This window comes from Cololabis saira, chromosome 1 (genome assembly GCF_033807715.1).
Source record: "Cololabis saira isolate AMF1-May2022 chromosome 1, fColSai1.1, whole genome shotgun sequence".
In the NCBI taxonomy this organism is placed as follows: domain Eukaryota; kingdom Metazoa; phylum Chordata; class Actinopteri; order Beloniformes; family Belonidae; genus Cololabis; species Cololabis saira.
In genome coordinates this window covers 38,618,784-38,679,731 of record NC_084587.1, presented here as the reverse complement: position 1 = coordinate 38,679,731, position 60,948 = coordinate 38,618,784, and the positions used below count along the sequence as shown (strand labels likewise).

The window sequence follows — 60,948 nt, the reverse complement described above, 5'->3', positions numbered from 1 at the left end:
CAACTCTTTCTATAGATGTTCAGTAAGATTTACGTCAGGACTCAGAACGTAATCTCACAATAGTCCATTGTTTTGTTCTCGGCCTTCTTGGGTGCTTGTAGCTGTGTGTTTTAGGTCAATATCCATAGTAGGATTTGCTGCCAATGCAGCCCCAGGAGATTACTGAGCCTCTTCCATGTTTCACCGCAGCTACAGTCTTCTTTTCTTTGAATTGTTGCATCTGTGAACATGGAGCTGATGGGATTTGTCATCCGTATATAAAGAACATTCTTCTAGAACAGGTTTGTGTTTTGTTGATGTGCCTGTGAACAAATGCAGTGAAGTCGTCCTCAGTCATCCACTTTGGCTCAAAACATGGTATGATCTCACACTGATGTACCTTGAACTTGGCGTTCACCTCGAGTCTGTTTAAAAGTTGATTTGGTCCCTTTTTTACCAGTCATATGATCTGTCTCCTCCGTTAGTCATCAGTTTTTCTCTTGCAGCCACACCCAGGGTTGGCTACAGTCGTGTGGTCAGGGTGACGGCAGACACCTGTGATGTTACTACATGACACACTTTGGTTCAGCACGTCACTACATTAGAATTGTTTCCAAATATCTAGCTATTCAGAATCTTTATGACTAAACCTTTCACTAAACCTTGCAGTAACACCATATTCAGTATTTTGTTTATAAAAGCACAATGCAATTTGATTTTAAAGGGGACTGTTTCTTGTCTCTCGTTTTATGCCTTAAAAAATAATCAAACTACCTGTTTAATGTTGTTGTAATCAATAAGCACAGTTTATTGGGACATGGGATGCTTTTCTTTCTGAGGTAGATACTAGTCAAAGATTTTCTGAACAGAGGGTGTCACATGCTGGCAAACCCAGGCAGGGTTGTAATATTCAAACATATAGATAATAATGACCTTGTAAGACATGAAAGTGGCGTAGAAAGAAAAAGAGCAAGACTCATGTTAACAGTGATCAGGGGCGTCAATTGGGTATGGCAAGGTACGGCAGCCGCCACACCTTTGCTTCAAGGGAAAATGTAAATGTTTGTTTTTTTAAATACATTTATGGAATAACTACAAATTCAAATAAGAACAACATGATCGATTTCACTAGTTATTATACACTGCAAAAACTCAAAATCTTAACAAGAATATTTGTCTTATTTCTAGTTAAAATGTCTCATTTTTAGTCTCATTTTTTTTTTAAATCTCATTACATTTAAGACAAGACTAAAAAACAACCATTTTCACCTGTTTCAAGTAGATTTTCACTTAAAATAAGTAGAAAAATCTGCCAATGGAACAAGATTGTTTTGATGTAATGAGAAGATAAATCTTGTCCCACTGGCAGATTTTTCTACTTAACAAGTTATTTTTCTGCTAATGACTAGAAATAAGACAAATATTCCTGGTAAGATTTTGAGTTTTTACAGTGAGCGAGACTGCATTTGAAAAAGTTCCAATTTTCTTGACCACACAGATAAGCTACATAGACTTCTGTGATGAGTATTTGCTGGACGTGTTGATTGATACTCTAGTTAAGTTCTGTGACTCGTAACCTTGCCATACCTTAGCTTCCACTGAATTGATGCCACTGACAGTGATTCATCAGCTAAGCATACAAATGCATGACTGGAACAAGCTTGCTCTTAGCACACACACGCAGTTAATCACTGGTCGTTTAATATCTAGCATCTTCTGGTCAGCTCGGCTTCTGGTTTTTCCTATCAAATTAAAAGCGTAGCAGGAAATGTTTGCATTTACCTATCATTATCTATTTAAACAGTGTGGAAAAGATGCTGGTGTGCGGCATGAGTGTGTGAAGCACCTCAGAGAGGGCTGGAGATTTGATGCCCTTTAAAATCTCTCTGTTTGCCATGAATATTACACTAACATTTGAAAATTTCACATCAAGCCCCGCGCCCCACCCTGATTGGCACTGTTATATCAAAAGAGGCATAACCCATTACTGATAGCATCCATTCCCACAATGACTTTCTTTGTTCAGTTAGTCACTGTTTGCATTCCCACTCAGTTTTTCTCTCCCGGGCCGTGTGTGTTCTCGTTTCTAGGTGACAGAAGTTACACAGACTTCATGCTGCACAGTTGAAAAGGATCCAGGACACAGATTAGTCAACCAATTGGGTGTGTCTTGTTTGAAAACCCTCTTTGGGGCACACTCTTGGGTCATTTGCTTTATTTGGTCAGTTAATGTGCACCTTCTTTCTTTTTTTTCCACTTTTCTTCAGTGTTGTTCAGCAACAGCTCTCTGGGCTTTCTTTTCTCAAGGACCTCATGCTTTCCACTCTGGGCCTCTTGACCATTGTTCACTCTTTCCTGACAGCGGCCGTGTTGTGTAAGACAGATTTCCGCAGCCCCATATCCCACCTCCCAAAACTGTAACACGGCTGCCATGGAGACGGAGAAAACACAGTGATGTAATGGAAAAACTATGTGGTTCACGAGAGGGACCAGGGAAGTAAAAAAAACAGCACAACTCTTATCTTAACCAGCAGATTTATTTTGTCAGACTGCTCACACACACACACACACACACACACACACACACACACACACATACTAACACAGATAACTCTACATCAGGTTTTTGTCTTGTTTGCAAAGTGTTAATCATTTACTTTAACACAGGTGTTAATATTACACATTTTCCAATAAAGTTTCACTCATCTCATGTAACAGTTTTATTACATAGAGTAGGTGTGCATGTGTGTGCATGTGTTGGAGAACAGCTTGTCCTGCCAGCTAGCCCTCCTGGCTGGACCTCTTAGCTGGAAGTGCGCATCGTGGTGGATGTGACTGTGGTCTTTGTGCTCCCTGGTAAAAAGAAACAGAATTATGAAAGCATTGCTTTAAGCTTTTATTACATAATTTGCTCCAAAATCATGTCATTTTATACTAAAACAGAAATCCCTTACCTGTACCAATTGGTCTGAAATGAATGGGAGGAGAGGGAAAAGTAGAGAGAAACAGTAAGTGAGGATGACGCACATTATTTTTGGGGATAAATGGCAGCCTCTTGGCTGCACCTCTGCCCCCGTGTCTACCTGGAATCCTCGGTGTCCAGCAGGGCTCTGTAGGTGGCGATCTCCTGCTCCAGCCTGGTCTTGATGTCCAGCAGCATCCTGTATTCCTGGCCCTGCTGCTCGATGCTCGAGCGCACGTTGGCTACCTCTGATTCAAGCATGTTGATTGTATTCTGGAAACCAGCGAGCATGGCGCTGTAACGACCCTCCGTTTCTCCCAGTGTGTTTTCCAGTGCCCCTTTCTGTCAGAGGATGGTAGGAATGAGTAAAGAGCACATTAGTTGTGAAACACAAACATTGTTGGTCTTATTTGCTAAAATGATCACAGCATAAAGCTCTTCTGAACAGGGCAGGGCTGCTAAAAGCTGCGTAAACCTTCCACACCCTGGATGAAAACCTGACGTGTGTGCTTAGTGTTTTCCCTCTTTTTATGAGCGCATACAAAGCAGCTATGTTTGAATATAATTTGAATGAACCAGTATGTATCTTTTCACCTCTCCTCCACTGTTACGCAACAGCAGCCCGTCGCTGTGGGAGGGAGTGCTGTGTGATTAACCCCAGCTGGGCACAGATAAACTATGGTAGCGCAACTTTGAGCCATCCAGTTAAACATTCCTCCGGCTTTCTTCGAGCTCTTTTATGACTTTCAGCAGATGTCTGTGTAATGTTTTCCTGACCAGGAGCCCATCCCTTTTCTACCGCTTCCATCATTCACCCTCCCTCAGGGGCGGAGCAGGGGTCCCAGCCTAGGGGGGGCGAAGCATTCTAGATGGGCCCTTGTGGCCTAAACATCCCCGTTAAAACATAATCGATAAAAAAATCCCACAGATCAGCTCCTCTGACACACAACCACAGCAGCAGCAACACAGTCAGAACCATCACATGAGGTTCTAGCACCATGGATTTTGCCACTTATTATGCCAAACCTAATTATAAGCCTAATGCAGACTTAAAGATATAGGTATCAAACTGGAGATAAAAATCTAAAGACATCCAGTGATGCTTATGGAAGCTCATTTCCTCCAGTAAAAGAAAAAAATAAGATGAAATCTTAGCCTTAAAAATAAAAATATCCCCACGGTAAGTCATAATTATGACATAAAAAGTCATAATTTCGACTTTTTATCTCATAATTATGACTTATCGTGGGGATATTTTTATTTTTAAGGCTAAGTTTTCATCTGAGCCATAGATGCCGGATTCGCCGAGTAGATCAATTCAGACACACGTGTTCAACCTCCACGACAGTTTACAATGTGCAACGACATGTATTTAACACAATCAGACACAGCGGTCAAACAGTAACAAACAATATAGGAAAGGTCATATATTCAGCATTATGACAATGTTATCAGAAATAATTAATATTATGACAGCTTACCAATGATGGTTTCATCCAGCGATGGGCAGAAAACCACAACAAAACATATTTCCATCTGGGGTGGGGGGTAGCACATTGAACGACCCAAAATGCAAAAACTTTAATTTTAAAACTTGTTCAAATCCGAACTATTTCCGAACCATCAAGGCTGAGGTATGGTTCTGCGTCACACCGACGCAGAGCACACGCCGCAGCCGTGACGCCGTGCTGAACCCTTCTGACTTCTCCGTCTCTCCATTTGGTCGCGGTGCAGTACCCCCCGCGGCCACTAGTTAGCGATCTTTTTCTGAATGGTTTATCCGACTTTTTCCGGTCACAGTAAATCAAAGAAATAGGGACAACTATTGTGCAAAAAACAAAAACAAAAAAATCACACATAAACGAAGAAAAGAGCCCTGGAAGTTCACTACTGATTCAAACCGGAAACCGGAAATGCTTCGCTTTCAAACGAACCAATCACAGCCCTCTCGGTCTGCGAGTGGACGGCGTCTCCTCGACGCGTAGTTACAATTTTCGGGAGGTGCACGTCAGTGACGTCGCAGGTGACGGCGTGTCCTCTGCGTCGATCCAAACCACACGCCGTAGGCACGGCGTCATTTTGACGCAGAAGCATAACTGAGCCTTCAGTCGGTTCTTCATCGCCGCAAACCTTTTACTAACTTTGCTCTTATCTATGGCGAAGTCTCTCTCGATTGAGAGATAGTCTGGCCTCCTCCATGCAGCCTCATACTTAAAAAGTCTCAAATTCCATTTTTGCTAAAATAAGGCATGTAAATGTCTTAATTTGTCTTAAATCTCAATCCAAGGGTCTTCATTTTATTCATTAAAGAGTTTATTTAATCGTTTTGAGGAGAATCTCCTGCGGATGTCCTAAATCTGTGTTGCCAGGTTGGGCAGGTTTCAGCCCAATTAGGCTGAAAAATATATATTTGGGGTGCTTTTCCTGGTTTTTACTAAATATTTAGGAGAAATTATTAACAAATAAAGTTTCCATTATGGCAGAATAAAGTAGAAACTTACACAATAAACTCACTGATAATATATTTGCTTTAATCTACTCAATTTTATTGTATTTTTTGTTTGGAGCCTGAACTTTTTTTTAGGTTATTTAGTCATATGAAGATGAAATGTATTATGCATTTAATAATTAATGGTTTTAATAGAGAATGTAAGATTCGGGCTGGTTTTCATTATTTCGGTGGGTTTTACGTTGCATTTGGGCTGGAACCTGTCAGATCTGGCAACCTCAACCTCGGCACTGGATTTCTTAATGAATCGTCTTTTTGGTCACAATAAACTTGCTCTCATCAACGGCGATGTCCCTCTGGATTGAGAGCAATGTGAGGTTTGATTGTCTGGTCTCATCAATGCAGCCCGGAGAGAGTTTTTAATCAACTTCAGCTGCTGAAACTCAGCATGAGTTTAAGGCTCTGATGCGACAACTGGCTCGACGCGCACCCTACGCCGTAAGTTCTGCGTTGGTGTAACGCGGAACCATAAATCAGCCTTAAACAGACAACATGCGCCCTGCGAACCCGTGCATGACAGGGAGACACACACGGGGAGAAGGGACTATTTCTTTCATTTTTATTTTTTAAACAACTTTATCCTTATGAACACAAGTTTTATACAGTCCAACGTTCCTTATTTTATTCAGAACGCTTTTTTTTTTCCTCTTCGGAGTGGGCCCCCCCGGAGCAGTGGGCCCGGGGCGGCCGCCCCCCCTGCCCCCCCGCCTGCTCCGCTAGTGCCCTCCCTTCATTCTTCGATAAAGCCTCTCCCCCTTATTCTCCTCTTTGCTTGTTTCTCTCTTATCTTTTTTCTTCGTTTTGTCCGTACAAGGCAGAGATCCGGGAATTTTGCTCATATAAGGGAAGAAGAGAGCGATGTGAACAGATGTTTTTCTTTCCTTACCATGCTGAGCTGAGACTGCAGCTCGATTTCCAGGCCCTGGAGTGTGCGCCGCAGGTCATTGATCTCTGTCTTGGATGTCTGGATTGTCTCTGTGCTCATGGCGACCTCCTTAGATAGAGTTGCGGACTAAATCAAAAGTAAACACAGAGTCAGAAAGCTGCATGATTACGTATCTTCTTTAACAGTTTAACCACAGGTCATTTACAATGTGTGAGATGATGTTCTTTTGTTTACAGGAAAATCTTTTCACCTTCTCATTAAACCAGGACTCTTGGTCACGACGATGTTTGTCAGTGATGGTTTCATATTGGGCACGGATTTCCTCCAGGACTTTGTTCAAGTCTTGCTGAGGTGCGGCATCGACCTCCACGTTGATTGTGCCACTAAGCTGTGAGCGCATTGCTGCCAGCTCCTGAATCATTCACAGGAGAAAAGAAAGTCATTGTTAAAGATCTGTGTGCAGAACCGATACAGCTGCACATGTTCTGTTATTCACCTCTGCGTGATTCTTCTTGAGGTACGCCAGCTCATCCTGCAGACCTTCAATCTGCATCTCCAGGTCGGCCTTTGTCAGGGTAGTCTGGTCCAGCAGGCGGCGAAGGTTGGCAATGTCAGCCTCAACTGACTGGCGCATCATCAGCTCATGGTCGAATCTAATTGATTAAGAGAGTGGAGAATACAAACATGAGACAGCTATCCCCCACAGCCTGCTTGTTTAATGTCATTGGGATGAAGGGCGACAGCTGTTTGACAGTTTGCGCTTACTTGGTCTTGAAGTCATCAGCAGCCAGTTTGGAGTTGTCAATCTGGAGCAGGATGTTGGCATTTCCAATGGTGGCGGCACCGATCTGAAGAGAGCAACAATAGTGGGAGTTGGTCTAAATTACACAGTTCATTTGCAGTTGTGCACAAAAGATTAGCTGCTTGCAATGTTGCAAACTAAACTGACTCTTTACCTAACCTTTCTGCTGCATCGCCCTTTTCAGTTCAGTAGGTTAATTTGGTCAGACACTGTTAATGCATACAAACTTTCTTTGTTTGTTTTGAGCATCTGGTTCCTTGTACATCACATTGTATAGTCACTCATTATGACTACCACTAATCCCTTTAAAGCTCTCCTCCAACAATCATTCACAGCACTGCAAATATTTGCCTTGTCTGCTTTTTGGCTGTTGAGGCTGAAACACACTCATACCTTGTCCTTCAGGTCGTTGATGATGGCCCAGTAGTGGCTGTAGTCCCTCTCTGCTGCTGGGCCCTTCTGCTCGTAGTACTCTCTGATCTGCAGCTCCAGCTTGGCATTGGCCGCCTCCAGGGAGCGGACCTTCTCCAGGTAGGAAGCCAGACGGTCGTTCAGGTTTTGCATGGTAGCCTTCTCATTCAGCTTGACGTTGGTCTGATCCAGGGCGTTGGAGAGGTCGAATCCCCCGCCGAACCCCCCGCCGAACCCCATGCCGCCTCCATAGCCGGAGGACACCATGCGGCTGGAGGAGGATGAGATTCGGGGGGCTCCCCTCAGACCGAATCCTGACACGCTGTGAGCCTTGTGGGGAGCAGCACTGGATGTGTAGCTGCGGCTCTGCCTGGTGATGACGGAAGGACCGCTGGCGATGCTCTGGCTGTAAAACATGATGGCTGACTTTCTGCTGGTCAAGAGAGAACTGGAGAAGAGAGGACCTTTACACGGCTGTGGACTGTTGCAGGGCTGTGGGGTTTGATAGAGGGAGGCAGGCTGCTGATATAGTGCTGGATTTTGGGCGGGCCTGGCCAGCGGGAGGGAGGTGAGAAGAAAAGAGGGAGTTTTCCTCTGCAGCTAAGCCATGGGCTTGGCAGTACCACTCAGTTTTCTTTTAAGGACCAGGGTTTGGTTTCTTTCCACTTTGGTGAGGAAACTGTTGTGGAATGTGTGACAGAGAGGATTCTGCTGGTTTAGACATCTGAGAGTATTTGTGCATGTATTTGCATCTCTGCATTCATGCATTCATTACAGATGTGTGTTCATAAATGCCTGCAGGTATTGTCTTGATCACTGCAGTCATTTGGCATGCCAGTGCAAAAAGAGAGGCAGTAGATTGATTGTCTTAGTGACCCGCTGTTAGTAAACATTCACACCAACCACTTTGCAAGGTCTTTTTGTGTTAATTTGTTTCAAATGATAAATTATTCATGATACAATCCACTGTTAGCTCATTTTAACTAAATGAGACATTCTTTTCCAGGTGTACTGTTTTAAGAAATATGCAATATTGCAATACTGTAAATTCATGCTGGTATTCAGATACTTTGAGCAAGTTGTTTTCCAGCTCTCCTTTTAGAGGCAAAACAGACTTCTTTGAAACTTCTTTGAATACAAGATAACTTTATTTCCATGACACTGCTGTTGACTTCATAAAAGGGAATTAATGAACTTTTAACTGTTTGTGAGCTGAATTGGAGCTTGGTACCCTTGAACCCCAACTCTGTCTTTGTATTTTCAGTCAAGGGAATTCTATTGTTCACCATATCCCACACACCATCCCCCTCAGTCCTGTATCCTATGTGTGAGTCTGCCTGTGTATGTGTGCACTGTTCTCTTTGTTGGTTTTGGCTTGTGTCGAGAGCTGTGTGAAGGATAAGAAAGTGCATCTGTGTGCGTGCATGCGTGCGTGTTTCTGCACTCTTGTAGAGGAACATCTGCTGTCTGTCACTTGGGAGAGAGGTGAGGCCGTCACTTGAGGGGCCACCTCTGAGTAAGAGGGAGAAGTGAGTCATTATTGTAATGTAAACAATGTTTTGTGATTTTATACTGATAGGTATTACCTAATCCATTTAAAACGTGCATGTACTCGGGTGGGGTGGACTATTCTGCAAGACATTGATTAAGTTCAGTCCAAAAGTTCATCTTCAAAAAGCATAGTTTCAAGAACTTTTTTTTACAGTACTATTTTTTGAGCATCCGAAACTAAACTGAGTTACCTTTGAGAGGCTGCATATCTTTGTAACCAAACAGAAACTTTGAGGTATGCATATCAGAGCAAAGATCTCATGAAATATGTTGATATCTTTGTTGACGTTAGTCAGAGTCATCTGAACTTTCAAGCATGTACTCTAAATGTAAAACTCTTGCTAGACTTTTAAGGCTGACATGAAATCCTGGACGGCCCAAAGGTTGAGTTGGAGGGTATTGAATTTGGTCTTCCTAACTAATTCATTCCCCTTTGGTGTAATCAAAAATCTATCAAACAATGTCAGTGCTAAAGTTTTAGGGGCAATATTTGATTCTAACCTTAGGTTTGACACCGAAGTCAAATATATTCAGTCTTGTTTTTTCAAATTAAACAGTTTCAACGTTCACCATGCTGAGTTTAGTATGTCAACTGAGTATATTGCATTGGCTACTGGAATGCACCATAGTGTTTAGTCTGAGTTCCCATTCACTGTCTCCAGTTGGTCCTGCAGCTGAACCAAAAGACAGACACATCACTCCTGCAATTGACTGCTTGTGTTAGATTTCTACTGACTTTAAACCTTTACGCTTACCTCAAAATGTTCAACGTACTTTCTGTTATGGGTTGTTGGATGAGGACCCACATGCAGGAGATCATGGTCAGGAGTGTAGAAAAGTATTTTATTCAAATGAAAAGCACTGCACAGGCAGAAGTTCCAAAATACATAAAAGGTTAAACAGAAAATAAAATTAAATCAGAAACACAAGTAGGAAAAACAGGCAAAAAAAAAAACAACAGAAGAACAAACAGGGAAGTTGCAAAACACAAGACTATACTTACAGGGCCGACAAGATACAGGTGCAATCAGGATCAATGGGAACAAGGAAGATCAAACTAGAACGTACAAGACATGAAAACACATTTTATAAATAAAATCGAGAGTACATCTCAAACACAAGAAATCAAACCCAAAACCAAACAGAAACTCTAGAATATAGGGTTTCATGATCTCATGACAGTTTCCCCTACTCGTATCTAAGTCAATGTCAATGTCAGCTTTATTTATTTAGCACATATAAGCCTATGGCCGACTAGAGGGCTTTGCAGTCAAAAATCATCAGTCGTGGTCTAAAGTTGTGTTGCTGGTTTTCCAGTGTTCTTTTCTTTATAGATTCTGTTCTGTGTTTGGTTATTTTACTGTTGTGCTGTCAGAGGTTGGTTTCTTTGATATTTAGTTTTCTTTTCTAAAGGATTTTTGGTTTTGTTGTTTTTCTTTTGTCTCCCTGATTGGTGCCATCTCTGTTTCATCTCATCTAATCTCATCTCATCCACTGAGTATATATCGTCCTTTCTTTCCCCCTTTCCTTGCTAGTCCATTGTCATTCTATATCTCATGTCCCCTGTTTAGTTTATATGTTCTTCAGCCTGAATTCTAGTTTTTATCTAAAACCTGCCATAGGGGCCCTTTTTATTCATTATGGTTGAATGCAGTTGTTCTCAATCCTGGTCCTCAAGTACCCCGGCTCTGCATGTTAGAGGTTTCCCTGCACCAACACACCTGATTCTAATGAACAGTCTTGTCATCAAGGTCTGCTGCACTCTGTTGACGACACAGCTACTTGTATCAAGGTGTGCTGAAAGCAGGGCAGCATCTAAAACATGGAAAGAGTTAAATGTGTGTTTGGTTTTAAGGAAGTTCATACTCAAAATTGATTCATGGTTCTGCGTAGCAATTAAAGGACAGGGCCTCCTACCTTTGAGAGCAACATCGCTGCTGACGTTTATGCTTGTCCATTGTTGTTTGCATTTCTCTGTAATTACACCTTCAGATTTTAGGTAGTGGTGTAGCCTGCAATGCTGAGCTATATTTAGTTTACTCTTTTTTATGTAGCTCAGACGTGGCAACAAAGCAAATAAAGCATATCATATATGAGTTTGAGCTGAAACATGTTGAGGAACAGTCACATTTTAACAATCTATCTTTCTTCCAAAATAGAAAATAACAAAGAAATATCAGTAGCAGGAAATACATATGACTACGTTTACATGCAGTCAAAATTCGGGTTATTGCTAATATTCCGGTTACTGAAACATTCGGAATATTCCGTTTACATGCGTGAGCAAACAGGGTTTTCCCTGTTTACATGGTAATTAATCATTCGGGATATCTGGATCAAACCAGCGACGTGCGGAGAACGTGATGACGCAATTACCGTCATTTCCGCTTCTTCTTCCTGTATCCAAATTCAAAACAAATGCTGCTTCGCGCAACTTTTCGCTCACCTTCTTGTAAATCTGGCTATCCCGGTAGTTTCTATCGTCTACAAATGCCAAAAGGTTCATATCCTTCATTACATTTATAAAATGATTAGTCTCCTCCTCACTCCAAAAGTGTGGCCTGGTCTTGCGTTTCTCCGTGTTTAGAAGAACTTCCTGGACTCAAAAGACCAGGATTCCTTGTGAACAGAGCATGTGCAGAAAACACTTTCTGTTCCGTTTGATCGGGATATTCCGTTTGGCGTTTACATGAACGAATATTCAGGTTTTAAAAGGAGTAACCCAGGGTCATATTCAGGTTTTTAAAAACCCCAATATGAGCAGATTCGGGTTATTCAAAGGGGTTATTGGTGTTTACATGGCCGTGCAAATTCGGGTTATTGCCAATATTCGTGTTTTAAAAGGGTTATTGACTGCATGTAAACGCATAGAAGACAATACCTACAGCAGTGAACCAGTCACATTTGTTGTAGTCCACATTGAACCAGCTCGTAGTAATATTGCTGAGCATATCAGGGTAGGTGGTGGTAATGGTGTAATGTTCTCCTCCACTGTAAACATATGTTGACGTATGCTGTCCAAACTATTAAAGACTCATAGGGCTCAATCTTTTCACTCCAAAACCCTTTATCTTCACCTTTCCCCTACATCTGCCCCAACCAATACCCCCTAAAAACAGAAAGCCAAGGGATAGAGCAACAAATATTCCTCTATGAAATGGGACACCCCTAAGACTCAGATTTACCTCATTGTATGATGCGCACAATGAGGGATTGCAACTTTCAAATGTGCTAATCTCAGTTGGAATTGTACTGAAGCTCAGTATAATTGGCTATAATATCATAGAGCATTATCAAGTCAAATGGGTTTTAGAGATTAATATATGCAAGACCATTGTGAAAATCCGTACCCATAATATAACATTATTAAAAACTCAGCATTTTGTGTATTGATTTTTTTTTTTTATAGTTTATGCATTTCTTGGCCCAAGACTCAACGTATCATTTTTTGTTTTATGTTTTGTTTTGTCATGCTGCCCCTCACCTTGGCCATTCCTATTCATTTAACCACCCCTCACATTAACATGTCAAACAATGGTGGTTAGGGCTCAGGTGTTGGGCTAAATGATAGAAATAGGACTGGGCGTAAATACTGACTGTTGCTTGTGAAGTTGTTTTGTTTTAAACATTATGTGGCTTTATTTTCTATTTATATATTATCTATAGGTCGAGGCAGGTTTCTTGTCTGATGATGATCATTAAAAAGTAGTCAATAATTGGCCAAACAGTTAATAGGTCTACCACTAATATTTTCACCATATTTTCTGTTTGTGTCTTAATAAGACAGGAAAGTAAACGTACATGTCTTGTGTGGTGTTTTACTAGTCACCAAGCAGACATTATTCACAGGTATTTCACAGTGACGTCAATGAGGAATGAAAAACATGACCTCAACACCAGGTGATTCAAGGCAAGGCAAGTTTATTTCTATAGCACAATTCAACAACCAGGTGATTCACAGTGCTTTAGAAAGACATTAAAACACAAAAGCAATGAAATAAAACAATATAATTTACAGGACTCGAACCTGAGGACTATAACCCAAATAATATATGATTAAGTTTTGAAACTCAAAGTACCAGTGCAGAAAAATAGTTTAAAAGCAATAATTAAAGACAGACAGACATCAGTTAACTAGAACAAAACAAATGAGATGGAAGTAATAAAGGTTGCAGTGCATTATGGGAGATCATTGAAATGCAGCAGTAAATAAAAAAGGTTTTCAACCTTGATTTAAAGCAACTGAGAGTTTCTGCAGCCCTGGTGCATTCTGGGGGTTTGTTCTACAGCTGAGGAGTATAAAAGCTGAACGCTGCCTCACCGTGTTTGGCTCTAACTCTGGGTACAGGAAGTAGGCGTGACCCTGATGACCTGAGGGTTCTGGTTGGTTCATCATGGACCAGGAGATCAGAGATGTATGTTGGTCCGAGATCATTCAGAGATTTATAAACCAACAACAGGATGTTAACATCTATTCTGACGGACAGGAAACCTGTGTAAAGATCTAAGAACTGGAGATATATGGTCGCTATGGTCTTAGTGAGGACTCTGCAGCGTTCTGAACTAACTGCAGCTGTTTCATGGATGTTTACAAGCAATTAAGGAGCAAAGTTTACAAAAAGAATAGATCCCTTCAATGTTGACCTGAGGATTTCTGACTCCAGTGAGATTTAAAAAACACAGTTTATGAACAAGGGACCTATTAAGCATGATCTTTCTTGTAATCATTGTGTGTTTCTTGTCATTGTGAAGCTACTGGTCACATCCGTAGTAGGCTACGCCAATCATCTGCCAAATGCTTCAATAAGAGTCACTGATTCTTTTTTCTTACATTAAAACACACTCAAGCATGCTGTAAACAGTTGGAACCCCTGAACTGTAAGGTCAAATGTCAAAATATATTGAGTATCAACAGATAAAAAATTAAAATATTACTACTTCTCTCTGCACCCTTTGGAGAACAGACAACTTAGTATCTTTTAAAAATCTGAAACGTACGGTAATTCTTCTAATCCCATCACACACATCATCAGTCACCAGCTGGCCCTGTACAACATTTAGATGTTGACCATAAGTTTGATATTTCCTGTTAAAAATGCTCTTCACGTGGACATAACATAACAAATGCCACAAAGACAGACGTGTCCCTTAGCTGAAGAAGTGGCGTCAGACGTCATGTCTGAACAGGATGGTGTGATTTGGGGAGCTGCTGCTGCTGCTGTGACAGTGAATCACAGGTAAACACTCGTAAATATTCATCACTCACAAGGGAAGGGCTGACGAACCTCTGGCGACAATGACTAGCTTTGACTGTTTCTTTCAGCCGTCTAGAAAGTTCTTGCTGTCAGTCTTCCGGTAGCTTCTCCCTCTCTTCAGTTACTGCTTTCTCTAACGCTGTTTGCCTTTAAAAGGTTTGGCCTTTAAAGCAGCACAATGTAACTTTTCCACCTGAATATCATATTTCCAGAGTCATTGTGATGGTACATCAACTTCCAACAGGTTTAATGAACCTCTGTCATGGTCTGAGGGGTCTGTATCGCCTTCACTGGCACTATGTAACTTTGAGGTGCATGGTAGGAACTCTGCCACACTGCTGGTAAAGCACTACCGCTTTTGTCCAAAGGAGCCGCCAAACTCAACAAAAGCTGAAAGTTACATTGTTCTGCTTTAAAAGAAAAAAATGTAATCAGTCTTTCCTTTACATGTGCTTCCAATCCTGCCCTGCCAAACCAAGTTTTTGGGTGTCATGCTGGATGAGAATCTGAATTGGAAATCACATATCAATTATACAAAGATAAAAATATCAAAAACAATTGCTCTGTTACACAAAGTTAAGGATTTATTGGACAACAAAGCATTGTACATTTTATATAACACTCTGATTGTTCCATATCTGACCTACTGTGTTGAAGTTTGGGGAAATGCCTGTAAAACATATATTCAATCAATTTTCATTCTGCAAAAAAGAGCCATAAGGATAATTAGTAGAAAACGATATAGAGATCCAACAAATCCATTATTCCTTCAGTTAAATTTGTTGAAATTTCATGAACTAGTAGACCATAGTATTCTGCAAATTATGTTTAAAGCTCATAAGAAAACTTTACCAATCAACATTCAGAAAAGATTTGAAAAAAGAAAAAGCAAGTATAACTTAAAAGGAACAGAGATTTTTATAAAACCAAGATGCAGGACAAAATTGATGGAACGTTGAGTTTCTGTGAAAGGAATCAAGTTATGGAACAATCTGAACAAAGAAAACAAAGAATCCAAATCAAACATTACATTCAAAAGAACAATTAAAGCCTGTATGTTAAGGAAATATAACGAAAAATGTTGAGTTTGATTGACATACCCGTAGGCGGTGGTAATTTTATTTAATGTTATTTTAATTTTATTTTAGTTGTTTTTATTCACTTAGTTGTTTTTTTTTATTATTACTAATTTATGTTATTTGTGAAAGGGGCAGATCAGATAAGATTCTTCTTCTTTCTGCTCCCTTTTCATTCATAAGTTAGGAACATTTGTATTTGTGTTTGTATTAAATTGTTTTGTTTTTTGAATGAAAATAAAGAATAAGAATAAAGAATACAACAGCAATCGGCCTGCTGATGGACATTTGCTCTAAACCACGTTTTCTAACATGGACTCCATGATGCTGTGATAACATGACAGTGTTTTACTTTTGTTGTGCTCTTATTTTTATTCATTTTCTTAACTATTAACAAATTGATTTGCCATGTATGAGAGCTCTCAGTTCTCATGATTCATGATTCTGAGTAGGGTGGAATAGGTCTTGTCATATTAAACAAATACTTTAAACAGTCTGAAAATCCCCAAAACTACTTATGCCTTACTTTGATTCTGAAGGGATTTGAAAGCATTTATAGTTAAAAATCTCAGCGTTCGGTATGAAAGTCTTGACCTGACTGGAGTGAAGAAGTCAAGTTTATTTGTGTAGCCCTTAATAGCTCTTGACATGTATAATCTCAGCAGGGCGGTCAGTCCTCACATTAACAAAACAAGAACTCCTCCAACATGCTTGGTGAGAACATGAACAACTCCCACTAGCAGTTCAGAGATTAACGAAAAAAGGGAGGCAGCGTTGTGTGGGCAAAGGGTGTGTTGTTGAAACGGTCTGTGGGGTCCAACAGGAAGGTTTTTCTGATGCTGGATCCACAATATTCTGTGTAAAGAAGTTTCCCCACATTCCTAATGAGCCTTTCTTTCTTTAATTGAGGCTTTGTGTTGTTTTACTGCAGAGACAGCCACTGTTGACAGAAGTACTGGAAAACAGGCAGGTTCAGGCAAAGACTCAGAGAAGACACGATGAAGACAGAATGAGGACAGATCGCTGACATTAGCAAAGCGAATGCATTCATAATTGCGCTGGTCAGTGGAGATGGGCGTTTTCATTAAAACCAACTGTATGACTCATGGGTGACTAAAGTCTCCTGCAGAAAAAGCCATGCACCACTTTCCTCTCATCTGTTTCATTTCACGTATCAATGTAACCATTGTCAGTTCAGCTATAATTACTGTTGTGAATGAGCGAGACATGTAAGGACCGCGTCTGCTCATGACTGCTCCAGACTCAGATTGGGAAACCTTTTGTTGTCAAGCTCAGCAAGATTGAGAGTCTATAATATTGAATGTTTACTTAAAACATACTGGAGATTGAAACCATCCAATAACGGCACCTCTTTAAAGAAACATGTGTTACTCAATAGCCATGCCTTAATCACTCCTGTAAGCCTTTGGAAGCATTTTTTTTATTCTATAAAAAAAAAAATGTAAAACAATTCTGCAAGAGATGTTACTTGGTGGAAATGTTACTCCATTAATTCTCTATGAATCCTTTGCAGATCCCCTGATTAAGATTCTAAAGCAAGGAAGTTTTTCCAAGAAGAGATGACGCAATCTTTGGAGATGCTGCACAAAGTTTTTGACAGCATTTAAATGTAGTTTTCTCCCTGAAACCTTTGTCATGTGTGCCATGTGAGGCTGGCATTTAACTTTAATTACAGTGATGAGAACTGTAGTCATTACAGTGTGCTATGTGTTCAAATAAGTCTGTAAAAAATAAATAAATACATTTTAAGTGTGATAAATGATCTTTTCTTGGCAGCAGGGTGTTTTTTTTTTTTTTTTTGCATATGCGGTTTCATACCTTCTGTTCACTTCTGAAACACTGATGTAGAGATACACCACTGTTCTGTTTCTTTGTATGTGCCAGCACATGAAATACTTCCCAAAACAGTTAGAGCTGGGAGACCTTAATGAGCAACCTCGGGCTCATTTGGTAAAAGGCGCTGGTTCATTTCTGTTTATCACCAGGTCACAGAGAAATCAAGAAAATCAAAACTTCTGCTACATCAAAAATCTCAGCTAGAGAGTTAAAAGGATCCTCAAATCTACTAGGATGTTACTGAGCGTACCCAAGAAGAAATATAGCAAATAAAAGCTACCTAAACTAAAAATGTGGTGCAACAGAATTGAAGCACAGCTTTTATTTCCATGTCACCCACAGCAGTGACCGGCCTGCTGCAGACAGGCAGTAACTTTTGAAAAGTGGTGTTGGATGTGTTTCATAAACACTGAAGCCTGAGGTGATACAGTGTACAGGAAATCCCAACTGTTTAACTGTAACCATAGACACAAAAAAGAAATAGTCCACTATTTGTTTACATCATAGCAACGAGTGGGGCATGTGTCACCTGCTGTGTGTGAATCTCATCTATTGTTTTCAGCACTGGATTGTCTGGATTCCTGCACCTGAGAGTAGACACAGTCCTGTTTCATGGTGCAGTGGGAACGAGAGTTGGCTCAGGCTCCCATGTCTGTCACAACCTGGTCACTTCCTTTATAACAGGTTTGTGCATCACGTCATGATATATCGTAGTGGCACAATCACTGTAGCTTTGAAGTGTGTTACCGCGGATACATGGCACTGCAACAACATACAGATGTGGCTTTCATTGTGTTCGTGTTCAGGGACTGTTTCATACAACTCAGCAAAGACAAAACTTCACATGTTCACTTCTCAATTCAACTTTATACCCATCCTTCTTTACACACAGGTATAACTCAACATGCCTGAGCGAGCAAAAGTCCAACTTTAAGAGACACAAATATGGAAATAAAGTGAAATGTAAAAGATTAGAAGAGTAACAACAGTTATTACAATAAAATCAATCTGTAAATAAATACAAAAAACGTTAAAAAAAACATTGACAAAACCAAAAGGAATGCATAAAAGTAATACAACAGGTGTTTTAAAGGTGTTTGGCACAACTTCACCTCCTTCCAGGCTCCATGGAGACAGAGAGTTTTGAGAAGTCGAAACTCCAACAACACTTGAGGTAGATAGAAGAGTTTTGATAGGAGGTCGATGTGTGTTTCTAATTTTGGGCGTCATCTGGGTTCTCCGTTCTTACTCTAAAAGAAGTCAAGCAGACCTCGTTTCTGAAAGCAAACACCACTTGTGGATGACAGAGAACAACAAGGAGGGGCTATACGTTTCTACTCATGTCCCAGTGTAAAGATGCTAAGACTGGGTAAAGTTTCATCTCTCTTGGCAGTGCTCTCCAGCAGTCAGCAGGGATCAACTCAAGGATTTTCAGGCAGCATTTTAAACTTCCCGTCAAAACGGCATGGCAGTCGTCCAGCCTCGATGTGATGAGTGCATGGACTGCTTTTTCAGCATCATTTGGGATATTATGCTCCTGATTATAGTAAAACTGCAGATGTTAGAGGGTCACGTTAGACATTTTCTGTGCTGAGTTGGAAATTGGTGCTTTTCTTTAAAAAATAAATAAAAATAAAGACTGGAATGTTTGCCTTCTCTCTTGATCACTAGAAATAAGGAATATAAGAATAAAAGGGACTGGCGAATATGCACGCATTTCCCTGCTCAAGCCATTTAATAACCAGTCCAAACGTATATAACTGCCATAGTTAGTTATGTCAAGCTACAAGATGACAAGTATGACTGAAATCTCGTCTGCAGAAAAAGTTACACACTACTGTCATGTAATACTTTAGTTACACAGTGTAATTACTGTTGTGAATGAGTTTCTATTGACTGCATTACTGAACAACAGATTCAGACTCAGATTTTTCTTCTTCTTGCTTAACAGGATTAACAGCACAGTTTATAATGTTGAATGTTTATATAAAGTAACCTGGGGATGGAACACAGCCAACGACAGGAAACCTCTAAATAAACAAGTATTCTCAATAACAATGCCTCCATTTATTCTGCACATCCTTCATTTTTTATATTCGGGTTTTACAAAAAATCTGAAGAAGTCTACGAATAGTTAAACTAGAAATGTTGCCCCACCAACTTTCTTGATTAAGAGTCTTTAGCAGGGGATGTCTCAAGAGGGGGATGGTGCAACCTGCCCAGATAACGCTGGAAGTCTTTGACTGCATTGCACTGATTTTCATTGTGCAACCTTTGTCACATGCATCATGTGATCGTGTAATATTTACTTAAATTGCAGTGAATATACCTGTAGTCATTGCAGCATGCAGGGTGTATCAAAAGCAATTAAAAAAAACAAACATGAAATGGATAAATATGTTCTTATTTATAACCAGAATACCAGAACTGTACACATCTGTTGTGCCTGTGCCTGCGTGCCTGCGCACTTTATATGTTTCACCGATTCCTCTCGATTCCTTGTATGTCTGACATGTGAAGAAACGACAATAAAGCTACTTTGACTTTGACTTGACTTTGAGAACTAATAGTAAGCTTGAGCTGCACTGCATCATTAGCTAAACACACAACAGTAAGAGGCTAAAATAACATGTACAACAGCGATATCTGTATAGTTTATTTTTCTAAACCTGTTTTAGTATTATAAACTGAATTTTGTTTGTACAGTAGCCTTGGAGTACTAACTACTGGTACAGTAGCCAAACAGGATTGTACATTATATATGTCTGAGCCTGTAAAATGAATCCCTCTGTGACTGATCTGTAAATCAGTTTCACAACTTTTATTTGGGAAGGCCATCTCCACCCTTTATGAACAGTTAAACTGTTCATAAAGGGTGGGTGTAAGAGACAGGCAGATACCGTATAGGAGTGCACAAACAGCAGCTCGTGCAGCTCATGCAGAGAAACTCTGAGTCACAGATGTGGAGCGGTGTGGTGCCACACCCCTCCACAGGCATTATCACATCCTGCTCCAGTATTCACCCTGGACTGTGCAGTGACCTCCCGTAGTGTAATAACTCAGACAAATACCATGTATTGAATCATTTAACCACAATACACAGTAAAATGTGCTGACAGGGAATGTGGGTTTGTGCAAGAGTGTGACCTACTTTGTATACCTTTGGTGTGTTTGTGTGCTCAGTCCACGTGGGGCTGTTTTATACAGATAAAGTTAAACATTTACCCCAAGTGAATTATAGGTTGTGCATTGACTCATTTATTTCCACTCATCCACCCTTTTCATGTGTAAATGAAAGGCTGGGCAGCTCTGTTCCGGTGGATCATGTTATAAAGATTTGGTAGACGAGAGCTTGTTTTGCCTCCAGGACCGCCCAGGAGTGCCACGCCTGCTTTAAGTGCAGACTTTTTATCTTCCAAAATGCTTCATGAATGTATTTATTCAAATCCTTCTCGTGTTACAAAAATATAGTTTTAAATATTTGGGTTTGAAACTACTAGAAGTCAAAATGAATAATTAAAAAGCAATAAAAGAAAATAACATTTTAAGGGAAAGAAAGATTGCAACCAGTTTCATTGGGGGCTGACTGCCGCACGGCCACACCCTTCCAGCTCAGTTAAGATTTGTAGCTGAAGTCTGCCACCTAGGGACAACTAAAATAATCACTGCAGAAACTTTTCATTACGACGCCCAGAATGTAAATCCACGCAGGTGAATCACCTGACCACACCCCAGTGACCAGAGGGTTGCAACATGCACAAGCTGCTGCTGTACCAAACTGTTTTGTCTTGAGGGAGAAATATCCATAATGTGTCTTACTATGAAACTGACAGAGTCAGTGACCGAAATAAAATAATTTCATCAAAAATATATATCATATAAACGGGTGTCTTGATTTCAGCACTTGTGGAGAACCATCCCAAGGCTTCCCGAAGAGACAGGCGCTCTCAGATAACTTTGACTCGTCACAAGTCCTCAGCTTGTTTTCAGTCATCGTAAGGAAAGGTCAAGAGGTAAAAGCTTCAAAGCTTTTTAAATATAAGTATAAAACACCTTGTTTTTAGGGAAGCTAAAACAAAAACCGAAGAAACTTATTTCAATAAATCCAGAGAAGGCTGTGAGAAGACAGTAAATGTTTTCAAGACACTCCTCAAACCTTACGTAATTGGAATGGCAGTTAAACGGGAACAGTGGGAGAAAGTGAGCTCGTGAAAACCTTAAGTACTGTTTGTACCAGGGTTAGAAATATTAAAATCATTGCTTGATTTCAAAGGCATTTTGGAGGAGAAAAACAAAAAAAACTTGTGAACTAAGACAAGAGGAGCAATATTTCACAAGAAGAACATGTGTTGCCACCAACTTTATACACTTGTGGGACAAGAAATGGATGAGGAGGATGAGGGAAACTGGACCTAATTTACATAACAACACATTTAAGAAGCAAGCACAAAAGGGAAACATTAAAATGATCCCAACACAGCTACGAAACCACAGCTGGTTTCTGTCTGAGCCCCGAGCTGAGGGTTTACCATGCCTTCACAGTCTCATGTTGATGCTCATGTTTGAGAAACTTGTTTTTTTCTGAGTGGTCCCACACAACAGCAGACATTCATTCCTGCGATAGCTGATTCTTTGATGTTCACTTACATAAGATGCTTTTAAATGCACACAGTAGCCGCTGACAGACGATGACAGCTAACAAATGCGGAATTTGAGAGTTAAAAGCGAAAATGGAATTTATAGACAGAGCAGGCGGAGTGTCAGATCATTTGCATGCTTTCCCTGTGCGCCTGCAGCTCTTGTTTCAGCTGTAAAAGTGAGAAGGACTTTGAATGTTGTACATTTTTCTTTTTACCCCTCCTCTGAACACTGGATGATAGTTTTACCACTGACGTGTGACTTAAAATCATTAAGATCACTCACTAAAATAACAAACTGTATATGTTTAAAAATACAGACTAAATGTGTATTGTGTGAATACCAGTCTGAATACCTCCCACTGGTATTCAGACGCAGCTAACCCGTTTATAATCCCCTTCCTCACTGGCATCCAAACATCACCAAATCAAACAGTAAGACCCTGGTGATATTACTGGCCACCAACAACACAGAGCTAAGAAAAACAAAACAGCTTAAAAATCAACACCAGTACAATATTTGCACATTTTCCATGATGTGACATAACCAGTGCAATGAAGGGTAAATAAAAGACTGAACCCCCCCTTTCAAAAAAAAAATAAAATAAATAAAAAAAATAAATAATGTGTACTGTGTGATTAGCTTAAAGGAGCTTGAGGCCGGATTGTGGCAAGATTTATGAAAAAAATCCGTATACATTTTAAGTTTTCTAGTAATAATGTCAGATGAAGCGTTCCAAACCCAAAAGAATGAGCCCTCTAGTCTAGTGTATCTCTCCGTTGCCTTGAACAGGCTGTGTGCTGCAAAATGTGCTGCAATTCGGTCCTGAATTTCCCGCGCTGGGCTGCAGATGTGACGTCACATGACGCTGCATGAGCGTTCTCCCCGTACTCCCGTGCCGGCTTCACTGTTGGCTGCAGTACCCCCAACGGCCGTCGTGGCGAAGGGTGGCGCTAGAGAGTCTCATTTCTTAAAAGGAGCCTCAAGCTCCTTTAAAGCTGTTTATTATAAAAGCATATGGACTGTTTTATCTTTCCCTTATTTGCTTTAAAACAATATATTTTCTGTAATCTCAGATTTATCTGATTTCTAACAGTTGATGACGTTGTAATCCCTACATCATCAATTTATCCATCCAACACTTCTGATTTGTGAAAACCCATTCTGCCTCCAAATAAATGCATGGGATAAATGTAGTCTCGTGATTTTATGAATTAACGATCAATTAACTCTTAAACTGAACTCATCATTAACTGAGGCAAAATGATGATTTGATAGTGAATAAACTGCTAAATGTATTCAGAATGGTTAAATAAAATAGAATGAAAATTAAAAATGAAACACGTAAGAAATGTGAATACGTTGACACTGGAGGACCTGTAGTGCCAGGTCTGGTTGCATCTTTAGGTGATTTGTGGTGTGAGTGGGTTTTCTGCTCAGCATAACCTTTATTTCGCTCAGTATTTCTTAGTAATCCTTTGGATTCTGGCTGTATTTAATGTAAAAATCACCAAATACAATCACTCTGATGAGCAGTCAGAAAACCTACCACTGCATAGATAGACTGACTGTGCAACATTTGTCTCTATATCTGACATACCTATCAGACAACCTGGGGAAACGCCTGAGGATGAGTATGCGGGTGGGCGTTACAAACATCAACATTCTTACCTTTGTTAGGTCTGAAAGAACAAAATGTTTAAAAAGATTAAGGTAAAATGAAGAAAATTGTTCAAACCAGCCTGTCATGGTGATCAGGTTGCTTTGACATTGGAGGGATAGAAGAAAAGGGGATTAAAAACTTCATCCAAATCATTAAAATGCCCTTAAAGATTAACTGCAATACAGGAAATGTTAAAGAAATACATTGATTCTGAGCAAAACTTCTAAAGGCACAACTCCAAATCATTTTCACAGCTGAGGTGAGGCTAAGGTGTGTTTAAGGGGCCTGTTCAGACTGCAGGCAAAAGTGGCCCAAATCTGATCTTTTGGGGGGTCAAGTGACCAGTTCAGACTTTAAATCTGGCCCACTTCCATACGTGATCCTGAATCAAACCCAGGTCAGATTCTTTTTCAATGTGGCCACAATATGAACAGCCAAGGCGGATTTGATGCAACTTTTACACCAATTTACGTCGACATTTGTCACTTTTTATTGCTGCCATAGTTCCAATCGGTTGCCTTTGCCCTTTTTGTTATGTTCTTCTGCCCATGCATCTAAACCACAAACAGTTCACACTGGAGTCTGATATAGGCTACATTTTAAAAGAAAGAAAAGAAAAATTGGATCCGAGGAAAATATCCGAATTGAGCATCAAGACGTGAAGTGTGAACGGTGCCTGACGGCATCAGTCCGCTCCACTTGGACCAAATGGAGTAAAGGTCAATCATTCACACCTTAGCATTTCCTGCTTGGGACGCTCAAAATACTTGCTTTGGAAATTGGAAAAACCTAAAAACTGGTTTTGTTTTTGTTTGGTTTTAAACTACAGCCCTGTCCAAAATCAGAAACATCCGATCATGTCCTTCAAAGAGGCAGAAGTCAGCATAAATAATTTGTTACTGGAAGGAAGTGTGTGCCTTAAATGTTTTATGCCCCAGTGTAGAAGCTGAAGCAACAGAGACGGATTCGCCTCAGGGGCTTTTTGAGCAATCAGTTATGTCCGTGTCAGGCCTCTTTATCAGTTTATCAGTGACTGCTGGAGGAAGAAAGTGTGAAAGGATGTCAGAGGAACGCAGCCTGTCATCCCAATTATGTCCTCCAGAGAGACTTGCCTGGGGGAAAAGAGAAAGGTATTAGTTTTATAGATGTATTAGTTAACTTGAAGAGGAAGGTTCATTGTAAAGTAAAATAAAAATTAAATCTTGTGTCTTAACCTTCCTGTGCAAAACTTTGCCTGTACTTCACTGCAAGAGCGGCATTTCACTTAAATATACATTACAGTTATCAGCTGACAAGGTACAAGCCTGCATTAAAAAGAAAAACACTAATGCAGTCGTCACTGACTGTTTAAACAGGTATGTGTTCAGTTATGAGGCTGAATGTTATTTGAGTTTAATGCTCACAACAGCAATCACACGGTGAGCAGTTTTAATACTGGTGAACACATTTCTCCCAGTAAGCACAAACTGAAGTAAGGATTGATGGAAATGTTTTGCTGTTGAGCCACAAAGCATTAAGAGTGGTCTTAAAAACATTTTCTGGAAGCTCGTGAGACAAAAATAAGTGTCTGCCGTGGCCCCAACCTTTACTCTAAAGTTTCACCGAGGTGAAATTGTCACCGGTAGGTGTCATTTCTGTCACTGCCTTGAGTAATGCATATTGAAAAACAGTTATATACAGCAGTTTCTTTAGAAACTCATTATTTTAAACAATATCTTTTGTGTTTGTGTCTTTAAAGCTGTGGGAAAAGTAAACTGGAAGATTGCAATGATTGCCCTTAAGTGATACACAAGATGTGAAATGCGGAGTCACAAGTTTAACCTGAAAAGAGGCGAATAAACCCCTACCCTATCAGTCACCACACCCATAATGATGACACGATTGTGTAGAGGAGTAGGGGGGTAAACCACATTCTTCCATTTCAACTAGCGTTCATGGCCCTTCCCACTCAGATATATAAAGTAAGGGCACCTCAGTGACGCTTTCAACTGCAGTTAACGCCAGTGATCCTACCTGGTTCAGATCTCGCCAGCATGTCCTTCAGCACCAGATCCTACAACCCGAAGACCATGAGTGTCTACGGAGGCGCAGGAGGTCGTGGCACCCGTATCTCCTCGTCCCAGCTGAACTACGCACCCTCGGCCGGAGGCTTCAACCTCGCCGACGGGCTTGACGTCCCCGTTGGGGCCAATGAGAAGGCTACCATGCAGAATCTGAACGACCGTCTGGCCTCCTACCTGGAGAAGGTGCGCAGCCTGGAGAAGGAGAATGACCGCCTGGAAAAGCAGATCAGAGACTGGTACGAGAGCAGGACCGTGGTCTCCAACGACTACAGCAGCTACTACGCCACCATTGAGGACCTGAAGGAGAAGGTGAGCCCACCTCATCTGGGACTATCTCATGGTCGTGTTATCTTGGCCTCATCGTCTGTCTGAGGTCAACATGCACTGTGTGCAGAGGTGGACAGAGTACTCGACCCCAGTACTTGAGTAAGAGTACAAATACTACTGGTCAAAATTTACTCCGTTACAAGTAAAAGTAGCTCAGTCAAAATATTACTCGAGTAAGAGTAGAAAAGTACCTGCTTTTAAAGGTACTTAAGTATCCAAAAGTAAATGCTTTTAAATTTACTTTAAGTAAAAGTAAGAGTAAGAGTACATTTCTTATTTTCCACATCAGTAAATTACTATATTTTTTCTAAATTTTTAACTCTTGTTTCTGAGAATTAACTCTTTGAAACCAGCTGCACTGATGTGCTGCTTTTAGAACCACAAAGTTATATAAAACCTGCAGAAACACCAAAAACAAATCAAATGAATGGGATCCTAAGAGGACAGCAGATGATGCAGAGTTTATTAACAATCATGAACTGAAACCAAATGAACCTGACAAAGGCAGGCTACTTTGGCGGTATCGTTTTGAGGAGGCTTGACGTATTTCCGCTTTACGTACATCCCAGTGGAGAGCGTGCACTGTGATAGGTCTCCTCCTTTGACAAAAACAGCTTGTGTCCAATAGGATTTTAGGGAAGAAGAAAAAAGAGCAGACCTGAAAGTAACGAGTACTTTTCAGCCTTCCTAGAAATTTACTCGAGTAAAAGTAAAAATATTTGTCTTGGAAATGTATTCAAGTAAGAGTAATAAGTACCAAAGAAATCTAATACTCAAGTAAAGTACAAATCCTTTGGATATGTACTTAAGTACAGTACTCAAGTAAATTTACTCCGTTACTGTCCACCACTGACTGTGTGTGTTGGAGGAAGGGACGGTATCCGTCAGTATGTGACACACGTCACTGTTAAGGTTTGGAAGTGGGCCTTAAAGGAAGCACAGTGGGAGTAGTTATGACTTTCATAGCAGAAACACTCCTGCTGTTCACCACTTCCTGCTGACAGCCTTCAACGCCAAAGTGATGATTACATGATAATACGCTGCAAGTTCACAGTGGAAATCCGGTCTATCTTTATTAAACTTACACATGTGGTATCTGAGACTTCATTTATTCACCTTTTAATATTCCAGGATGCATCTTACCTACCGTATATATGTGTTCCACACTTACAACAAAGTTGTGCATACAAGTCTGGCTGTTGTTTGTTGCCTTTCAGAAGACAAGTTTCAAATTATCCAGATTTTCTTCTATCAGACATTGGAACATGATGTGGAGCTTCGTTAAATTTAAATCCCCTGCTTTTCTTTGCTTTTGTTTTCCTCCTAAGATCCAGATTGCCTCCCGGCTCAATGCCAAGACAGTCCTGGACATTGACAACGCAAAGCTGGCTGCTGAAGATTTCAAAATGAAGTGAGTGTGCATACGTTTGAATGATGCTTTACACCGACGTCGGACCGTATTCTCAGGCCTGACCAGCTACTGCCACGCGCAGCGAGTCACTGCAGCTTCTCTGACCTGTCCACCTGTCCTCTCATGTGAAACGCTCTCAGGTATGAGAACGAGCTGTCCATGAGGCTGGCTGTGGAGGCTGACATCGCTGGGCTGAGGAAGGTGCTGGATGACATTAATATGAGCAGGATGGATCTGGAGAGTCAGTATGAGTCTCTGAAGGATGAGCTCATAATGTTGAAGAAGAACCACGAAGAGGTGAGAAAACAGAGGAAAGAGAGGACTGTGCTACTAAACTGAGCTACTTGAAAGCACGAATCATGTCCCTGCATCATAGGCCAACATCAACAACGTTTATTCCCCGAACCTGAAAGCATGTACTTATATGATTAATTGGACAGAGTTCCAGATTATCTATCTTTTCACAGCTATTTGCGATACGATTAAGTTGTCACTATTTAGATCAGTCATCTATTGTTGCCTGAGCAGACCAGAATTCACATACTTGACCTCTGCTTCCCCCCTGCTGAAACAGAGGAAATACTCTGTTCAGTGAATATTTTTGTAAAGATTATTGCCGACTTTCTGCTCCTTTCATCTCTGCCCCTCTTCTCTCTGCACACTTCCATGTATTCTTCTCCTCCCCCAGTAGCTAATTGCTGCTGTTTTTCCAACAAATATCTCACACTCAGATCAAAGAATCAAAACCAAACATGCCATACAACACACAATAGTTCCCAACATTTATGATAACAAACATGAGACTTAATCTCCAGTCATTTCTCTTGTGAATTGACATGTTACCTTGACTCCCTGAAGGAAATGGCCCTGCTGAGGGGTCAGATGGGCGGCCAGGTTAATGTCGCCGTGGATGCTGGTCCATCTACAGACCTGAACGAGACCATGACAGAGATCAGGGGGCACTACGAGAGTGTGATCACCAAGAACCGGAAGGAACTTGATTCGTGGTATCAGAACAAGGTGAGCAGTGAAACCGCAACTCTCCCAACAGAAGTGACTTTTACAGAGTTACCTGGAGTAGTGATGCATGTGTTTCTACTCAGATTGCAACGGTGGAGCAGGAGGTGATCTCACAGTCAGAGAGCCTGGGAACATACCGCACTGAGATCAAGGAACTCAAGAGCGCCCTCCAGAGACTTCAGATCGAACTGCAGTCCCATCTGAGCATGGTATGTTGGGACACGCACACTTACTGGAAGTGAAGCTATGCTGTCATGTTTCTGAGAACCGTGCATGTCAATAATATTGCATGAAACGAATTTATCTCAAGGAACAAGACACTTCTTTTAAAGTTATTTCAAAGAAATTATCATATAAATAATATAATATAATTCTAGCACTAGTATGGTAGCACCTGTGTCTGCACTGATCCAGCTGGACCTCCTATGTGATTTCTTGCTTGTGTTGTTCTCTCAGATGTAAGTCGCTTTGGATAAAAGCGTCTGCTACATGACAGTAGCAGTAGTAGTAGTAGTAGTAGTAGTAGTAGTAGTATATAAAGATTTTTCTTCCCCTTTGTTCTCATTTTAGTTCTTTTTCCTTTTTTTGTTTGTTTATCTTTTTTTAAAGCCTTTGCTTTGAGACAGACTTCTTCTTCTTCTTTTTTATGCTAAGACAAGGAAACATTTTTGGGGAATCTTTGCACCTAAAAATTCACTACTAATTTAAGTATAGCAAGTATAGATAGATGGAAAACGGTCTTTTTTTGTCAGAACTGTATAAACAAAAACTAATTTGTTTTGTAATGATAGATACATGTTAAACTATTTTCTTCAGCTGTAGTATTGGCAGAACATGCCTGTTCTCTCACCTATAATAATTGCACAAAAATTAAGATGGAAACACTCTTGGATAAGATCTTACTGTTTTCATTAAAATAAGTCTAAAGTTTATTTGACTGGAAACCCAGACATGGATTAATTACCTCACTTGTCACGAAAAAAAGCAAATGAGGACATTCCCCATGCCCTGGTTATATACTCATCCCAGTAGGCTTTTAAATTGATCTTTCAGGACACATGCATTAACCTCTAAAAGTTAATCACTTAACTTCTTTCTGCAACCATGACAGAAAGCATCCCTGGAGGGAACCCTGGGAGAGACGCAGGCACGCTATTCTGCACAGCTCGTAAGCCTCCAGAGCATGGTCACAAGCTTGGAGGCTCAGCTGTCCGAGCTCCACGCCAACATCGCCAGCAACAAGCAGGAGTACGACATGCTGCTCGACCTCAAGACACGTCTGGAGCTGGAGATTGCAGAGTACAGGAGGCTGCTAGATGGCGAGGATGATGAAAGCTCAAGACAAGGTAAGCAAGATTCATTCTTATTCTATCATTAACCCAATGTCATAGCTTTGAGAAGTATGCTAATGAATGTATTTTCTTGCCTTTCTTCAGTGGTCACAAAGGTCATTACAGTGATAGAGACAGTCGTGGATGGAAAGGTGGTTACGAGCAGCAAGACGGTTGACGTGGATGTGGATGAGATTGAGTAAAAACTTGCAACCATCTGCAAAAACGAATAAAGATAATGCAGTTGAATTAAGCTGTGTTGTGTATTTGTATGTTTTTAAATGAACAAATCACTCTAATTTCACCAGTACTGTCACTTCACAGCCCAAAACAATTGACAAACAATTTAGATGGCAGCAAAATGATACCATGGGAATCTATGCACAGTTTTAGTTTATATTCTGTTGATACCAGCATCTTCGTTTACTCCCAGGTTTAGACCTAGGGATGGAAATGTGGACCATGTTAGGATCACCCAGATCAGTTTAGGTCCAAATGTAGATGAAAGAATCATTTCACTTTCAACTTCTTTATCTGGGAATTTGAGTCAAACTTTGAGAATTGTAATTCCAATTTCACCAAGCTAACAAGTTTACATGTACTTTACAAAAGTGTGATTTCAGTCTGACCAGCACAATGTATTTTAGCCCAAATCATGAAGTCATACACACGTTTTTAATGGTGTGAATGATCCCAAAACAGCTTCATTGGTTGGAACTTAAAATGCAGGAAGCCTGAATCCTCTTAAGGCCCTGACACACCAAGTCGACTGTCGGCCGTCGATGAGCGTCGGTGCGCATCTGTCGGACTAGTTTCCCCGGTGTGTCCCGCACGTCGCCACAGGTCGGCCGCCTATCGGCAGCTTTTCAGCCGATTCGACATGTTGAATCGACGTCGGTCGTCAGTCAAACAGATCACTCTGTGATTGGCTGTTCAGGTAGCGAATCAGTGCATGAGAAGACACAGGTTCGGGTAAGCTCCTTGAGCCTGTCGCTGTTGTATCCATGATTTCACCCATGTAGTGCGATTTCTCCTTATTTTTCGCCTCCGCCTCCCCTTTTCTTCTTCCACAAGCTGAAGGCCGAGGGCTGACAACGCCAGTGCTGATTCTTTATTCTCACGCATTGTGGTAGCGAGAGTGGTGTGGAAATGTGGTGTGAATATGAAGCCTATTTGTTTTGTTTACGGCTTCCCAGAGCTTCCGGTTTTCCCTTGTTTTTGAGTGAATACAGACTACCGCTGCCTGCTGGTATGGAGGGGAATTACCTCTCACGCATGCGCAGAACGTACGTGGTAGTCGGCCGTGGGGTGTCGTCTTTGCGGTGTGTCCAAGTGCTTCTTTTTGAGCCCGACCCAGCCCGACACAGGCGACGCGAGGCGACACAGCAGTCGGCTGACAGCGGGCGACGTCGGATTGGTGTGTCCTCAGCTTTAAGTGGACAAGAAACTCAGCTGTCTTTTACAAAGCAAGTCATGAGTTAAAGAAATTAAAAGAAAAAACACTTAACGGAAGTCTACTGGACTCAGATAGGCCTTCCACTAACGTGGTCCGAGTGCTGCTTTGGTGTAAGAACGCAGAACCAGTTCATTAGTTTTCTACACCCAGCCATGAAGAAGGCACCGTGTTTGAGCCAGTAAAACAGATGTTACATTCACACCACATTTCTGCCGGCCTGGAAGCAAGAACTGGTCACATCAGGGTCTAATCATGATCAACCAAAGTGTTCAGTCAAAATCTAAGGTAAATCTAGTGACTTAGCACAAGTAGAGAAGAATGAACACCAAACTCAAGCAGAGGTAGTCCGTGCTGACCTTTATTACAAACATACACAAATGTTGTTCACGCCAACCTTTATTAACACATAATCGCTGTAGAATACACTATTAAGACATATTTTGTAGGAAAAGAAAACAAACACTGTGTCCTCTCTGAGCACTGATGTCTACTACAGAACGTCAGAGAACATAAAACTGTTTAAAACCACTCTGGAAGAGATATGATAATATGACTCGGTAATGGCTCTGTCTGGAAAAGCGAACCAGTTCTTTAGTTACAATGTTCCAGTGCTAAACCAGTTCAGGTGTGTGTCCAGCACCAGCTTAGCACGAGCACTTCAAGCTGGGCATAAAAAGGAGGAACTTCAGGAAAGGCAAGGCCGTCTCCTCTCTACATCAATGGAGTCTCGGTAGAGAGAACCCACACATTCACCTGGGTGCCACCCTCTCCGCAAGCCTGTCCTGGTCTGCAAACACTAAGGCTGTCACAAAGAAGGCTCAACATCGTCTGCACTTCCTCAGGAAGAACAACATGACCCAGAAGTTGCTGACAACCTTCTACCGATCCTCTACTGAGAGCATCCTGACCTACTGCATCTGCACTGAGGCAGAACGGAAGAAGCTCCAGAGAGTGGTCAACACGGCACAGAGGATGGAGGGCTGCCCTGTCCCCCACCTGGTGGACCTGCTCCCTCTGGCAGACCGTACAGGTGCACCAGAACGACAACAAACACACTCAAAAATAGTTTCTTCCCCAAAGCCATCACCTTCATAAACACGTGTCTGACCACCACCACACAGAAATCTTTTGTGCATTAAAAAACTCTGCATTTTTATTCATATTATTTGCAAAAGAAAATACTAAAAAAGGGATTATATCAAGGATTTATAAAGCCCTAAACCAGGAATCAGATGGTGATAATATGGGGGTCAAAGAAAAATGGGAATTGGAAGCGAACATTATAATAACCGATGACCAATGGGAGGAAACATTTAAAGCAGGACATAAACTGACTAATATCCCATTATGGAGGGAATTTGACTGGAAGGTAAAGATGCGGTACTTTGACGTCCCTGTCATCACATCAAAATATGGCAATATGTCTGAGCTGTGTTGGAGAGGATGTGGTCTGATTGGGGACTTCACTCATATATTTTGGGACTGCCCAAAGCTCGCTGATTTCTGGAAGAAGGTTGAGTTGGAGATTAAGCAGATTCTGCAAGTGGATTTTACGATGGGGCCGGCCTTAGTCATAGGTATACTTCCAGAGGATATGATGGAGAGAGATGTGGCTTCTCTAATGAGAATTCTGCTTTTAGTTGCTAAAAAAATGATAACAGTCAACTGGCTGAAACCAGATTCCCCAAGCATGACACACTGGAGAGAGAGGATAAGACATGTGTATGTGATGGAGAAAATTACAGCAAGATTGAGGCTAAAAACCAACCAGTTCAGTGACCGCTGGGCCCTAATAACAGAAGCATTGAAAAAGCTATGAACACTTCCTGTTAACCTTTTATTTTTAATTTTCTCTCTCGACTTTTATTTATTTTTATTTTTTTTTGGTTTATTAATTTTATTTCTTTTCATGTCTTTTATTTCATTGTACACGATTACACATGTTCTATTAGTATCTGTTAATATTGATAAAGAGTGTAAATGTGTATTAATTTGTTTGTGTTCAATAAAAACTTCATGCATCACCATGTTGAGTCATGTGCAATAACTATTGGAAATCTGTGTAGCATTGTTTCCTTTAGTATCTCTTTGTTTTATTACATAATCTTTTTTTTTTTTACATATTTATATTTATATGTTACTTACCTTACTCTGCACTTTATATATATAAGGACCAGCACCTGCAATAAAGCACCTGTAATTTCGTTGTGTATAAACAATGACAATAAAGAATCTTAAATCTTGAATCTTGAGAGATTTTGGAGTCAGCATTGACTGGCATTTGACGGCATGTTCACATCTGTTACTGGATTTCTGCATCCATCCATCTACATTTAGCATAACTATCTTTCATTTGCAGTCTGTAGATGTTTGGATGAAGAATCTGGTGGACATTAGTGGGACTACACTTAAAGGCAAGTAGGTCTTTAAACATGAGAGTGAGGCACCGCTTTCATCTTCTAGCCAGTGTTTTCACAACCTTTTTATCCTCTCTAGTCTTAATAATAGTCATACAGCCTTCCTACTGTGTCACAATGGCATTGTTTAATACAAATGTATTGATTTGTATGATCCAGTAATTTAGGACAGAACAAATGAAGTGGAGGATAGTTCAGCCTACAGAGTAAAGGAGCCAGCATTGGTTGGGTCAGGGTGAGAACACCATTAATTTTTTGCTATTTTTCACAGTAAAAAAGTATCCCCACCATTGATAATTAAGATACCTAAGATGTTAGCTATCAGAATAATGAGTAGGAGGGACCTGTATCACCATGCACAGGGTCACATTTGCATATTTAGGTTGTACTGTAGAGTGTTAAAATCAAAGCAGGGAAACACAACGCTGATGAATGTGAACAAAAGTTTCATCCTTCACAATCTTTTCAGAAAAAAAGTCAGACTGTAAGAACCAAACTAAGCAGCCACATGGGTGGTCTCAGTTGCTGTTTCCACAAAAGCACGTCTACTGAAATACTGAAAACACTGTACCTCAGGTAGGAGTCATTTTGTTGAAACTCAGGATCAGATTTATACACATTCACGTAAAGCTCATATTTATTTTCCCAGGTGTAAGCAGGTCAAGTACCTCTGCTGATTGGGGACACTCGTCACCTTTGCTTGTGATGCCTCAGCAACAGGGAACAGTATTCCAGCCTATTTCTATTTTCCAAGGTTGCATTTTGCTGATCACTTCCTCCCCCTGTGGAGTGCAGGACTGCAAAGGAGTGGCAAACCAATCAGGGTGGAGACTCTTTGCTGCAGGGGTTTCCCCCCCCTCTCTCTCTCTCTCCAGCACCACAGTTCCTGTCCAGCTACTTTCAAATAGAGGCCACTAGAGCCACAAAACCTTGAAAATTAAAAAGAAAAAGAAAAAGATAGGTAGATAGATAGATAGATAGATAGATAGATAGATAGATAGATAGATAGATAGATAGATAGATAGATAGATAGATAGATAGATAGATAGATAGATAGATAGATAGATAGATAGATAGATAGATAGATAGATAGATAGATAGATAGATAGATAGATAGATAGATAGATAGATAGATAGATAGATAGATAGATAGATAGATAGATAGATAGATAGATAGATAGATAGATAGATAGATACTTTATTAATCCCAAAGGAAATTAAGTAGCTGAAAAAACAAACCAAAACTGAAAAAAAAAAAACATTTTTTTTTTTTAATTCTCATTAAATTATGGAATCATTTTTCAAAATGTTTCAAAATATGCCTATTTGTGGAAAAGATATGTAGTATTTGAGTTACATAAAAGCTTGTTATTTGTTTTCTTCCTAATTGTCCTTGTGGTCAAGAACCCCCAACACAAAAATGGTTTGGCCGCTGATCAAAATTTGATGTTATCATTTAATTCAACCATTAAAATGGTCAAAATGTCCGGTCAGCACAAGTCCGGTGCTCAGAAAAGAAGAGAAAAGAGAAGAAAAGAAGAAGAAAATAGAGGCCTCAGAGATTCTCTACACAAATATTTTAAAAAGGTGGTGACGGTGAAGCTGGAATTAATAAAGTCAGCGTAGAGCAAGGTAAGAAACAGCCCAGCCAACGTTTACTAACATTGTAACTGAACCTAACTGGCTAGCTCTAATGCTAACGTCCATTAGCTTGTATAAAAACCTGAAGAGCAGAGGGAGAGGAGAGGGAGAGGGAGAAGGAGAGATCCGGGCGCAGGGCGGCCCATCTTAGATTATTTTGTCCGGGGCCCAGGCAAGACTGTCAGCTGGCCTGGCCCTGGGAACAAAAAAGTTCCTCAGCCTATTTGATGAGCATGAAAGTGACAGGAGTCTGTCACTGAATGTGCTTCACTGTTTATTGAGAGCACTTTGCAGTGGATGGTGGTCACTCTCCAGGATGGTCAGCACCCTGCCCGGGCTCCTTCTCTGAGACGCTGGGCCAACAACAGCTCCCGCCCTCCTAACCAGTCTGACCAGCCGCCCTGCTCCCTCTCCTTGATGCTACCTCCCCAACACACCGCAGCATAGAAAAGGACACTGGCAACAACAGACTAGTAAAACATTTGCAGGAGTTTGCCGCAGACATTGAAGGACCTCAACCTCCTCAGGAAGTCGAGCCGGCTCTGACCCTTTTTGTATAGTGCGTCGATGTTGGCCGAGTCCAATTTATTGTCCAGGAGTACACCCAGGTACCTGTAGGTGGTGACCCCCTCCACAACGACCCCCTCAATCCTGACTGGTGGCAGATAAAGTGATCGAAACCTCTTGAGTCTGAATTAGATGAAGATGGCCCCTGCCTCGGCTCTTCAAACCACTTCCAAATACACTGGAATCATTTTGTTTTCAAAAACAGTCCTTCTTTTTCTATTCCTCTTTTCATTTACAATTATTTCACGAGATGAGGTCAAACATGTTTCATTCCAATTTTATGAGCAACAATGTAACTGCCCAGAGTTTTGGTTTAGTGCTTTTATTGTGAAAAGTGGATACATGATTCATGACCATTAGGGCTTGCTGTCCATCAAAGTGACTATGAATGAAAAGCAAACCCAAAAGAATGAGCCCTCTAGTGTATCTCTCCTTTGCCTTGAACAGGCTGTGTGCTGCAAAATGTGCTGCAATTTGGGCCCAAATTTCCCGCGCTGCCCTGCGGATGTGACGTCACATGACGCTGCATGCACGTTCTCCCCGTTCTCCCGTGCCGGCTTCGCTGTTGGCTGCAGTACCCCCGACGGCCGTCGTGGTGAAGGGTGGCGCTAATGAGTCCCATTTCTTAAAAGGAGCCTCATGCTCCTTTAAATTATTTTCTTTTGCATGTTCCTTTTGATCCTTGAATGATATGGTAAGTGTGGGCCACCCGACCCCATGTTGGAGCAAGCTGACGACAAGCAGGCGTGATCGCAGGTGTGATCTCAATAAATTTTACAAAGTAAGTCTGTTTTTAAGGAATGCTCTACCCATCTTGGCTAAGACTTTAAATAAACCATTTGTTCCTGCTGCCATTGGCTTTTTTTAAAGGAGTCTTCCTGGTGTGTAGCTTTAACCTGCTATTGTGTGGTCTGTGTGCATTTCTTCTGGGTGTAACAAATAACCCCTCTGGGATAATTAAGATACCTAAGATGTTAGTTATCAGAATAATGAGTAGGAGGGATCTGTCTCAGCATGCACAGGGTCACATTTACATATTTAGGTTGTACTGTAGAGTGTTAAAATCAAAGCAGGGAAACGCAATGCTGATGAATGTGAAAAAAAAGTTTCATCCTTCATGATCTTCTCAGAATAAAAGTCAGACTGTAAGAACCAAACTAAGCAGCCACATGGGTGTTCTCAGTTGCTGTTTCCACAAAAGCACGTCTTTTTCAGAGTATTTCAGAGTATTAGGGCCAAACAAAAAAACAAAAAAAGGAAATTACGAGAATAAAGTCATAATGTAATGAGAATAAAGTCGTAAAATTACGAGAATAAAGTCATAATATTACGAGAATAAAGTCGTAAAATTACGAGAATAAAGTCATAATATTACGAGAATAAAGTCGTAAAATTACGAGAATAAAGTCATAATATTACGAGAATAAAGTCGTAATATATTATAAATATATAAATATAACTTCACAAGATGCTCAATATTCCTCATTTTAACACAGGGAGAAGAAGCTCTTCCTGTTAGAGTTCTCATAAATTATATTCTCATAATATTACGACTTTATTCTCGTAATGTTACGACTTTATTCTCGTAATATTACGACTTTATTCTCATAATATTACGACTTTATTCTATTACGACTTTATTCTCGCAACATTACGACTTTATTCTCGTAATTTTACGACTTTATTCTCATTATATTATGACTTTATTCTCGTAATTTCCAATTTTTTTGTCTTAGTTTGGCCCTAATACGTCGTAGTAATCTGTTGTGTCCAGCAGAAAATACTGGGTCAGGGTCAGATTTATACCCATTCACGTAAAGCTCATATTTAACCATTTTTTCTCTTATCAGAGTGTAAATGTAAGGTTTTGGTTTCTATCTGTAATTAATAAGACACAGATCAGACAAAAGAGTAGTCAGCAAAGTGAGGCTTTTATTGAATTCACATTTGTATTTGAAGGACGTAGCTCCGGTTCAGGTGGTGACTTGTTGCATGAAAGTGTTGCTCCTTGTGATTTCTGTGAGAAGGGTTATGAGGTGGTGGTGGAGACCACTTCGCCGTCCCTAATCTCCTCTGTGACTATTATAACCTTTTTAGTAGTGGTGGTCTCTTTCATGCCAATACTATGGGGGCACAGAGAAATACAGAATCATGTTAGTCATTAGGAGGCTTCAATAAAAAGAACTACTGAGTTTCTGAGTTTTAAGTCCTGTCTTTTCTTACCTGCCCTCTCCATCCAGAAGCCTCCTGTATTCTGCAATCTCCATCTCCAGCCGTGTCTTGATGTCAAGCAGCATCTTGTACTCTCGGCCCTGGTTCTCCATGTCCGCCCGCAGCTGCATGAGCTGCTCCTCCAGGCTGGTCACTTGCATCTGGAGGCTTTGGAGCATCATAGAGTACCGTGCCTCCGTTTCACCTAATGTGCCTTCCAAAGATGCTTTCTGAGAAGATGGAGGAGGAGAGGGAAAAGGTCAAGACTCACAGTGCTATCATAAAGTGCTGCAAAAGGAGAAAGGAGTTCAGCTAGATCATCGTCACTCACCATGCTAAGCTGTGACTGCAGTTCAATCTCCAGGCCTTGTAATGTACGACGAAGCTCTGAGATTTCTGTCTTGGACGATTGCAGATGTGTTGTGCTCTCTGTCACTTCTTTCTTCAGTGACTCTGACTGTAATGACAGAATATCATGAATGAATGTTTACATTCAAACAAGTCTATTCAGACAAGATTCAATCAGTTGACACAGGCGAGATCAATTTCCAGTCTCACCTTTGTCTCAAACCAGGCCTGAAGCTCTTTCTGGTTCTTTACAGCCACGCCCTCGTACTGCGCACGCATCTCAGCCATGATGGCGCTCAGATCTTGCTGGGGCTTTGCGTCCACCTCCACATTGATCTGGCCACCCACCTGGCTCCTCATCACTTCCATTTCCTGTTGAATAAATTGATAAGTTTAACGGAGTTGTTTGGGTAGATTTGTTGCTGCATGTGATGCAGCAGATGGACTTCAGCGTACGTTCACTCGTGTTGACTACCCACCTCCGCGTGGTTCTTCTTCAGGTAGATCAGCTCCTCCCTGAGGCCTTCGATCTGCAGCTCCAAGTCTGATCTGGCTAACGTCAGCTGATCAAGCAGTCTCTTCAGCTCAGCCGTATCTGCCTCCACCGCTGTGCGCAAGCCAAGCTCATTCTCATACCTGTGAAGCAGCAAGAGATAAAGCATTTCTGTCTTTCACTTACTTCTTCCAAGTGAATTCATTGTTTTTGTAGAGTACCAAGTCTTAATCATTTGTCCTCACTCTTCGTGACACTTACTTGGTTCTGAAGTCATCTGCTGCCAGCTTTGCATTCTCTTGTGCCAGAAAAAGGCCTCCGTTGACACGAACAGCATCCTGGATCTGTGGGATGAAGAAACATTTCATGTTAATGATTGAGACTTATTCATCAAACAGCCATCACCTGAAAACAGCTTGTATTCCTTGTATTCTTTCATATATCTGCATGTATCTTGTATGCATGCATTGCACAAGAATTGCAAAGGGTCTCATTCAGGGTTAACAAGTTATGCCACATACCTTTCCCTGCAGGTCAGCAATGATGACCTCAAAAGCTGAGTAGTCACGGGCAGCAGGGCCGGCCTTACTCTCCAAATACTGTCGGATCTTGATCTCAAGGTCAGCGTTGGCTTTCTCCAGGCTGCGCACCTTGTCCAGGTAGGAGCCCAGGCGGTCGTTCAGATTCTGCATGGTGGCCTTCTCGTTGGCCCCAACGTGGAGGTCCGCCCCACCGCCTCCACCGAAGCCTGAGCCCGATCCAAAACCATAACCAGCACCTCCACCAAAGCCTCCACCGCTGGATGCAACAGAGATTCTCGCTCCGCTTCCACCTGCCCCACCATACACACTTGATGCATAGGATCTCTGCATTCTGCCTCCGCCCATGCCTCCACCAAAGGAGCGCCCGGAGAAACCGCTTGACATGCCGCTTGACATGCCGCTTGTTCGAAAGGATGTCATTGTTGAGACGCCTCAGGAGGTCTGTGGCCTTGGAGAGAAGGAGATGGCAGAGATGAACCGCTCTGCTGCCGTCCCCTTTTATCCTGTTCACCACTGCAGCCTCGGGTGTGGGAGGAGCCATGCAAGCCTGATGGGATGAGCATGACCTGAAATCAGTCCCACCTATTACACACACACACACACACACACACACACACACACACACACACACACACACACACACACACACATGCAGCTTCTAGATTCTTCTCGTCTCGTCTCGTCTCAGGTGAATCTTGCTCCTTTTAGTTTAACTAAATGTATTTAAATTTCACAACCACCACACACATTTTCTCTTACAAACTTTATGCAATATATAAAGCTTTGTTCAACTTTTTTCATAGTCCAAAATAGTATTTTTGTTCATTTTTTTGCTCTGTTTTGTGAATGTTTATCTTTTGTTTCAGTAAACTGTGAAAGCCGCCCGGCCACACCTGTGTGCTCAGTCAAGCCTGACAGGCTTCAATTCCTATCAGGGGGTGATGCAACCTTACTGGACTGGTTCCAGTAGTCTTGAGCAAGACCTCGCTATCCAAACATGTTTTGTTACCAAGGGATTCAACTCTATAAAGACAGCAAATAGAAAGTTTGTCATCACCTGAATTTCATCCAAGACACACATTCTCACACACCTATGTTTTTTGTCAGTATGACTGTTCAGACAGATCACTTTCTTACATGAACGTGCATGTTCTTAATGTATTACTTACATTTAAAAAGCAAGTCTTTTCCAGTCCTGTAATTGCCTGCGGGGCTTCAGGTTAGAGGAAGTTCTCATTGTTAAGACATTCGTCACAAGTAGGGGCTTAGTTTAAGACCAGGCATAGAAACTTGTAGAAAACCTCTGCGCAGATATGCAGGTTATTTTCTGGGAAATGTTCTCCGGCAATGTCCAACATGCCCAGAGGAGAACAAGCTGTTGCTTGTTTGTTTATTTCCATTTCACAGATGTTTAAAATGCCCTGGAGGATTTTACTAAACTGTCACTTCAAGCTAGTTTAAATAGAAGAAGGAGAAAGAAAAATTTGAGAGTGAAACTTTTCCGTCCAGTTCTGGATTAAACTGCTAATGGTAGCAATTACAGGAACAATGCATGTATTGTATCTCTGGCTTTTTGCTTCTGCTTACATTTTTTTTCTTATTACTCCAGCCAACACGTGTGTAGTAGAGCTGTACGAGAGCTTGCCTCAGGGAAATGTGAACCAGATGCATATGAAGCTCTGCTGCTGCTTATCCCTTTGAGGTTGCAAACTTGTCTCATGAGTCTGTTAAACAGCAGCACATTATATCCACGGTGATAAAAGAAAAGCTATCTGGGACCGAAGACATTATTGTTTCTAGCATTTCACACCAATCCAGCAGTCACACACAGGGATGCCAATTCACTGTCAAGCCACACCCTAAGTAATCCTTTTCTGGGACAGCAGAAAGAAACTGTTAGGAATATGCCAACATGTGCTAGATTTCAGGCATCAGAACAACATGTGAAACAAACAATTTGTGCAGAACACGGAGGCCAGTCTAGTTGTTTTCTGCTCTATGATATGAGCCTAATTCAGATATACAAAAATGTATCACTAAACCCATGACTAATTTCCAATTACCAACTAACTGGATAAAATGTGATACGAATATAGTAGGTGGGTTTAACATTTTTTGAGAAAACATATTTGTAAATGAGGTTGGTGTGTTTAAATTCTCTCTCTTTTAGTTTACTACCTGACCTGCTTGGCACGTAACACTCAAGACCTTTTCTTCTCTAAAAAAGAAAAAGAAACTATGTGTTGAAAAACTAAGTAATCTCCACTGATTCAGTTCAATTCAATTCAATTTTATTTACATAGCGTCGATTACAACAGACGTCTCTAGGTGCTTTCAAGAGACCAGAACATAACTCGGTAGCTTGTAGAACCACCTTTAGCTTCATGTTCAGTGACGAACAAAGGAACATAATGGACATGTTTAATCATGTTCAGTTGTGTTAACCTGCGCTGGGGTCTAATGTTCAATTCAGAGAGAAAGATGTATCTCCTGTCAAGCCATCCAAACAACACATGCTTGTGATATTGTTTTATAAATATACTGTGATGAACATATAACATGCTAACTGCAGTTTATGGTGTAATGACCCCAGGAGGAAACTTGGTTCAAGAAAGAGGCGTTTGTTCGCTTTCTTTCCACCTGTAAAGACTCGTACTTACTGTAGACAAATTGTTGGGAAATCACCTTCTAATTGCCTTGCAAACCTTCCCTGATTGATGGGCAGCAATAACTGCTTCGCTTAACTTAGCATTGTGTTAGCAGCAACTGAAATTCTCCAGACCAGCAAACTGCTTTAAAACAGTTGCTCATTCCCACTGATATACTATTAAGTGCCTTTGATAAGGCGGACGTAACTGCTACCTGTAGGGTTGCCACCTTTCAGAAATAGAAATAAGGGACGCCCTGATTTCAGCAGCGCAGGAGCCAAAAAAAAAGCCCTAAAACTTTATTTTATATGAAAAACAAAATGCTTTGATTTAAAGTTTAAAATGCTTTAATAGCATTGAACTTTCATGACTGTAGAGACAGACAACCATACTAGCAACTGAAATAGCCTCCTATGCTACGTATGTCCACATCAGCCAAGATGTATAATATACATAGCCTACAGGTGAAGAATATGGTGTAAAAGTTAATTTATTTCAATAATTCAACTAGAATATGATGTAAAAGTTAATTTATTTCAATAATTCAACTAGAATATGGTGTAAAAGTTAACTTATTTCAATAATTCAACTAGAATATGGTGTAAAAGTTAATTTATTTCAATAATTCAACTAGAATATGGTGTAAAAGTTCATTCATTTCAATAATTCAACTAGAAATGGTGTAAAAGTTAATTTATTTCAATAATTCAACTAGAATATGGTGTAAAAGTTAATTAATTTCAATAATTCAACTAGAATATGGTGTAAAAGTTAATTTATTTCAATAATTCAACTAGAATATGGTGTAAAAGTTAATTTATTTCAATAATTCAACTAGAATATGGTGTAAAAGTTAATGAAAATACGGGACAAATCGCGTCCCATATTAGTTCAATACGGGACGCAACATTTTTTTCTCAAATAAAGGACAATTCCGTATTTTACGGGACGGGTGGCAACCCTAGCTACCTGACACCAGAAGCAGTCAGGATGTGCGTAGCATTTCACACACTGCTTCTAGATTTAGGTTAGTGAGTTTAGTTTAGTTTTTGTAACATAAATAATTACATGTGAGTTGTTTGTGATAATCTGAAGAGCTACAAAGAAAATGTTTTTTTTCCTGTGTATGTAATTATACCACGAAAACTGACATGCTAAACATTAGAGCTGATAGAGGGTGTGCTTTATTTCTCTAACATTTCTCACAACATAAATCACAGAACATTTGTCAACTAGACGGAATGAGGAAGTTCATTTGTTGATGTTCGTTGAAGTGGCGGTGCAAGCATCAATGTCATGGTCTACAAAGAGGATGAATCCTTTTGTGGGATCAGAAAGTTTTAACTTAGTGCAAAAAGAACTGGGGTCCGTTTCACAAAGCAGGTTCAACAAACTCTGAGTCTAATCCTGAACTCTTAGTTGATCTACTCTGAGATCGGAAACTCTGAGTTTTCGGTTCCAGAACAGCGGATTTGAGGTAATTTACTCAACTCTAAGTAGTTTCACCTGGAGTTAAGCTCGAGCGTGAGGGAAATCAAAAGCCATCATCAGTAGAGCGCTGATACAAGGATTCACCATGGCAACCGGCGACACAAAAGAGCGACATACATTTTCTTTTTTTTCTTTGAAACTTTATTTATCTTTTCAATTTACAAAATCCTTTTGAGGAAACGTTAGTTTGCATCTGAAGATCCACATACTTCACGCCACTGGAGTTAGAAGTGTTAATACGTGCATATGGCGAGTATGAGAGCATATTTTGAAAAAAAAAAAGAAATGTTATTGTCAATTAGATCAGGGCCGTCAATTGGGTACGGCAGCTGCCACACCTCGGCTTCAGGGGAAAATGTAAATGTTTTTTTTTTTAAATACGCCCCCTCATATCTTGAAATGTCCCAGCGTCCCTGACGACAGTGGTCGCTATCAATCTGGTTTTTAGTGCGCTCTGCAGATATAATATATGTCCTGCCATTTTCTTTCTTTTTATTTAAATTCATTTATTTTATTATATTTATGTTACTGACTTATGCACTTCATCCACTTTATGTCTCATACTGTATTTGTTTATTTAATTCCTTGATGCTTGACTGTTTTGTATTGTCCACGGTCAATGTTCTGACTGTAATTGGAACTTTTAAATAAAGTTTGAAAAAAAAATTGCGCTCTGCAGTGTTAACTTACAAAAATGAAAAGGAAGCAGACAACCACGCAATAAAAAAAAAGAAAGAAGGCAAGTGATGGGTCCAGAAGATATTAACGAGGCTGTTAGCCAGTGCACTGATGGATTAATTATGCAAATTCATCTCAAAGTAAGATATACATCCTCTTATACATCTGTTTAAGGGAAATATTTGACTTTTTTTTACTCTCCCTCTCCTTTTTGCATTTGGACTTTAACTGTTTGAAGTTAAACTCGGATGTCCCTGTGATATTGTTGCACTGACATAGTGAATAAAATACGTTGCGTTTGTCAGATACGCCTTTTCTGCTCTCTAACTCTGCCGCTTGCTGTCCGTGGTGCAGAAAACGGATGTGTATTGCGTAAAGACCCATTGGCTGAATTGACGCCACTGAGGGAGGAGACAGAGAGAAACTCCAGGTTCGCTGAAATAAACCTGGTCCCGACCAGGTTAGGTTCAGAGCGTCTGTTACTACGGTAACTAACCGAGAGCTTAAGTTACCTCTCTTTGTGAAACAGGCTAGAGTTACTCCTCTTTCTCTGGTTTGAGTTACCTCCCTTTGTGAAACGGAAAACTCAGAGTTTCCCTCATTTCAGTGTTAACAGACTCAGAGTTTTCACTAAACCTGCTTTGTGAAACGGACCCCTGGGTGTGCAGATTTGACGTAGGTTTGACGTCTTCATTCTTGAAGTGTGTGGTGTCTTGTTTGTTTCATACAAGTGGTTGGTCAGAAGAGAAACCTTTGCTTTCTGAAAGACAAGTTGGTATGAGGTGCTCTGCACAGATAAATCAAAGTTGTCTGGCCTCGACCTCAATGCTTTAACCACAGAGATAGAAATATTTGGACAGGGATTAGCTAAAGAGTGAGCAGCCTGCAGATTCAGTGAAGTCTGCAGTACTTTCATGCTGAGGGTGGTGTTACTGTGGCTGGACCTTTCAGGAGGATAAGCAGTCTACCAGACCGGCAGATCAGCCAAGAACTGTCTCAAAGTACATCAAATATAGAGGTTTCAGTAACAGTTCAACAAACTACAAGTGTGAACTTTACCCTCAATAATCCATCTTTTGAAATATTGATGAAATAAATGAAAAGGTTTCTATGTTTTGTTGTCCGTGTTGAGCGGACCTTCATCTGTAGACACTAAGAGGATCAGATGTTTTCTTGTCAATCGTGTCAACAATGGCAGGAGATTTCATGTGCTTATTTTCTAAAGGTATCCATAAGAAGTGATGTTGATTCATTTTACAGAAAGAAAATCATAGTCTCTGAGCGAGTGATTAGAGGGTTAGCTGCTGTTTGGGCTGTTTGGAGCTTCACGAGTCAACAGATCGGTATGTGCTCATGAAGAAACACTGCCAGCTTCTTGTTTTTTTCACTCGCCACCTTTGAAGGATTTTATTGTTCTTATATTGAGAACTCTATGGCACATAGTTTCTTTCTTTGACAGAAACAAAACTTTTGTGCAGAGAACGTTGAGATTTTTAAAAGGAGGCTCAAGACACACCTTTTTAGCTTGGCTTTTATCTGATCTCATTTACCTAGTCTTTTCAGCTATTTATTGTATTTACTTTTTTAACTTTTTTTTATTATCTTTAAACCTTTAATCCATTTTAGTGACTTTGTATTTTATGTCATTTATTATTCATCTTAAGTTTTGTATAGATTTCTCTAAAATTTTACACTTTTTAGGCATTTTTTACTTTCTTTTAATCTTTTAGTTTTTAGCTCCAGTGTTTCCTCAGGGGGGTCGTCCACACTGGGAGGTGTGCCTGTTCTGCCCATGGGGGTGTCGTCATGGGGGTCCCTCAGGCCTGGGTAGCTGGGGGTGGGACTCCACCTTCTGTGTGGGGTCTGCCCCGGTCTGTCCGGGTTGGGGGGGTCTCTGTGGCGATGCTCCTTGTGGTCATGGCCGGTGGAGCCTCTCGGTGTGGACCGCCACCCATAGGTAGTGTTTTCCTCACCTGGATCGTTAGTGCTAAGCCATGTCACCAGTCCACTTACTGTGTGTGTGTGTGTGTGTGTGTGTGTGTGTGTGTGTGTGTGTGTGTGTGAGTGTATGCACATGTGTATGAGTGAGTGAGGGTGTGTGTATGCGTGGGGGGTGGGGGTGGGGTCGTATGGGATGTTTTAAATTGTACTTTTGATTGTTATTTTATTTTGTATGTAAAGCACCATGAGTTGCATTTACACTGCATGAGTTGGTGCTATATAAATAAATAAAGTTTAAAGTTAAAGTTTAAAGTTTAAAGTTTGTGAGAATTGAATGATTCTTGCTGATGTTGTGTGTGATAATAGAGCAAGATGTGACTGTGGGTCTCATTTGGAAGCAAAAACATCTTCTTTCAGCTTTTGCCACAGTAGAGCATTTGTCATAGGTTTACATCATATACCTGTCTTGACTCAACCTTCCCCATTCATCTTAGGACTGGCGGTATGAGTGGCTGGGGCAATGAATGCCCTGCCCATGGACACGTTAGCACATGACAATGATGGGGATCAATCAGCGACCATCCTGTTGGAGGGCTACCAACTCCTTCCGATATTCAGCATTTCAGCCGATGGCACGATTCAAACCTCATGCAGACTCTGACAGACTAATGTCTGGGTGTAGTGGATTACGTAACTGGGGGGGCGTACCTGCAACTTTGCCAAAAGCCACAACCGTATGTCTTGTTGACACTTTTACAGCGTCACATACACATGCGACGTTCCATCAGAATGCAAAAGGCCTATTCAGATCTGACCTCAAAGTGCCTTGCTGAGACAAACGTCCACAGCGTGTGGTCAGAGAACAGCATGTTTTAAAATGAGCTGACATGACAAATCGAGTGCTTTTACCTGGGCGTTATGAGGGAACAAAGAAAATACCTTCTTTGCTAAGTCTTGCAAGAAAAGTAATGAGATGACTAAGTGCTCAATCAGTAGTTCTGCTATCAGTGCTCATTCATCTTTGTGTTTGCCTGCAAGCCTAAACTGCTCCCTCCTGACTCGCTCTTGCATTGCTGGGCTGGTATCGACCACACCTTTGCAGGTAGGGAACATTCATGCAGAGTGCTGAGAGACCTGACCGTTGAGATAGTTGTGTAAGAACGCACAGACAGAACATCTTTTTTTAATTCTACTGATAACTTAAATATAACTTGATTCAATGAAAAGTCCATGTGCTTCCAATTAAACCCTTAATTGTTCATGCTGTGTAAATAATGGAGATAATTGCTGTCAGCTGATAGAAAAAATTCATTCCTTTATGATGAGCAGACCAGCGTGAGCTAAAATGACCCCCTGTCCTCTCTTCTGCTAATCAGACGTCCAAACAGTGCAACAGCCAGAAACACACACACCTGTGTTGCACATGAACAGGTTTCACACCTGGGGGGCAAATGTAACATTAACATTTCAATTTCAAAGCATTTTCTGCTTGTACTTTAGGTTGGAGTTGCAAGACTCTGACAGTGGAGACTCTTTGTGGTCATTCAGAGTAACAAAAGCGGGGGCGAGGTTAATCCCCATTGTTACTGGCTAATTTTGATCCCTAGTTCAGAAAGTCCCATTTATTCAAAGTGAATTACAACTGACTAACAATTAAGACTGAAATGTAAGGTTTAATGATATACCCAAGGAAACTTTAACCCAAAGACACCTCCACCTCCTAAATTACTGCGACCGCCTGAAGGGCTGTTCCGCCCCCTTGCTCTCCGGCACACATGGACACCCATGGAGGATTATATCTAATAGCTACGATGAAAAGAATCAAAGTGTTAAAGGACTCCAGCAGAAAAAGATAAGTGAAACAGTGCATGCATGTGGAGATCAGGACTGTACTGTATTCATATTCATTTAAACAAAGAAGCCTTTAGTAGCTTCAGAATGACCACTGGACCCTATTTTCACTTGTCAGAGAACAAGGGAACTCTTGTACAAAAACACATTGTTTAACAAAACCTTTTTATGCATGTTTTCTTTCTTTCTCCCTATTAAATCCAGCATTACCACTTTTGTTCCTTCACCAAAAAACGCATCAACAATGCTTCTTGAGTCCATGCTGTTATCAGGAAATCGCTTATTTTTATGACTTAGTTGAACTAAGTTGAACTAACCATACTCCTGTGTCTACTGTGCAGCAGAGATCTGTTTCCACTCACGCAAATAAGCACAATCTAACATCCCACTAGCGCTCCAATTTCAGAGAAAGACTAAAGTGACATCTGGTGGTCAAAGTTTTGACTACATCCTAAAATAAATGCTTGATTTTTCTTCATAAAGTTATTCTTGGGTGTTTATAGCTGATCAAATTGGGTGATTATCCTATGTTAGACCCATGCCCTGCAACTGAGAGCATGATTTCTGAAACCAGACAGCATCTCCCTCAGAAAGCTGTGAGAGTCTTGGGGTTTCATTGTATCCTGATTCAAGACACCCTGCAGCAGATGCAGTGGAGCAGCCCCAGAACATAGCTGAGCTGCCCTCATATTTCACAGGAACTACAGTAGACCTCTTGTTTTTGAATGTTTCATTTTTGTGTCTGTGAACTCCTCTGCCAAAGGACAATCCGCCCAGAGGCTTTGTGGCTTCTCAGTAGGCATTGTGACAAGTTCCAGGATATTTTCGGACTTCCTCCTCAGTCGTCTTCCATGAAGTCCACTGTGGCTCTAACAGATTTACAGATGATGGTGTGAGCTGACACTGATGTACGGAAGCACATTTTATTCATAATGTATGAGCTCCAACAAACAGATTCACAGAAGCACATTTTGGTTGTGTGCGCACAAACTGTGTTCAGTGGACGTATTTTCAGCATTCACAAGCACAATTTCACAGATGAGAGCAGAAAAACCTGCTAACTGTTTAACTGGAGGCTGAAGTAATTTTTTTAATTTATTTAAACAAAAACAAATCGGTATCACATAAGATGTTAGTAGAGTAACAGAATCAGTGTACTGCCTCTATGTGCTCGGGGTTAATGACAAAACGATAAATTCCTCCATATTCATATATTTACATATACACACTTAAGATTAACATGTACTTATGAACAAATTGTTTTTGAGCAGGTCATGATCTTAATGGTTAAATTCAGTGGCAATAATTTCTGCAGGCTACACCTGTGAATGATGTCCCTCAGCACAGGTGTGTTGGTGCTCTTCCTGGAGGGTATCCATCTTTTCTTGGGTGAATAAATGCAGAAAGTCAAAGGCTTTATATCTTTATTTGTTAATGCTTTTCATGTTTTTGTAAAATAGTTTTTTTAAATGCTGAGAACCTAACCTTAGACTGGCACCACTTCTCTTGCTCCAGCTTGCTCCAGCTTGTTAGTGTCAATTTTACTTCCAAGATGTTTTTTTCCTCATAAACAAACACGTCTGATGGTAACAAGGTGTGGACTATTAAGACTATTCATCTGTTTGTTTTTACATTTTTTACATCACCCTGAAATAGATGCAGGATTTGTTTTGGTTTTTATTTTTTAGAAAATGCAAGATTCTAATGTACTAGCTTTCTTAAGCACACTGTTGGAGCTCTGAAGATAAGGCCAGAGGTTTAAGCCAAGTATCGTCCAACACAAGTGGCCACAGTGCAAATCATGGATAGTTGGATAGATAGAAGAGCCTGTTAGGAAGCCAAAGGGGAAACCTGCCAAGAAGAGCGGCCGGCATACCGATGAATCCAAGCAGTTCCAGTGGCCACAATTCACCAGTTTTAAACCACATTTTCCCTAATTTTTAAAAGGGAATGCAAACACACTTGGAAATACTGAAAAATAGTTGATGTTGGAGCATGGACAGAATATTGGGAATGCACACACGTGTCACTGACAAAAAACTGAGGAAATATATTCTGGACTCCAGCAGATTTTTATGTAAGAGAAGGGATTGCAAAGCTTGTGATCACAGATCAAGGCCTGTAAAGTAGCCGTTCCAGAGCTCTGATACATTATATTAGGCTGCGAGTTTATGTCCTTGTTGTTGCACAAGTGTTGCCTGCAGACATTGTGTGTTAGATCATGTATTCCAATGAGACGGTCCTGGTCCTGTACAGGATAGAGAGAAGGCTTTTTCTACATGCTTCTATTGTTTTCTTGCTCATGTCAGTTTGGGAAAAAAAACTTCTGTTTAAAAAAAACACTAAGAAACAAAATCATAGATGAGGTTTCGATAACAAAGCTGAAGCTAAGACACTGATAATTCCCAAAATGTATGCAAGGAATATTTTTGATAATCAGTTTTTTATTATTCAAAACTTGCAGAATTTGGGGGAACTCAGTTTTTAGTAATTTTACTATTTAGTTCTTCATTATCAGACACATTTGTACTAAATGAACCTCTGAACATCAGCAATGTTTGAGACATTTATGCACATACCGTACATACATTCTTGTTTGTGTGATTATTTGTAAAATGTGAGCAGTACCCCAGCTCGCAGATCGATGATGGCGGCAAACATCTGTTTTTTTTTTAATTTTTTACATCACCCTGAAATAGGTGCAGGATTTGTTTTGGTTTTAATTTTCAGAAAATGCAAGATTCGGATGTACTAGCTTTCTTAATCACACTGACTGCGTTTACATGCACTCAATAACCCTTTTAAAACCCGAATATTGGCAATAACCCGAATTTTGACTGCATGTAAACGTGGTCACTGTTGCAGCTCAGAAGATAAGACCAGATATTTAAGCCAAGTCTCGTCCAGCACAAGTGGCCACAGTGCAAATCATGGATAGTTGTTAAGAGCCTGTTAGGAAGCCAAACGGAAAACCTGCCAAGAAGAGCGGCCGGCATACCGATGAATCCAAGCAGCTCCAGTGGCCGCAATTCAAAGACCAGTGTGGATACAGACGACTGGATACGGACGAGGAGCAATCTACCAAGACAGAAAGTCAAAAGCATGTCAATGCTTTGCAAACAGTTCACTCGTGTAAGGAGAAAAGAGACGAAGATGGAGTTGTTTTAACTCAGGGACATGACTTTTGGGTGGTGAATGCAGTGAGATGAATTAAACCTCAAGGGATTAAAGATGGATATACACACACAATACAAACCCTTTCAATACCTGCTCGTCCATTATTCAGTGATTAAAGAAACAAACCTGCAGACGTGGACATGTCATTGTTGGTGTCCATTAGAAAAAAAAAGCCCACAATGGTGACCAAAATAATTACCCTCAGAAGTGTTTTTTGTAAAGTTGTAAAAACTAAAAAGAGACCTTGTGGAAGAGGGCATTGGCTTGGACTGCAACGGCCACCATAAAATGTCTCCTTTAAATTGTAAGTATGTTAGTAATGAAGTAAGGAAAAGATGGACAGAAAATGAGCAAGCTTCAGACTGAGTCCAGAACTAAACCACATCCATAGTTTCTTGAATGAACTGAGGAGAACATAGCGTGACATCCAGGCATATTGCAAGGACATTTAGCATGCCATTTCATACAGACTTTGAGTTTTGAATTTGTTAAATGACCCATGAAACGGCTAGTGTAAAAGTCAAGGACAGGGAGACATTTATCACACGTGACTTGATGTGTCATTAATTTATTATTTCATGATATCTGGCTGTCACCAAAGAAGAGTAAGGTTTAAAAACAGAAAAAGCTTTGCCAGTAATTACGGTGAAAGAATATGACAAAAACTGAAGAAACTAACTTTTTTTTACCCTTATTGCCATTTACGGACTTAAACTAGTTATTATGAAATGCACACACAAACATGCAGAAAGAAGGATTTCAAGAGTTACAAAGTTTTGCTGTAAAACAGGGCCGCTGTCTTCAGTAATTAGGGCTTTTTAAATGATGGTTATGTGTTTTCACTTTTACAAATGTCTAACATTTGTAAAAACCCCTTCCAGCACAGTATTATAAGATATAAAGTTGGCATGTGGCATTCCAACTATCTTTAGGATCCCATTTAATTTGTTATGCTCAAATGTATTCAATTCAATTCACTTCAGTTCAGTTTTATATCAATTTCCCATTTCAGGACACACAACACTACACTAAACACTTAAAGCAAAGAGAAAGTAAACAATTTCCTCTAAAGCACACTTGACAACTGTGCGGTGTGGGGGCTTTCATGAGGAAGAACGGGACTCGGAGCCGTCTGGCTTAACTGACGGAGATCAAGGGAACCACAATGTAGAGGCAATACACAAACACTCAATCCAGTTTGTCTGGATTAGAAACCACAGATGAAAACACACCACCTGAGAAACACAGTTGTGTAAAGACAGAAAGCACACCGTTCCTCATTTCTAAGGTTTTACATATCAGGAGAAATCAAATATCACCTGGTCTTTATCAGGTCCTGAAGTTACATGATTACTTCAGCTAAAAACAATAACACATGGCATATTACACCATTCTATTATTGATTTAATGCAGAAAGCAGTGTTTGGAAAACTAAATACACCACAAGTCAATAATATATCACTCTTTCAGGCTGTCATGGATATTACAGATGCAAAGATTGTTTTGATAACGCTCTGTTAGATAAGAGCGTAACGCTGTACATTACAACCTTTCAAAAGGAAGGAGAAGACCAAACATGAGGATATTTTAGGTGGTTTTATTGCAGTTTCTCTTAGTGTTGCAAGACAAATTTGGACTGAAGTAAATGGATTTATTTTTTTATTGAGAAACTGTTTTGAAATAAAAAGCCTTCTGCTTGAGAAGAACGTAAACGCAACAAGTCGCCAGTGGAGAATAGATACAGAGAAACTGGGAGGGAAAAAAATCTATGCAATATGCAAACAGTGTTAATGTGATCCATCCTCTGGGCTGTTCCCACTGAAAGGACATTGAGATAAAGTACAAAGCAGAGCAGGGGTGGATGAAGAGTGACAATCATCACCCTCATCCACTCATCAATATAGCAACAAGGAAATATGATAATTCTACAAAACAGCTCAAAGTTTCACACAAAGCACATATACTTCATAAAAAAACATAATAAAATGATTTGTTTCTGTTTTGTTGCATTTCCTTGTATTACATTGTCTTGTGTTACGGCGTACAACGTGCTTTCTCTATATAAGTTGTGTGGGTGTGTGTTCGGAGGGGGATGATGTTTTGTTTCGATGGAATGTTTTTGGTCTATAAAACTAAATCTTCAGTGGCTCCATAGTTACATCGAATCCTTTAGTGTTGCGCCCAACCGACTCTAAAGAAGGATTGGATTTCTTATGCAAACACATTGAGCTGTTTTACTGCTATTACAGTGCAAAAAAGGGCCTTTCCAAGTAGGTGAAAAACATTATAATGGGTTTCTCTATGTAGAAGCGTATGCTTCCTCTACGCACTTCCTTTTAAAGGATCTATCTCCCAATCAATCAGATGTTCTGCAGGGACATCTGTTATCAGTCTTTGATTTTAAGCCATGATGCTTATGAACTTGTGGTATAAAAGAGATGACTCGCACAGAGTCAACACATCAGCACCCGCAGAGTAACCTTCTTCATCGTCTCCAGATCTCATCCTGTCCTCACAGGTACAGTAACGTCGTCATTTTTAATTCATTTACAAGTCCTTTTACATCTATTTCTGACAGGAACTGCTGTCCTTTCTTCCACGCAGACATGTCAGGGAACACTATTTGGGTATTCACTCTGCTGGCAGCACTACTAGTATCCGTCACGGCCTCCTCACTTGAGAGGTCCGCAGCTGGAGACGGTACGGAGACAAACGTCCTGCAGCAGCTTCTGGCCAAGCAGAAGGGGAGCGGCTTGACGAGCAGACTGAAGCCCGTTCTTCGAGCAGAGAGACGGGCACACTTATCTGAGGATGAACGGGAGATGATGACCAAACAAATTATGCAAGCCATTTCAGGTACGCCACATAGGCTCATGATGTTTGTTTTTTTTTTCAAATAAGTCAAATGCTCAGTTTCGTGCACTGAAGTCTCGTGTGTGGTTCACATAGGAATGGTTTGTTCACAGAGGTGATGAACTCCGAGTGCATGTCAGACCGGGACTACCAAGGCTGGGTGGACTTTGGACGTCGGGATGCAGAATGAGGAGCTCAAATGTACTGCTTTTTGTTCAAACTCTACATGAAGTCACAACTTTGATCCCCGTGAAGTTTTATAAATAAAAAAACTTGCACAATTACCACAAAAGTCTTGGTTTCATATGTGTTGATGTCCCAGCGGGGACGAGTGAAGTGAGAGACGTTCAAAGCCCTACTGGATGAAAAGTTTTATTCGCAGGAGGTACAATTTACACACACAGATGTACAGCTAACAGAGTGAAACAGTAGTTTGGCTGATTTGAGTCAGAACACAAATTATTATACCACGTTTATGATTTCTTCCCTTTAAAATCCGCAGTATCCTATGCCTTTTTTTTCTATGATCAACTGTTCAGAAAGTAAGATGCTGTTTAAATAATAATGACCACGCTGCAAGTTTCATCAACATTAACATATTTAAGAAATCAATATAAATGTTGAACAGGATTTTGGTAAAATCCCAGTAGATTAAATATTCCTGATGGCAAGAAATACAGAAGATTTGTACAAACACGATGCTCAGTGAGCGTGGACAGTGAGGACTCGTGTTGCATCCATTCATTGGCTGTACTGTAGCACAGCAAACCGTATTTGGTTCCAGTGAGGTTTCACCCAGCAGAAGAGGTGTGTGAGGGCAGGTGATGAACTAACTCCAGGGCAGACAGCTGACAGAAATCCCTCGTGTCCACTTCGGTTATTCTGCAATCTGGAGCAGATGGATTTGCATTGCTTCCTGATAAGCACATATAACTTTTTTTTTTTTTTTTTAAATACAGCATGCTTTTCTCCGTGAAGCAGCGTGTCAGCAGGACGACCAGTGTGTTGAAGTGCATTTGAATGTTCTTCAGTGTGACTTATCTGTGGTTTCAACCAACAGTAATTTACTGCATATAGTCTTTTCTTTAAATATCTCAATTTAAATATCAAATGACAATTATTTACACATAACTGATGTTTCACTTTGGAAACTAAAAAAAAAACTAAGTGAGAACATGTGATGAGGTTTTTAAAACCTAATATTGGGACAATTGTAAAATTACATTCACAAAACATGGTAAAAAAAAAAAAAAAAAGATTTCTTCTTTGTGTGAAAAGCAGCACATGAGTGGTGATCAGGTGGTTGTCCTGAGATGAAAACGTCTCACAAACAAGCACTACAGTTTACGAGTTCATAGAAAAGGTGTACGCTACCATCAGCTCAAGTATGGCTCTAACACATTCTGTGGCTTTTCTTTACAAGACACGGGTGCTGTGGTGGGTCCTGGACTGCACAGTGGAACTGCATGGCTCAATGCAAAGTCACAATGGTGAACTAGAGAGGACTAAGTGGGGAGCTCATCACACTTTTGGAAGACGTTGAATTGCTTCTCTCTGTTTTCCTTCCCGGCATCATCCCCCAGGCTGCAACCCTGTGCAGCCCGAGGCTCTGAAGCTTCTCCAATAAGTTCAAGCTAAAAACATTTGTCCCTCCATTTTTGTCCGAGTCGCCACTTTTGTGGTTTACTGTGGAACGTGAAGGTTGTGCACTACGGCTATAGCGCAGGTTGTAGGAATTAGGACAGGCTGAGATGCCGCGCTCTTGCAGAAGCTGCAGGAGTCCGAGGGATGAAGTGGATGTGGATGCATTTGTGGTGGACTTGGTGGTGAGGCCAAAGTGGGAGGGAGAAGAAGTGCTCACGTGCTCACTGCTCCGATGAGACGGCAGGCCGAAAGAGCGAAGGCTAGTAGGAACAACCAGGGATAAAAAAAGAAAAAAAACAATTAGAAAAAAAGACTTTTGACACAACTATATATAGGGTTTTTTGCATGCACTTTTACACAAATGCTGAAAAAAGGTGATTGCTAAAGGGGACATATCATGAAAAGAAGATTACTGTTATTGTGCTTGACGTAAGATATTCAAGCCTCTCACTTTGTTTAGGGTTGCACGGGTGTGAACATATGTTCACTGTGCAGTTCTGAGTTGCAGACAACTGGTACAATATTGACCCATCAGAGTAGACTGATCAATTTATCCTTCAATCATCTATATTTATCTCCATCTATAATCTGCAACCAACTTCCATTTTAGTCATTTGTATGTCTCTGAAGAAGGAACTCCATAACATTTTGCTCCTACTTGTGAAATAGGTTAATACGGATCTAACAGTGCTTTCTGTTAGAAAATTGGACTCCTAATAGCTGTTAGATGATGCAAACCTCTCAATTGTCATTGAATGCACAAGATAAGCTTGGAAAGCGTGGCCTAACTGAGCAATAGTTGTTAATGTTGGCCTCTAAAATCTTAAACCACAGAGGACGAGAACCACAGGGTTTACTGAGCCTCTGTGTGACAGAAGTGCTCACTGTTCCGATGAGACGGCAGGCCGAAAGAGCGAAGGCTAGTAGGAACAACCAGAAATAAATAAAAAATACAATTAAAACAAGTGATTTATGTCTGGAGCATTAAATCAGCGTATGCAAACCTTGATCCTCGAGCATCAGCACACCTGAAATGTAGGGTTGTCATCAGTATGTCATATCTGCACAAGTCTGTTAATGGCCCTGAGGACCAGGGTTGAGAAAAACTGCATTAAATGACACTTGACTACTACATTATGTGTTCCCATTTGTATTGTGCTGTTTTAAGAACCTGAGCCAGTGCGATAGTTGAATTATTACAAGGCTGTGCTTACAAGAGGGATATGTATCAACTATTTGGAAAAAAAAAACACCAGTCAAATAAGTTTTGTGTGGAATTATTAGCCCCTAGGGTAGATACTGCATGACTTACTAAACCCCTAAAGTGATTTAAATGTGTGTATTTGGACTATTTTCACCTAATCATGGAGCAGACGTCAGGGCTTTCCATAAGCTTGTGAAAAAGGATATAATATGTCTCCTTTACCAACTTTGGTTAGTTCCTCATCATTTTTAAAAGATGGAAAAGAGTATTAGAGTGCAGGCAGCAAACAAACTGGAGCTGGAGTTTTGTTGAGATGGAAACCTACAAAGGGCAAGAAACATTCAAATATGTAGCATAAACATGGAGAACCAAGAACGTCAAGTATCCAATGAAGTAAGAACGTCCAGCGAGTGTTAGTGGGGCGTGCATATCTACACTGCGTGTAACAGAGGCACAAGGCATCATTTCTTTCATGAAATACATTAGTTGTAAAAGTGTTTCCAGGTATTGGTACCTTGGTAAAACAACGTGTATAAATTGTGGTCTGCTCTTCATCCAAGTCATGATTACAGACAATCCGTCCGGTACGCAAACAGCTGAATTTTCATGTCATTGAGGGACACAGTCCAGGCTGAAAAAACATAGATGGACCTCAGAGTTCTCAAAAAGCTCATTAGAGCTGAGGTTTTTCAGCTAAAACAAGTGATATTGGAAGAATGCACTCATCACTATGCATCTAGAGACTTACGGAGAATCATGGTTCACTTTAACAGAGATGGGAAGAGCTATGAAAAGAGCTTATAAACACACAGATGTTTAACAAAATGAACAAAAAGAAAAATGTGTGCAAAGGTGTCGCTGCAGTCCTGAGAAGATAACACCGAGACAACATTTAGCCTCGGTGAAAAAAAGAACAAGATCACAAATGATATAATTTCACCAGAGTTTCAAGTTTGTACAACCTACAAAAATCTTTGTTCATTAACAACTATAAGAGTAGTGCTTAATAAAAATGAATAATAATTAAAATAATAGTATTGTGTAGTGTACAACGATGATACACATTGAAGATCACGGCTTCTCTGTCACCTCTGAGTCTGAATATCAGGCAGTCACCGAGGGACTAATTTATTAAATGTATTTATAATAATAATACATTTTTTTAAGTCAAAATGTACACCACAACACTGAGACTGTAAGGACAGCAGCCCAACACCGGAAGATTGGGGGGGTGGGGTGATGCGTTAAAATAACATCACACACCACACAAGCCAACAACAAATGATTCGGCCGTTAAACTAAGTTATAGCAGGAAAATTCTTCCTCGTCGCTGTGCCCCTCTAACAAGCAAATCATAGAGGGAACATCTCATGGGAGAGTCACTCCGCTACCTGCACCGTCGCTCGTACTTCAAAGTTCAGTACAGATGTGAAAAGGACCGCAACGGTTTTCAGAAAATTCAGATTGACGCAAATGATGATCAGACCACAATCTATGCTCAGTTCATAGAAACCGTTAAATCCAAGTTTTTACAAAGATTTAGGACAACTTATTATAGCTGACATGTTGATTTAAAAACAAAAACCAAACAATGTGCCTCTGTTGTTAATATTCAAGGCACTGATCAAGCATTCAGAGGGCATCCATTACGCCCTGTTCTTACTTTTCCCTGAACGCTGCTTCTAGAGTTGGAGAAAGAGCCTCGGCAGATGTTTTCTGCTAATGAAGGGGTAAAGAGCAAAGGTCAAGGGAGAAAAACTAGCAGGGCAGAAGAAAGGATATGTGGAGTATCCACACTCATTTAATGGAAGGGAAACTGCAAATGACGGTGAATTAACTTCTTTTGAGCAGCGACTCAAGTTGATATTCAACATTGTTATCCAAAATGAACATGTGTTTGGCCAGGGCGGATTCTTAGCAGGTAGAGCAGTCTTCCTCGCTCGTAGGTAGCCTGTATAAACCCATCTGTTGCATTAATGCAATTAAAAAAAAAATGTTTTATGTGATTTCCATCCGTGCAAGATGCCAGTTCTTACCTAGTGGAGAAGGAGGGGATGAGAGGGGAGGATTGGAGGGCTTTGCAGGTGGTAATGGTATGTATGGGAGAGGTCTGGGGGAGGTTGGGTCCCGATGGAGAGACTGTGAGGTCATGGAGGCAGAGACGCACATTAAAGCTCACATGGTGAGAACACACATACATCCTATGAAACACTAAAGAGGCTGTGGAGATGCACTTGCTAGTTTTTGTTCAATAAAAGGCACAATCATCATGAATAATGGGGGGGTGTTGCCGTCAGTGAACATGGAATTTGAAAGGAATCGAATAAAACATGAATTAAAGGGTGAATAAAATAACAAAGATGGAGGAAATGTGTGTCTGGTCTTACCCAAACCATGAGCACCAGAGAGCTGTGAGAGGTCCGGCTCATCCTCCTCCAGGTCATTAAGACTGTAGACATGCTGAATGTCCACCTCAAGCTCTTTGAAGTCTTTAGTCAGGACGCCTGGACGGGGGTGGAGGATGCCCCCCAGATTTGGTTTGGCCAACTGCTGCCAATGATGCAGGGTCACCGAACCTGACAAGGAGAAACAGAAGAGGGTCTTTGAAACAACTGATATACTTTTTTTCTTAATTCTATTTTTTACCCAATGTTATTTTTTTTCTTTTTGTGGAGCATTTCATTATAATCCTTACTTTTCTGAAAGGATTATATAAACTTTAGAAATAAAATACACTTTAGAAAGATTTCTTTTGCTAGGTTAAAAAGAAAACAGCTTTTCATCTGGTATTTACTCAGAACCCAAAAAATGATGTTTATGTGCTACGCTGACACCACAGCAACTGTTTTTACCTTCCAGAGGTTTAACAATCTGCAGCCGGTCAGGCAGGTAGGACCTGGATCCTCCAAAGGACCCACAAGAGTGCCGTGAGCTGCCATTGGAGTAGTTGGTGCTTGTCGATGCTGCTGGGCTGGAGGCAAGGCTGTAATTTGGTGTCAGAAAGCCACTGGAGCCATCGCCTTCCTCACAGTTTTCCGCTAAGGCACGGAGTTTTCGTTCCCGCTCTACGTCAAAGAAAGGCCGGTCAGAGGAGTGGCTTTGCTGGCGGGCAGAGAGGCTGTGCAGGGCAGCTTCAAGGTCCTGGCCTCCGGGTGTGCCCGGCTGACCCAGACGTTTTGGCTCACTAACGCTGCAGGGGGACAGAAGCAACGATGACGCTTCAATGTTAAGGTTCGGAGTTTCCTAAAAAAATAACTATGCCATGCTGCATACAAAGAAAAATGTGTGCCTGATATAATTGTGCACACTTACCTGTTGTCTTCTTTCAAAGCAGGTGCAGAGCTGGGCTTTTCCTCCAGGGTGAAGCTGGCATTATCTGAGCCGTAGTAGCTGGTTCTGGGCGTGCTGGTGCAACTGGAGCGTGCAGACACTGGGCTGGAGCCTGGCAGCCCTGGTGAGTGGCACTGAGACCTCGACTTCCCAGCCTTGTTTATCAGCTTCACTGTTTCAAACACGCGCCACGGGTGGTTCCTGCCAGAGGAAACAGGAATGCACCAGACTTTTCATTTACAGTTGACTCCAGCACGTGCACTGGTCACCTTAGGCTGCATGAAGGCAACTTTGTAAATAAAGGCAGGACTGCATTGACAGAAACTGTTACAGGCCAATGTTTTACCTGGTATGACAATTATTCACACAGAACCATTAACTGATCAAGTGATGACCAGAATTAGTCAATTTAGTTCCAGTATAATCCACCCACTGCTGTTGGGTCTACTTTGACCATATTTAATAAAAAAGAAAGGACACATGTTCATGTTCTCTGTTAAACACTGATACAACAGTTTGACAAAAGCTGCAGAAAAGCTTTTTGACTTTCAACTCTAGATTTCAAGCGTCAGTGTCAGAGACACCAGCAGGATCGACAAACTGATCCGTACGGGTGTGCAACAGTCTTAATTTTAGACTTTATTCTGCACCATAGATCCGTAAAGCTGGGAACATCATTGGGCAGGAACTGGATACTTATGTTTCAGTGAGGGAC

At 40.8% G+C, this 60,948-nt stretch overlaps 5 protein-coding genes across 11 annotated transcripts in view; 2 read left to right on the top strand and 3 right to left on the bottom strand.

The window, feature by feature from the left end:
- Positions 1–2,497: 2,497 nt before the first annotated feature.
- On the bottom strand, positions 2,498–8,059 carry krt94 (keratin 94). Its single transcript, XM_061722796.1, has 8 exons — positions 7,532–8,059; positions 7,102–7,184; positions 6,833–6,989; positions 6,587–6,748; positions 6,337–6,462; positions 3,063–3,283; positions 2,934–2,947; positions 2,498–2,832 (listed from the first exon to the last, which is right to left on the bottom strand). Exons 1-8 carry the CDS (start codon positions 7,964–7,966, stop codon positions 2,783–2,785), a joined length of 1,248 nt encoding a protein of 415 aa, XP_061578780.1. The 5' UTR covers positions 7,967–8,059; the 3' UTR covers positions 2,498–2,782.
- A 17,506-nt stretch (positions 8,060–25,565) lies between these two features.
- Positions 25,566–29,994, top strand: krt98 (keratin 98). The gene is made up of 7 exons (XM_061722788.1): positions 25,566–25,961; positions 27,308–27,390; positions 27,531–27,687; positions 28,249–28,410; positions 28,494–28,619; positions 29,522–29,756; positions 29,847–29,994. Exons 1-7 carry the CDS (start codon positions 25,623–25,625, stop codon positions 29,942–29,944), a joined length of 1,200 nt encoding a protein of 399 aa, XP_061578772.1. The 5' UTR covers positions 25,566–25,622; the 3' UTR covers positions 29,945–29,994.
- Positions 29,995–37,734: 7,740 nt separating this feature from the next.
- On the bottom strand, positions 37,735–39,898 carry LOC133444881 (keratin, type I cytoskeletal 13-like). Its single transcript, XM_061722779.1, has 7 exons — positions 39,396–39,898; positions 39,136–39,218; positions 38,861–39,017; positions 38,592–38,753; positions 38,365–38,490; positions 38,046–38,263; positions 37,735–37,945 (listed from the first exon to the last, which is right to left on the bottom strand). Exons 1-7 carry the CDS (start codon positions 39,834–39,836, stop codon positions 37,852–37,854), a joined length of 1,281 nt encoding a protein of 426 aa, XP_061578763.1. The 5' UTR covers positions 39,837–39,898; the 3' UTR covers positions 37,735–37,851.
- A 13,752-nt stretch (positions 39,899–53,650) lies between these two features.
- LOC133444855 (gastrin/cholecystokinin-like peptide) lies at positions 53,651–54,341 on the top strand. The gene is made up of 3 exons (XM_061722757.1): positions 53,651–53,720; positions 53,807–54,058; positions 54,169–54,341. Exons 2-3 carry the CDS (start codon positions 53,809–53,811, stop codon positions 54,243–54,245), a joined length of 327 nt encoding a protein of 108 aa, XP_061578741.1. The 5' UTR covers positions 53,651–53,720; positions 53,807–53,808; the 3' UTR covers positions 54,246–54,341.
- Positions 54,342–54,411: 70 nt separating this feature from the next.
- Positions 54,412–60,948, bottom strand: part of hap1 (huntingtin associated protein 1) — a 15,758-nt gene continuing 9,221 nt past the window's right edge. The window contains exons 10-15 of one of the 7 annotated variants that reach the window (XM_061722733.1): positions 60,216–60,434; positions 59,756–60,093; positions 59,291–59,479; positions 58,940–59,042; positions 58,567–58,622; positions 55,820–55,959 (exon numbers count right to left, since the gene is read on the bottom strand). In XM_061722733.1, the coding sequence (XP_061578717.1) occupies positions 58,586–58,622; positions 58,940–59,042; positions 59,291–59,479; positions 59,756–60,093; positions 60,216–60,434 (886 nt within the window). In that variant the 3' untranslated portion in view covers positions 55,820–55,959; positions 58,567–58,585. The other 6 variants (XM_061722742.1, XM_061722737.1, XM_061722713.1 and 3 more) reach the window with 6 other exon arrangements.

Coding starts and splice junctions, on each gene's coding strand:
- krt94 (XM_061722796.1), bottom strand. CDS start 7,966: ATGTTTTACAGCCAGAGCATCGCCAGCGGTCCTTCCGTCATCACCAGG. Junction 6,749..6,832: donor TCAAGAAGAATCACGCAGAG/GTGAATAACAGA, acceptor TGAATGATTCAG/GAGCTGGCAGCAATGCGCTC. Junction 6,463..6,586: donor AGTCCTGGTTTAATGAGAAG/GTGAAAAGATTT, acceptor CTTTTGATTTAG/TCCGCAACTCTATCTAAGGA.
- krt98 (XM_061722788.1), top strand. CDS start 25,623: ATGTCCTTCAGCACCAGATCCTACAACCCGAAGACCATGAGTGTCTAC. Junction 27,688..28,248: donor TGAAGAAGAACCACGAAGAG/GTGAGAAAACAG, acceptor GACTCCCTGAAG/GAAATGGCCCTGCTGAGGGG. Junction 29,757..29,846: donor TGATGAAAGCTCAAGACAAG/GTAAGCAAGATT, acceptor GCCTTTCTTCAG/TGGTCACAAAGGTCATTACA.
- LOC133444881 (XM_061722779.1), bottom strand. CDS start 39,836: ATGACATCCTTTCGAACAAGCGGCATGTCAAGCGGCATGTCAAGCGGT. Junction 39,219..39,395: donor TTGCTGACCTGCAGGGAAAG/GTATGTGGCATA, acceptor TTCATCCCACAG/ATCCAGGATGCTGTTCGTGT. Junction 37,946..38,045: donor CTTCTGGATGGAGAGGGCAG/GTAAGAAAAGAC, acceptor GTGCCCCCATAG/TATTGGCATGAAAGAGACCA.
- LOC133444855 (XM_061722757.1), top strand. CDS start 53,809: ATGTCAGGGAACACTATTTGGGTATTCACTCTGCTGGCAGCACTACTA. Junction 54,059..54,168: donor AATTATGCAAGCCATTTCAG/GTACGCCACATA, acceptor GTTTGTTCACAG/AGGTGATGAACTCCGAGTGC.